This window comes from Benincasa hispida, chromosome 4 (genome assembly GCF_009727055.1).
Source record: "Benincasa hispida cultivar B227 chromosome 4, ASM972705v1, whole genome shotgun sequence".
Taxonomy (NCBI): domain Eukaryota; kingdom Viridiplantae; phylum Streptophyta; class Magnoliopsida; order Cucurbitales; family Cucurbitaceae; genus Benincasa; species Benincasa hispida.
The window spans coordinates 15,855,887-15,925,050 of NC_052352.1; the positions used below are offsets into that span (position 1 = coordinate 15,855,887).

General features: G+C 35.9%; 4 protein-coding genes across 6 annotated transcripts; 2 read left to right on the forward strand and 2 right to left on the reverse strand.

The window, feature by feature from the left end:
• The first annotated feature begins 15,834 nt into the window (after positions 1-15,834).
• On the forward strand, positions 15,835-18,914 carry LOC120076806 (lipase-like). Its single transcript, XM_039030726.1, has 8 exons — positions 15,835-16,384; positions 16,457-16,551; positions 16,655-16,758; positions 16,831-16,931; positions 17,013-17,116; positions 17,634-18,071; positions 18,162-18,293; positions 18,390-18,914. Exons 1-8 carry the CDS (start codon positions 16,133-16,135, stop codon positions 18,547-18,549), a joined length of 1,386 nt encoding a protein of 461 aa, XP_038886654.1. The 5' UTR covers positions 15,835-16,132; the 3' UTR covers positions 18,550-18,914.
• Positions 18,915-37,283: 18,369 nt separating this feature from the next.
• On the forward strand, positions 37,284-42,721 carry LOC120076107 (L-tryptophan--pyruvate aminotransferase 1-like). Its single transcript, XM_039029885.1, has 6 exons — positions 37,284-37,369; positions 37,445-37,748; positions 37,836-37,987; positions 41,870-42,004; positions 42,097-42,398; positions 42,491-42,721. Exons 1-6 carry the CDS (start codon positions 37,284-37,286, stop codon positions 42,682-42,684), a joined length of 1,173 nt encoding a protein of 390 aa, XP_038885813.1. The 3' UTR covers positions 42,685-42,721.
• A 413-nt stretch (positions 42,722-43,134) lies between these two features.
• LOC120075930 (protein POOR HOMOLOGOUS SYNAPSIS 1-like) lies at positions 43,135-44,876 on the reverse strand. 3 transcript variants are annotated; one of them, XM_039029682.1, is made up of 4 exons: positions 44,530-44,876; positions 44,305-44,421; positions 44,111-44,176; positions 43,135-43,362 (listed from the first exon to the last, which is right to left on the reverse strand). In XM_039029682.1, exons 1-4 carry the CDS (start codon positions 44,635-44,637, stop codon positions 43,357-43,359), a joined length of 297 nt encoding a protein of 98 aa, XP_038885610.1. In that variant the 5' UTR covers positions 44,638-44,876; the 3' UTR covers positions 43,135-43,356. The 3 variants fall into 3 exon arrangements, with proteins under 3 accessions (XP_038885610.1, XP_038885609.1, XP_038885608.1); XM_039029681.1 differs by lacking the exon at positions 43,135-43,362 and having other exon boundaries at positions 43,411-44,176; positions 44,305-44,415; XM_039029680.1 differs by lacking the exon at positions 43,135-43,362 and having other exon boundaries at positions 43,411-44,176.
• Positions 44,877-45,451: 575 nt separating this feature from the next.
• On the reverse strand, positions 45,452-49,577 carry LOC120075929 (condensin-2 complex subunit H2). The gene is made up of 11 exons (XM_039029679.1): positions 49,087-49,577; positions 48,888-48,987; positions 48,599-48,702; positions 48,376-48,515; positions 47,847-48,261; positions 47,582-47,757; positions 47,336-47,509; positions 47,138-47,233; positions 46,441-46,542; positions 46,172-46,330; positions 45,452-46,037 (listed from the first exon to the last, which is right to left on the reverse strand). The coding sequence occupies exons 1-11, from the start codon at positions 49,265-49,267 to the stop codon at positions 45,801-45,803; spliced, it is 1,884 nt and encodes a 627-aa protein (XP_038885607.1). The 5' UTR covers positions 49,268-49,577; the 3' UTR covers positions 45,452-45,800.
• Between the last annotated feature and the right edge of the window lie 19,587 nt (positions 49,578-69,164).

Genomic DNA, 69,164 nt, shown 5'->3' on the forward strand with positions numbered 1-69,164 from the left:
TTTTTATATTAAAATGCTACTTTATGATTTCTTTACTTCATTTTTTATATATAAGTTAAATAATATCCATATTCTAAAACTAAAAGGGAACCATGCTAAATTTTAAATCTTTTGGAAATCTTAATAATAACAATAATATGACTTAAAAAAAAAGAATTGTTTTTAAGATGAGATAAATTTTAATATTTAACCACTAAATTAACCATTACATTTTTATTAAATGAAGTTTAAAATTTTAAAATTCGTAGCCAAAATAGTATATTTAAATAGTAGTTGTCATGCATCAATGAAATTCAAGTACATTATATAAAAATACTTATTCAAATACATCATATACTTAAATGCTCCCTACTATAATGATAATGTACATGCATTAAAAAAAATTATATTATATTAAAGTTGAAAATGATGAATGCTTGACATACAATCTGTTAGTTATCGATATCTTTGTCTCAAAGATAACATAATAGAGAAGTGCATGCCATGTATTATTCATGGAAGATATCAAAAGACACATCATAATTAGACTTCAAAGTTTTCATCCTGCTTCGAATCTTCTATCTTGGGGATTTTTATTTATCTTTTTTAAAAAAAAAAGTTAAAAAGAGAGAGAGAGAATTTAGAGTAAGAGGGAACGAGAAGAGTTTTTAAAGACATTAATTAACAACATAATGATGTGTAGTTAATGAATGTATGATCATAGGGAATAGGTTAGGAAAATTAATCAATTAAATTTAACATATATTATATTATATGGTCTTCAATCATTAATGCATGCATATATCAAAGATTAAAGAGAGAGAGGAAAAAAAGACTTCAAGAGAAAGATTACTTTGTTTGCAAGTGGGGTGCACTCTAGAGCTAAAAATAATTGGTTGGCTATTATACTTTTTCTTTTCTCATATTTCAATGAATTCTCGTTTTGATTATAGTGATTTTATTTTTGAACATGTGAAATTGTCATGATTCAACATATTTGATGCGTTTACGCATATTATATTTTAATTGATAGTAAATGATTTGTGCTTGGTTAAATATTATCTAAAGAACACATATATAAAAACATCATAAAAAAATTAATTACCTAAGCAACCTATATGAAGTTTAAATAAGGGGTAGTTGTAAATATAACAATCAAGCTCAAATTAGTTGTATATATAGCATAATGTAAAAGAATTTACACATATTACAAAATTTAGATTTTGTATCGAAGTCTATTAGTGATAGATCATATCGTTAGTAAGAATCTCTATATCAATGATAGACTATATTAATGATATGCATCTATCAACGATAGAATCTATCACTGATGGTAGGTTTTGTTATACTTACAATACTTTAAGAATATTGCTACACAATTAATAATTATCCTAAAAAGTGTTATCCAGTGTAATTATCTTTTAAATAATGGTATTGTCTTCTATTATGTGTTATAAGTTGTTATCTTATTATAAGTAATAACTACATCTAAGTTTCAATCAAATTTAAAGTTTATTCATTCCGTTAATTACATTATTTTTTTTGTTTTTGTTTTTATAATATGTAGGATGAGGAATCCCAACTTTTAATCTTGTACCTGATATTACATGTTCATGGTAATTGAATTAGTTCGTGTTTGTTAACTCATTATATTATCAATCATCTCAATTAATTGAAACTAATTTGAGCATAATCCAACAAGTGAATATATATGGTCTTGATAGGTTGGAAGCTATGAAGCACATATAATTCATGTGAAGTAAAGAATTCGTATCATATATGTTTTGAATATCGATACTCTCACATACTTCCTAGATATATATCTGACACGCAATTTAACATATCTGTTTTTATATCGACCTTTAAAAAAAACACTCATCTAATCCTCCCCAACCCAAAAGTAAGCAACATATTTAAAAAACTCACTACTCCAACCCAAAAATAAAAAGAAAAAAACGATAATAAAAGACCAAACCCTAGATACATCTAATCTTTATCTTCACATTTGAGTTCCCACAATGTCTCAAAAATATAACACACTTCAATATCTTCAACCATTCAACGAATAAGCTCTTTGTTTATCTTGATATTTTTCCTTCTAATCTTCTTCTTCTTTGTTCAATCTGACACCCTTTTCTATTGCATTTTTTTAAGAGAATATATTGTATACCATTGACTATTGTACTTCAATATCTTTAATATTACTTTTTGTCTTGTATTTCAATGTTTGCATTGTGTTTTGTACTATTGTCATTATCTTGACATTTTATGATTTTCTGGATTTAGTGGATTACATTTAGTATCTTTATGCTAAGTTTACCTATATCTTATATATATTTAAAAAAAGTATATATTCGATGTATCAGTATTTTAGTTTTTTAGAAATTGACGTATCACTATATTTTATCGTAATCATATCCTGTATCTATATCTATGTTGTGCTTCATAGATTGGAAGTCTCCCAAGTTTGCCCTTTTTATTATTATTATTGATCTATAACACATACCAAAATGACGTCATTTTTGTAGAATTAAACGTTATGGGCCAATAAAACCATTTGGACCGAACTATAGGCAACGTTGACAGCTGGGCCTTTTCTTAGACTACTAGCATACCAATATCGCTGCACTCATGGCTTAATTTTGACCCTTCCCTTTACTATATCTTATTCACAGGACCATATATAATTGAACGGACACTTGAAACCTTCAATAAATCAGGTGGCTATTAAATTAAATCACAGTAATATTTATTTATTTTTTTTTTAAAAAAAAAGTAAATCACAATAATAGAAAATAGAAATAACGAAAATAAAAATAGAGAATGAAATTTGAAAATGCAATCCCTATTTCCTTTTTTGGTGAACCAGATTTTTGTTGTCAAATATTGACCCTTGAAATAGTAGTTTATGCCTTATTTACCAACCCCAACAACCTTCCTCTCCAAAATTTACTACCACCATCAATGGGGTCTGATGAGAATGAAGATGAACTATGAAATTGGATGGATAGTTTTCACTTTCCATAAGGGACATTCAGGGTATCATCGTAATTTACTACAACTACCCAAACTTTCGGGGAGATCCAATTGGGGCCAGCTTTGCATTACCTAACTTCTTTTGATGCAGTCATTTTAGGTTTTTTTTTGTTGTAACCATTTCGTTTTTTAATTTTTATTTTTAAAAATTAAATCTATTTTCTCGTATTTATCTTTTTTTAGTATAAGAGTTAAAGTCATAGTCAAATTTCAAAAATAAATTTTTAGAAACTATTTTTTAGTTCAAAATTTGACTTCGTTTTTTAAAATTATTATAAAAAATAGATAACAAAAACATGAAATTTAGAAGTGGAAATTGTGTTTATGGGTGTAATTTCCAAACGTTAATAAATCAAAAATCAAATAGTTATCAATACTTTTTAATTGTTTAATTAAAAAAAACACTATCCTAATCAATGCAAACAACTTTTTAGTCTTAGTTTTAATACTTAGGATTCATTTGTAAAATAATAATAATAATAATACTAAATTTTGGCCAAAGGAAAATGTACCTAGCCTCAACGTGACAATAATGGTGAATGTGTAATTTAGGTAAGAGAGAACCTACAAAACAAAGGGAAAAAAAAGGTTCTTATGCCTAAGCCAATAAGAGAATGGAAGAATAGAGAAGAAGTCAAAAGTTTTTAGATCTAGATCTCATATCAAGTTTCATTTCCCTTATATGAAGTTATAATGATGTATTTACAGGAGAATGAAATAAAGTTTACTTTTTTCTCTTATAATACGGATGAGATGAATCTTTCATAATCCTAATAAATTAGGATTAATTATGATTAGATAAATTCACTTTATCTCGTATTTATCTTCCCTTATCTTTTCCTAATTTTTTGCCTCTCTTGTGAGGTCCAAATTCACCCACAATATTATCCCCCACTCTTAAGTTAGAATTCATGGTTTAGCTTTTTATTATTATATAATATAAGCTAAACACTTGGAGATCAACTTGGGAGTATTATTTTCTAAAATACACAATTTCATAAGGAAGGCAAAAGATTATAACAAAATAATTATGTTAGACATATTTAGTTATTAATGGATAATATGAGCTAAATTTAAACAAAGTTGCTATTAATTTTCAATGTAGCATTAGAAAATTTCGAATTTAAAATAAAACTTACCTGGAATTCCATAATTTAATAGAAATCTTCAAGTTAGAAAGGTGCTTTATTTTTGTTTCAACTTAAGTCCCCAGTATCTTTTTTTTTTTTTTTTTTAATCTTGTTTGTTCTAGTATCTAGGATTTAGTTTTTGACTATGGGTAGAAAATCTCCAATGTCTTTTACCATAAGAGACTTTTTCCATGTGGAGTTTGTCAATCTTTTCTTTGGTTTATAACTATATGGATGTGAAATTCCTAATGTCTTTTACTACCAAACTTTTTCCTTCGGCTAGATTGTAGACAAGTTTAACTAATCTTGATTTCTTTAATTTTGGAACAAAAACGTAGAGCACTCTCATCCCTATAGGCGACGCCAATTATTGATGTCAAATTTTAGATAGGGGAAAACATATTTGACCTTTACGTGATATCAACGGTAAATTTATTATTATGGAGAAGAAAGACGGCCTACAAAAAAAAAAAAAAAAAAAAAAAAAAAAAGTGGTGTTTGCCACAAAATCTCTAATGCTTAAGTCAGTATTTAGCAAAACAAGCTAGATATGGAGAAGAAGAACTTATCTTTTGTAGGGTTTCCATCTCTATTTATAATGGAGGTCAGGGATCTTCATGATCTCTTTAGGATCTGGAATTTACTTCCTTTTCCTATCTGGAAATCAGACACACAAGGCTGGATTTTGTTGGGTTTTATGTCCTAAAACTCGTGGTTTGTAAACAATAAACTTATCTGTTATTAAAAAATATGTTATTGAGGCTTATTTAATAAAGTTGTTATTGAATATATGAATTGTTCATTTCGTTTTGAGAAGAAACCTAAATCCAATAAACTAAGATCCATGGCTATTACATTAATACTTAGACTTTATGTAACGATATAAAAGTGGATCAAGTTCGAGTAGATAGCCAAAATGGTCTATAGCATATGGTTAAGGTTGGGTACCTTATCCTAGGGACACTATCGGTTGTGACCTACTTTGTATTTAAACGATGTGATCTTGAAACGTTCATGTGGAGACATGTGAGTTCGGGCGTCCTGTGCAAAGAGTTTGTATAAGAACTGACCGAGAAATAAGTTAATCTTACTTTATAACGTTGTTTATGTTTAAGACTGACTATTTCAAAGTGATGACCTAGGTAATTTGACCTGAATCCTAAACTAACTATGAACTCTTATTTATTCGAGATTATCTTTAGATTTGCATGGGTGAGGTTGGCTCAACAGCATCGGCTCAATAAGCCTCCCATTTCAAGGTAAGATCGGATAGATAGTTGGAGACATAAGGTGCAAAACAAAATTCACTCCTACCCGCTTTTGATCAAATTTTGCATTAAAAGTCAAAATTGAGATAAAAGCCAAAATGTTGACTTTTGACTTTGGAAGTCAAAAAGTCAAAATGTTGACTTTGCAACTTGAGAGTCAAACTTTGACATCTTGACAAAATTAATGGAAAGATCCAAGTTTTTTTTAGTGGAAAAATCCAACATCTGCAATGCTAGGTGTTGTTTCCACTTGAAGACACTAATCCCACTAATTCCCACTTTGAGTTAATGGCTTTTTTAGGGTCGAATTCTCATCAACTCAAAATTGCATGATTTGCATGTTTTTTCCCCTATAAATTGAAGTGTTTTATGTCGTTTAATCTTCTTACAAAGTGGATATTTATGATATTTTTTAGAAAAAATCTCAACCTATTCCTCTCTCAAACCCTTAACCATTTTCTCTCTAAATTGGTCACTCACCGGATCCCACCATCCTATTCTAAGGCTGGAGAATAGTCGAGAAGACTCTCGTGGTGGTCTACGAATTGTTCGTGAGGAGATTGGAGCAGATCGAGAGAAGAATTTAAGACTACGAAGATTGTAAACTCACTATCTCTTTGTTTTTAATTTAATTGCATGCTTATTCTTTTGAAATTTAATATAATTAGAATACTTTAGATCCTTTATTTCTTTCACTACGCATGTGTTTATTCCATCAATTGGTATCAGAACATGCTTAAAGTACTCAGTTATTGTTAATTTTAGTTTTGGTGGGTAATTTTTCGTGTGATGAATGATTATGTGCTAAAATGGATAATTACGGTTTTGGCATCAAAATTCTGTCTTGGGTTGTAATAATTATTGTAATTGCCCGATGTTTTATAGGCTTTAGTGTGTCGTGAAGGGTCTGTATTTTTCTTAGAGTTTATCTTAGGCTATAATTGTTTGGTTCCGTTAAAGAGGACAAGTTGGATTTTGAAGAAAAAAACTCCCAGACCTGGCTCCGCGTAGTTCTGACGCTTAGAGTTGTCCCAGACTCGGTCCAGACCCGAAGACCCGACCCGATCGACGACCCAAGCTCCACCCTACGTTTCGACCTGCATCTCCTACTCAAGGTGTGCTTGCGCTAGTGCCCGCGTGTAGCAGCTCCAGATCCGACCTGCCCCGCATCCGACCTGGCTCATGATGGAGTCCACCCGCGCGTGTCTGACCCATCTTCTGACCCGCGTGCACCTGGTTGGTGGTTCAGCTGGTCCAGATGGTCTGGATCAGTCCGGTTTGACCAGTTTTGACCGGTTTTTGGGCGGTTTTGTTAGTGTTACTGTTTTGAAGGTCGGTTCAAGTGTTTTTTAAGTGGTTTGAGTCGGTTCAAAGTGTTTGGAGGCGGTTCGAGGCTGTTTTCTATTTATTGTTGTAATATTTTTGTTGTTTGCTAGCTTAGGATGCCAAAACTGGTCCATTTTAGTGTGTATTGTGAATGTATGGATTAAATAATTTATCTACTGTGTGCACATTGTATGTCATGTAGATTTAAAATATCACCATAGGATAAGCATGTAGCGTGCATTGCAAGTATATTATAAGTGTGATAATGTATAGTATACATGTGTAAGATTCCATTGTTTTTTAAATAAATTGTTATATTAATGCATGGAATGAATGTTTATATAATTGTTATATAAAGCATGTTAGATGCATGTTATGTTGAGTTTTATGTCCTAAAACTCGTGGTTGTAAACAATAGAACTTATTCTGAAAATTCAATAAGTTGTTATTGAATATATTGTTTTTTAGAAATCCAATAAACCTAAGTCTCTTGACTATTATATGAGTACTTGAACTTTATGTGGAGACATACAAGTGGATCAGGTTCGAGTAAATAATCAAAATGATCTATAGTATATGAATAAGGTTTGGTGCCTTATTCTAGTAATACTATTGGATGTGACCTACTCTGTAGTTGTTACAAAGAGTTGTAAAGTGCTACATATGAAATGATCCTAATTCGTGCATGTTGTGACATGAGGAGTGGGGATGTCCTATGAAAATGAGTTTTATACAAGATCGGACCACGAACCCAGTCACTCTTACTTTATAACGTTAATTACTGTTTAAGACTGACTATTTCAAAGCGATGACCTAGATAACTTGACCTTAATCCTGAGTTAACTATGCTGTTTGTTCGGGATTATCCTTTAATCTGCAAACGGTGAGAGTAGACCGATGTCTATGCTCAATAAGCCCCTCATTTTAGGGATAAGACCGGATGAATAGTTAGGGACATTTGGTGAAAGACGGAATTCACTCCTACCCCATTAGGGTTAGTAGAGAGGTTGTTCCATTTAAATGTTGATTCTGGGTCTTGAACAAGAGGCCTACCTCTCATTGGCTCGAGAGGGATTCGATTTGTTGATTGGATCACAAATCAATTGTTCATTAGGGGATCAGTGGAACTTGAGAAATAAAAGGTAATTTCGAAGGTAAAACAGAGATTCGACCTAGCCGTTATTACAAACAACCTGTGAAGGGTTAACTTACTAATCATGGTTATATCGAATGGACATAATATATCTACAGTGAGGGGAGTTCAGCTATGGGCTTTAGTGGAATCACCCATTAGTTAACGAATGAGGGTTAGTTCGGTCTAATAAGTTTAGACGATTAATCTCAGATCGTTGGAGCCCATGATCTATAAGTCCGCGAGGTCCCCCTACTAGTTCGTAAATGGATTAGCTCTAGAGTAGCGTGATAAGTTAATTTAAAACATTCAAATTAGAATTAAATGAAATTGGAGAAATAATATTTAAATTTAAATATTTGAAGATGAAATTATGTAAAAATTAATTTAATATTTGATATTAAATTAATTAGAATTGTTTAAATTGTTTAAATAATTATTTATTAATTTTACTAAGAAAATTAATTTATGAAATTAATTTTGTAAAATTAATAATATTTTCAATTTTATTAAAAGAATTTATTTATGAAATCAATATTTGAAAAATTGAAAAAGAAGGAAAAATCACAAAAATGGAAAATTAGCATTTTCCATTACTTCTTCAAGTAGCTCACTAACAACCCACCATTTTCAAGCTTCATTAACTCCAAGCATGAGCTGCATATCATGCAGTTAATCTCTTTGCATGAGTGTCTGCAATATATTGAAGCGATTTTGAAGTAGTGCAATCGATCAAATTTTTTTGAAAAATTCGTGAGAAGAAAAGAGTTCTTTTATTGGGTTGTTGTAGTGAGTTTATCTCCAAATTTCCTTAATTCAGGCTTATTTTGAGTCTCACTACTCAATCTAGAGTACCAAAAGTATAGTAAGGAAGATCTTGGGGTGGTCTACAACAAGATTCAGAGGAGATTTGTAGCTGGAATTTAAGCTTGAGGAAGTTCTACAAAGGTATGTCACGAAACCCACTTATTTCAACTGAAGCATGCTTTCGTTTTTGCCAAAATTTATGAATTAGAATGCTTATGGATCCTTGTCACTTCTGTTGCACGATGGTTCCAACATGTTATAGGTTTATTGTCTATGTTATAAGTGTTATAAAAGGAGGTAGACTTTAAAATCTGTAACAAGGATAAAGGCATGCTCACTTACGGTTGATGGAATCTAATCAATCCTGCTTTAATAGTTAAAATAGGTTGATATCTTGTAAAACTAGTGGTTACAAGAATAACTTACTCAGTGAGATCCTGTCTAAGGTTGGAGATATTTTTTAAGTTGACGGTTTACAGAACATTTGCTACTTGAGGATCGAGTCGGTGTATGAGTTAGGTTAACCCAGTTTTATGAGCATACGTAAGCGATGTGAGGTTTTAAAATTGGTTTTTCACCTAGACATTGTAGGTTAAATCTAGTATAAATGTTATACTCGAGAATATCACCTAGACTTAGGATATGTCTTATTATCTGAGATATACCTAAGTAAATATTTATCCAAAACAAATAGAACACTTCAGTGGGAGATAAATAATATATAAGATATATTGTTTCTAACTCTCATGTCTTTAAGAGTTCATACCGTGAGACTCATGCTCGGATTCGAGTCACCTTGGGAGTGACCTCCATTTGGAAAGTGTTTGTATGGGTCAATATCAAGATGAATAGGGGAAGTAGTTCGTAGAAGTGGGTGAAGAAAATGTGTCAACATATCCTACAGTCTCCTTCATTAGGTTGGACCGTGAGATTTCTATGTTGCGCCTGCTCGTCTTTTTTAAACGACGTTAGCTAGTTGTCTTTTCAGTGACTATCCCTTCGAAGAGTTGTAACATGGGATTCAAAACAACTCAGACTCCAGAAAGGGATAGGATCTCTTAGGTCAATTCCCAACTTTGACTCTCCAATACAGTAGCATTATTGGTACCGATCTTAGGGTCTGAAAATGGCGAGTCACACTTACGAGAATTACTAAGAGTTAGTATTTTCTAGACCAAACAAACAATAGCTAAAAGATCTATTGGAGTATGAATTACTCTGGTAAAAGGTTTATAGTAATTCACTAATAGAATTTGTTTATATTTTCATCATGACTAGCTCTTTAGTAAAATTACTTGTTTTTGAGAAACTAAGTGAGGACAATTATGCTACATAGAAATCAAATTTGAATATAATACTGGTAATCAATGATCTTAAGTTAAAAAATAAGGAGTGTCCTCAAACCTCAGCTCAAATGCAAACTGAACTGTTCGGGATGCATATGAAAAAAGTCAAAGTCTACATTCTCGCTAACATATCTGATGTTTTGGTTAAGAAACACGACGGTTTGCATACTGCTAAAGAGACTATGGAATCTCTATGGGGGATGTTTGAACAGTCGTCCTTCTCTCTTAGACATGATGCTATCAAGTATGTTTATAAGTGTCGTATGAAAGAAGGGACCTCTGTTAGAGAACATGTCCTGGACATGATGTTTCATTTCAACGTGGCAGAAGTAAATGAAGCTGTCATGAATGAGAAAAATCAAGTTAGTTTTATTCTAGAGTCTCTTTCGAAGAGCTTCTTACAGTTTCGCACAAATGCTATGGTGAACGAGATAGGATATAACTTAACTACTTTTCAATGAGTGTCAGACTTATCAGTCCCTCTTAAAATATAAGGAACAGAAAGCAAAGGTAAATTTTGCCACCATGAATAAGGTCAACAAAGGATTGTCCTCTAGGACAAAGTCTGGCCTTTTTTCTTCTAAGAACAATAGTGTTCCTATAAAAAAGGGTAAAAGGGGAGGGAAGACTTCTACTTACCGCAAAGGCATGGCTAAAGTTGCAGACAACGAAAAATGTTTCTATTACAACGAGGACGGACACTAGAAAAGAAACTGTCCAAAGTACCTTGTGGAGAAGAAAGCCGAAAAAACAAAACAAGGAAACTAGTTTCTAAAGAATGCTTACGGAAGGTGAGATAACTCTCACAGTTTTGAACGGGAGAGGTTATCTCAGCAAAATCAATTGAAGTTTCTAAAATTGATATCTGGAGAATTCATTATATTAGATAATGTACTTTTTGTTTATGAAATGTAAAGAAATCTATCTTTTGTTAGAACAATTGTACAAAGTAAATTTTGACATAAGTGAAGTGTTCATTAGCAAAAGATGTATTTTTATTTGTTCTACTAGAAAACAACTTATATGTTAAAACCAACCAAAGTGAAGGCTATTTTAAAATATCAAGATATTTAAAAATGGTTGAAACGAAAAACAAAAGGCAAAAATATTTCTTCGAGTACATTTCTTTGGCACTTAAGATAGGATTGAAAGATTGGTTAAAAGTGTCATCTAAACCAGTTAGAAGATAACTCTTTACCTCCATGTGAGTCTTGTCTTAAGGATAAAATAACTAAAATATCTTTTTCTGGAAAAGTGTCTTAGAACCAAAGAACCCATAAAACTTGTGCATTCAAATCTTAGTGGACCGAGGAATGTTAAAGCACGAAGAGGGTATGAATATCTCATCAGATAATTATTCAAAGTACGGTCATGTTTACCTAATTCATCTGAAGCACTTGAAAAGTTCAAGATATATAAGGCTGAAGTTGAGAACTTGTTAGGTAAAACATTTAAGTCACTTCGATCAGATTGAGGTGGAGAGTATATAGGCCTGAGATTTCAAGACTATTTGATAGAACAAGGAATCTAGTCACAACTCTCTACACCTGGCACCTCAGCAGAATAGTGTATCGGGAAGAGAAACAGAACCATGTTAGACATGGTTTTGTTGATAAGTGAGCTATGCTCAATTGCCTAATTAGATTTGGGGATATGCAGTAGAGACTTATATATACTTTTGAACATAGGTTCCATTAAGAAGATTTATGAAACTCCATATGAGTTATGGAAAGGTCGTAAAAGTTGTTTACGACACGTAAATGTTGTTTACATTATTTCAGAATTTAGAAACGACTGGCATATGCGTTGGTGCAAAACCCTATGGGATCGGAACGCCATTCAAAAGTAGTCCTATCCATAGGCTACCCAAAAGCTAAATACTTCTTCAACCCAAAAGAAAATAAAATATTTGTATCAACAAATGATACTTTTCTTGAAGAAGACCACGTGAGAGATCATCAGTCTTGTAATAAGCTAGTATTACGTAAAAATTTCCATAGATGTTACATAAAATCAACAAGCGTTGTTGATTAAGTTAGTCCTACAACAAGAGTTATTAGAACTAGTCAGATGCATCTTTCTCAAGAGTTGAGAATGCCCCAACGTAGTGGGAGAGTTGTGTGACAGCCTAATCGTAACATGGGGTTAGAAGAAACTCGTGTCATTAATACTTGATGATGGCATCAAGAATCACCTTAAGAAGTTAAGGACATAAGATGCATTCCCTATATGTTGAAAGTTAGAAGTCTACTATATGTTGATCAATTTACAAAGGTGCTCACGGCTAAAGTATTTGAGGGTCATCTAGTGAGTCTAGGTCTACGGGTTGTATAATTTAAGGCAAGTGAGAGCAAAACCCTTAGGTATATGATGCCCTAGTTTATTGTATATCTCTCTAAAACTCAACAATTCAACATTATGTGTATATATCTGTTACCACTAGAGTTTTAGTCCAAGTGAGAGTTTGTTGGGTTTTATGTCCTAAAACTCATGATTTATAAACAATAAACTTATTATGTTATCAATAAAGATTTTATTGAGGTTTATTCAATAAAGTTGTTATTGAATATATGAATTATTCATTTCATTTTTAGAAAGAACCTAAATCCAATAAACTAAGATCCATGGCTATTACATGAATACTTGGACTTTATGTAGCAAAATAAAAGTGGATCAAGTTCAAGTAGATAGCCAAAATGGTATATAGTATACAGATAAGGCTAGGTATCTTATCTTAGGGATACTATCGGATGCGACCCACTTTGTATTTAGTACAAATGATGTGATCCTCAAATGTTCATATGGAGACTTGTGAGTGGAGGCATTCTGTGCAAAGAGTTTGTATAAGACCGGACTAAGAAATAAGTCACTCTTACTTTATGACGTTGTTTACTGTTTAAGACTAACTATTTCAAAGCGATGACCTAGGTAACTTGACTTGAATCCTGAGTTAACTATGAATTCCTGTTTATTCGAGATTATCCTTAGATTTGCATGGGTGAGGGTTGGCTCAACAGTGCTGGCTCACTCCCATTTCCAGGTAAGACCGAGTAGATAGCTGAGGACATAGAGTGCAAGACGGAATTCACTCCTACTCGCTTTTAGGGATAGTAGAGAGGTTGTTCCCTTAAATGCTGACTCCGAGTCTTTAACAAGGGGCCTACCCTCTCATTGACCCGAGAGGGAATTAGTTTGGCGATTGGATCACAAACCAATTGTTTATTAGAGAATCAGTGGGACTTACGGAGCAAGATGTAATCTTGGGGGTAAAATAGCTTTTGACCCAGTCGTTATTATGAACAACTTATGAATGGTTGACTTACTGATTATGTTTATATCGAGCGAAAAGAAATATATCTACAGTGAGGGGAATGCAACCCCTGGAATTTAGTGGAGTGACCCGATAGTTAACGAATGTCGGTTAATTGGGTTAAAGAGTTTAGCCAGTTAATCTCGAATCATTGGAGCCCATGATCTGTAGGTCCATGAGGTCCCTCTACTAGCTCATATCGGACTAAACCTTAAACAGTGTGACAAATGAATTTAAAGTGTTCAAATTTGATTTTTGGATTAAAGTGTTAAATATATCCGATAGATTTAAACCTAATGTTTAATTGTGAATAGAACATAAAGAGAGAGAGAAAGTATTTAAATAAAATTTTAATATCAAGACTATGAATAGGGATTCATATTGATTGGGATTAGCGTTGGATTTAATATTAAATTAAATTAATTATTTAATACTATTTTAATTATTGAAATTAATTTTGAAATTAAATGAAATTGGTAAAAATTGCATCAAAAGTCAAAATATTAACATTTGACTTTGGAAGTTAAAAAATCAAAATATTGACTTTGCACTTTGAGAGTCAAACTTTGACCTCTTGACCAAATTAGTGGAAAGATCCAAGTTTTTATTTAGTAGAAAATCCAACATTTGCAATGCTAGGTGTTATTTCCACTTGAAAATACTAATCCCAGGGATTTTTTTAACAAAGTTCAAAGTGAAGGTTGAGCATGGTGCGTGCATGGGGAATCCCATACATTGTTCATGTCAAATTCCCATCAACTCAAAATTGCACTCGTGTGAGATTTACTGGGCTTGGCCTCTACTTGGCCTCGACATTGACCTATGAGGCTGAGGCAAGCCTTTTGACCTACTGAGGCCCAATTGGCCTTGGCCTCGACCTTAAAGGCCAAGGTAGGCCCATTGAGTCCTAGTCCAATAGCCTTTTTTTTTTCCTATTTATTAGGAACTCTATCGACCACGCTTCTTACCGCTCTTAGATATGTTTTTTTTTTTGGAATTAGGCAACGCTCTTTGTTTTACTTACCTTCATTTTTTGTTGGTCCAAAAGTGCTCATAATACTTTAGATTCATTTTATTTTAATTTTATTTTAATTCGTTAAAGGTTTAATTTTTAATTTTTATAATTCCGATAAATGGTTTGTGTTTAGTTGTTTGTTAATTTTTTTTTTAAGAAAACTAATCTCTATTAACATTCTTTTCATAAATTTTTAAAAATATACTCTTTTTCTTGCTTGAAAAATTATTGTTGGACTAAAATTTAAAATTTACAATACATATATATGGTGACTAAAGTTATTTTATTTATTTTTTTAATTTAAGGATTAAATTTAGACCACTAAAAATATAAAAAAATAAGAATAAAAATATAATGAGTAAAATAATAATATGGGTAGTAGAGTGCGGCGTAACGATGTAAACAGATTAGAGCTGAAAATAATTATGGTGAAGAATTCTAGAAGTTTCATGTGTGGTTTGCTGTGATGCAAAAATTTCTTGGCATCTAATTTTTGGCCACCCAATGCCCACGTGGCTTCTGAACTACACATTTCCCAATCTCAATCTCAATTTATTTACATTATCAACTTCATTGTCCTTCTCACTGCTGCATTATTCCAAAATCAAATCCGGGACACATATATTGCATTTTCAATTCTGAAGCCAATAATATACATTTCTTTAACAAAATTCAATAATTATAAAATATAATAGCTATATTCTTTACTTATTCAACCAACGTTACTAGTTACTATTATCATTTCTTTTTTTTTAGAGAAAACTTAGGTTAATTTGTATCAAAATTTTCTATTTTCTCCATAATTAATAAAAATTTAGTATGATGATTTCTTATTAAATATTTTAATTCTATTATGACAAATGATAAATGAGATAATAGCATCATAAATTTTGTCATTAGCAAGTCATGTTCTAACATAGCTATAGTAGCAACTATAGTAAACCACTATAGTGTTACCTAAAAGTCATGAAGGTAGGTTGATATCTTAATAAGTTGGCCTATAAATTATTTGTGGCTGGCTAGCTAGCAATAATTATTTGGTGTCCTATTCTATAATGTACAGTGAAGGAAGTAGATGAATTGGAACAGAAAAAAGAAAAAAGAAAAAAGAAAAAATGGTAAAACCGTGGGGTTAGTGGATAAGGGGGGAGGGTGGGGAAGAGAGTAGAGTTTGGGGAGGTTGGTGGGATGAGGAAGGTTCCAGTTAGGATACAGCGCGGCACATTATTTATTGCAACCCTCCGCAGCCGCAGGCCATAAACGTGATCCAATAATTTTATCTATCTTCTTCACCGTCCACTTCCACCTACTTTCTTTTCTTTCTTTTGGTAATCTCATTGGTAATTACTATGAGGACGGGGCCTGTTTGCCTATTTCCGTCTATTTTCAATTTCTTTTTTCCTTTTATTTGGACGGAACACAACTCACTGCCGATTGGTTAATAAATAATAATATACATTGTCTTCTGAGAAGGCTGGGATAAAAAGAAAAGTCAGAAATTTCAAATATTCATTTACTTTAGAGCAAAAAGAAAAAGAAAAAGAAAAATGAAAATGGTTGCTTTAAGCTTTTGTAGTAGTAGATTATAAGAGGGTCCCGTGACCCGTCCCACCCCCGATTCCCCTCTTCCATATTTGCGTTGGTTGTATAGGAATAGGACCCAAAGAGAAGCGTTTCGAAGCCTCCCATTTTGTAGAAGAAGAGCCTTCTTTCTGAACCCTCTTGTTTTTTGTTTGTTGGGTTGAAGAAGAAGGCTCTCCTGTTTTCGGCGAATTCGCCCAATATGATTAGACTCTGGATTGATGCCTTGCAATTGACGGAATTATTTCTCAGCTCTTTGGTTCATTTGGTGTATGCGTTTTACATTTTTAGCTCAGCCCTCGCAGGGGATCTCTCTCAAGCCATAAACCAATGGCTTTTCTCCCCTTCCGCTAAACTTCAGGTCCATCGGGATTCTTCCGCACCAACAACACCCGATGTCCACACTCTCCCTCCAATTGTATTGGTCCATGGAATTTTTGGTTTTGGCCAAGGAGTAAGCCTTCTTTCATTTCGTTTCTGCAATTCATTTCCTTTTCTTCTGCCCATCATTTTTCCATTTCCGCAGAGATTGGGAGGTTTGTCTTACTTTGCGGGTGCGGAGAAGAAAGACGATAGGGTGCTTGTGCCTGATCTAGGATCCTTAACCAGCATTTATGACAGGTAACAATTCTTCAAAATCAACTGAATCTTTCTATGCTTCAGTTAATGCCTCCTATCCCTTCTCGCTTCTGGGTTCTCATTTTCAAGGGTTTTCGTTTGTCAGGGCTCGCGAATTGTTCTATTATCTGAAAGGCGGACGAGTTGATTATGGGGAAGAACACAGCAAGACCTATGGCCACTCCCAATTTGGGCGAGTTTATGAACGAGGTTTGCAAATAACTACTTATGCAGCAGCCCGCTTCTTACAACCTATCTTCTTATTGGGATTGCTATTTGCAGGACATTATCCTCAATGGGATGAAGATCATCCTATTCACTTTGTGGGGCATTCTGCCGGAGCTCAGGTCGTTCGGGTACTCCAACAAATGCTCGCTGATAAGGTTAGGAAAATATAGAGTTTAATCTTCGTAGATAAGACATGTCTGAAAGGTTGTGATGCTCAGATATTCTTATTGGTTCAGGCATTCAAGGGGTATGAGAATACCACGGACAATTGGATAATAAGCATCACGTCCTTATCAGGAGTATTCAATGGGACTACTAGGGCCTACTTGGATGGGATGCAGTAAGTTTCTTTATTGGTTAATCTTCTGCAGGAACATATCTTCTAGTTGATTTTATTATGTCACATCTTAGAAGCTTGTGAGCCAAATATTTCAATATGCTTATAGTTGAGTCTAACCAATTACACGCTTTAAATTGAATGATAATAGGTTTTATGTTTTTCTAGATTTTGAATATCACACATTACCTTCTCAATATATTTGAGTTCAGGGAGAATTTCTTACGAGTGTTCTTTGCATTTTGGGATCACGTACTGAATAGGGGATAGTCGCAACTTTTTTATAACATAAATCGGGTCTGTGAGTTGTGTAGTGACTATCCCATGGTAGCCTGCTATTATGTCATTATTCTTTTGCATAGAGTTTCTAATTGTTATGACTGATCAAATCAGTTGCAAATAAGCAATCTGACCTGATATTTTGATTTGTGTTAACAACCAATATGATCAAATCATTTAACTTCAATGAGTTCCAATTGGTTTGATGAAGCAACTGATTTTTGTTCTCAACTTGTTCCAGGCCAGAAGATGGGAGATCAATGAAGACTATATCCCTGCTACAGTTGTGCCGCCTGGGTGTTATAGTATATGATTGGATTAACATTCCCTGGTTGAAAGAATATTATAGCTTTGGGTTTGATCACTTCAACATGTCGTGGAAGAAAATGGGTATTTGGGGTCTTCTTGATTCTCTCATGGGAAATTCGGGTCCATTTGCCACTGGAGATTGGATCCTTCCTGATCTTACCATACAGGGCTCCATCCGTCTAAACAGCCACTTACAGACCTTTCCTAATACCTACTATTTTAACTATGTAACCAAGTGTACTAGGAAGATTTTGGGGGTCACTGTTCCATCAAGCATATTTAGAATCCATCCCTTGTTTTTTATTAGAGTTCTGCAGATGAGTCAATGGCGCCATCCTTCAGATGTCATTCCACCTTACAAAGGCTACAGGTGGGTGAAGATATAGCTAGCAAGAAATTCCTTCAACTTTGGTTTTGATTTATGAAAGAAAAAAAATGCATGATGATTATGCTTGTGCAGAGATGAAGATTGGCAGGACAATGATGGTGCACTCAACACCATATCCATGACTCACCCACGTTTTCCAGTTGAGCATCCAAATCGTCATGTAGTAAATGATTCAGATTGCAAACCCCTAGAACCTGGTATCTGGTTAGTAGAAACATCCCAAATTTCAAGTTTTCTATTGTTTGTTTTTATATTCTCGTTTAGGTGCAATCTTAATGCGGATTTGGATTAAAATTGCAGGTATTACAAGGTAATCGAAGGTGATCACATACTGTTCATAGTGAATCGGGAGAGAGCAGGAGTTCAATTTGATCTCATATATGATGGCATTTTCGAACGTTGTAGAAAACATGTGTTTAGGAAGAACCCCCCAACCTTGCCAAACCAACCTCACCCATAGGCGCTGTTATTGTTCCTCACAATAGCACTCTACAACTAGGGAATTGAAACAAAAGTAATTGCCACTGCTATGGCATACAACCTTTAGTTACCCCATTCTTTCCCCCCCTTTCATGTAAATAAAAAGACAAATTCTCTTTGTTTTCTGGATTCTCTTCCCTGTTCATCAAATTGTAGTACCAACCGGCGTATCTTAAGAGGGTAGACCGCTCAAAAGACTATTCAAAGAAAAATTTGCTTTCCCGCTGCAATGTACTGAAAGCAGCGAATGAACAAAACGAACTAACAGAGAATGATAAATTAAATCAGAGTGTATATTTATAAGGCGAATGGTATATGAAAAGGGGGTGGACCTTAATGAGTAAACTCATGAAATCACACCATTTGGACAATATTCTGTCTATAAAGACTTGATACTTAAAAACATCATTTCAAAAAGACTTGACAGTCGAAGAGAGTTTATTTTGGTTTGTGTTGGGGTTGAAATGGAAACATTTGTTGGGTGACATCGGATCGGTGTCGTTAATATTATGCATCTCTTAGGCAGATTAGAAGAAGTCTGTTCTGACTTTACAGGAAAGGGAAGAGATTAAGAGGGCACGTGGTATTGTTGAACGGTTGGTTCATTGATTGGATTGGTACATGGCATCTCATATCGCCACTTGCTCGATCAAACTCTTTGTTGTCGCCTTTCTTCTTCCATACCCATTTTGCTTCGGTACCACAGAACATATATTGTTCTGTAGATTATTTCAAACACTCAAATGGGGTTTGTTTTAGAATACTAAGCAATTAAAAAAGAAAAGCATTCTACAAAATCACTGCAAAATTCTTATACCAATAAAAAACTCCCGAGTTTAACGAAAAGGCTCAGAAAGTTTGGCGATTTAATTTGCGTATTTTGTGGAACAATTGGGACAGTCAAATCGAGAGTAAAGCGGAAGAACACCACCGATCCGATTCTGCATCAATTTCAATTCAAACTATATATTTTAATATATAAGAGCTAAATTAAGAGAATGTTGGATTTTAAAAGCTAAATTAAGAGAATATTGGATTTTATGTTGTAAATAATTAAACTTATTAAAGTTGTATGAATTGCTCATTTCATTTTAGAAAGAACCTAAATACTATTAACTAAGATCCATGACTCTTACATGAGTACTTGGACTTTTTGGACTTTATGTAAAGACATAAGAGTGGATCAAGTTCGAGTAGATAGCCAAAATAGTTTATAGTATACGGAGGCGTCCAATATTGTTTACTGTTTAACATTGACTATTTCAAAGTGATGATTTAGATAACTTAACCTTAATCTTGAGCTAATTATGAACTTCTATTTATTCGGGATTAACCTTAGATTTACATGGGTGAGGGTTGGCCCAACAGTGTCAACTCAATAAATACCCATTTCAGGGGTAAGACCGAGTAGATAGCTGGGGACATAGGGTGCAAGACGGAATTCACATCTACCCATTTTTAGGGATAGTAGAGAGGTTATTCCCTTAAATGCTGACTCCGGGTCTTAAACAAGGCCCCACCCTCTCATTGGCCCGAGAAGGACTCGGTTTTGGTGATTGTATCACAAACCAATTATTCATTAGAGGATCAGTGAGACTTAAAGAACAAGATGTAGTCTCGAGAATAAAACAGCTTTTGACCTAGCCATCATTACGAACAACCCGTGATGAGTTGACTTACTGATTATGGTTATATCAAGACAGAAATACAATTAAGGGAATGCAACTACCAAGTTTTAGTGGAGTGACCCGGTAGTTAATGAATGTTGGTTAATTGGGTTAAAGAGTTTAGCTGGTTAATTTCGGATTGTTGGAGTCCATGATTAGTAGGTTCATTAGTTATCTTACTAGCTCAAAAAAGATTAAACCTTATAATAGAGTGATGAGAAAATTTTAAATGTTCAAATTCAAGTTAAGAGAATTATTAATTATATACGATATGATCAATCGTTTAATTATCAAATTAAACGAAATTGAAGAGTTGGATAATATTTAAATTTGATTTAAATATTAATCACATGAATAGGGATTCATGTTGGGAGTTGGTGTTTCATTAATATAATATTTGATATTAAATTACATTTAATTCATTAAATTATTTCATTAATTTTATTTATTAATTTTTATTAATTTATTTTTGAATATTAATTATTGAATTAATATTTCAAAATTAAATTTCATTTTGAAAATTGAAATAATTGATTTCAATTAAAATTGTTTTTAGGGAAAAACAATTTAAAAATGAAATTGCATTTTAAATAGAAAAAAAAGGAATCGGAAAGAAGTGAGTTTTTTCCACTTCTTCCACTTCATCTTCCACCTCCAATTCCATTATCTTCTTAGTATTTTGGTGTCAAGTTGATAAGCAATATGATTGCATGATGATTATGAATAAAAAAGAAGTTCTATCAGCTGAGAAATGGTTGAATGGATTGATGAAATTATGAAAAATTGAGGAAGAAGTGTTCTAAAACCTTACCAAAATTCCCTCAATTTCATTTTCATTTTGGATCCGACAATCCAATCTAAGGTCCAAGAGGATAGTAGGAAAGATAAGTCGTGGTCCTGAAGCCAAAGGAGAGGAAATTCAAATGGAATTGATGTTTGGAAGTGGATTCATCAAAGGTATACTTCAGAAATCTTATTTTCTTAATATGAACATGCTTAGTTGATTGCTAAAATTAATGGAATTAGAGTGCTTAAGATCCAAATTACTTCCGCTTGTTAATTGTCAACACCAACAGACATATTGTATAATGTATTGTCCATATGGTTTATTATTGTTCAACGACAAACTGTTGGCCCATCACACTTAGGGATGGCCCCGTGTGTTTTGAGCAAATATTGTTTCAATTTATTTTTGCATCCTTTAATATGATTTAGTGTCGCGACCAATAGGTCTATGTGAGATCAACTCTACCAAAAAATCTACCCTCAAATCCAAAGTTATTTATTTTATTAGAGTAGTGAGACACACACAATACTATTAGTCATTCACATCTAGTTATTTTGAAGATTATAATTTTTTTTGTAACTAATAATCAATTCCACCAAATTAGACGGTATATATCCAAAGTGAGATTGATCAAATCTAAGGCAACAAGAATTGAAGGGAGGATAGATTAAAAAATTGCCATTACAAGTACTTTAGGTTAAGGACAACCACCCTCTAACTATCTCTACAATGGTATGATATTGTCCACTTTAGGTAGAAATCCTCATAGTATGATATTGTCCACTTTTGGTTTCAAGCTAAAAGGCCTCATACTAATTGAGATAATTGTCCTTGTTACATCCCTTCCCTAATTACCTTTTTAACCTAAAAGGAGGTGTGAGACAACAGATGCCAACCTTCTTATGACATCTTCTACCAATTGAGCCTATCATCCATCACATCTTATGAGCCTATATTACTAAGGTCTTAACTCTACAAACCTGCTCATCAATAATTCAGTCACAGAACACAGCTTAACTCACACACACAATACTCTAATTACAACATCATCATTCAGAAGATATTTTATTACAGACCAAACCCTGACTCTAACTCTGTAGAAACTTTTCAATTATCGACCACCTCTATGCTAACACCTAACTAACAAACATTTTATAACGGTGGAAAACTAGACCTTCCTTGTCAAGCAACTTGCAATCTTGGAATCCTGGAACTCTTCTGCTATCTGGGAGGAGAAAAATAAAAACATTGGAAAACGTGAGCTGGGGAGCTCAGTGAGTGGCATATTTAAAAACATAGGCTTTTACTATGGAAATTCATTTTCAAACGACTCTTTAAATCATTAGTATGTTTTTTTACCTTAAACTTAGAAAACTCATTAAATGTAAAGCAAATAAAAATATCGTACTGTCAAATAATTGAGTGAAAACCATAGTTCACTTAACCCATAGACTTCTAGACTTAGAACATAATATGCTAATTTGAAAGATTCATAATTCAAATATCAACTAAAAACATCCTCATAGTTTTAAGATTTAAAACAGGTTTTTCACTAATCTCGTCAAATAATAAAATATCAACTTATAATAATAATTACTTTAAAAACCCTGAAAGCATCTTATGAAGCCATCATATAAAATCTTTATACCCTTTTAAATCTTATCAGTTGGAGGCTCTTTTGCTAAACATCCCCAATATCGAAAACCTTAGCTGAGGTAGAATTCTACATCACCAACAGCATCGATAATACTCTTACGTGCACGTAGAGATTTTTCCAAGATATCTTCATCACCTTCAGCATTAGACTGAAATCAACTATACATGCCTTCATCTCCTTTGGTAACAGGGGTTGTTCGCCTCGTGATTTTGATTCTGAACGTGCTTAAAATGATGGAGGAGAATGGTGATGAATGGAGATGAATGATGGATTGATTTCTCTTGGTAAGAAAATCAGGCGATGCGTTGGTAGTGGATGCGTGCACCCTTGTGAATGCATACAAGTTCTCTTAAGTCAGACCCAAGTATAAAATTAACTTAAGTTTCTTAGTAAGTCCAGGGTTGAACATAGGGACTCTAGAATGCTTCTAATGCAAACCTTGTTTGTGGATCTAATACAGATGTTTCCTAATTAACTTGAAAAATATTGGTTATTTACACTGAGCTAATGGCACGATGCAAGAAGAAATAGTAGTTCAGAAGGAGAAAGGGATTTATGGATGAATAGTCTAAGTTTAAGTAGTATGCATTGATTTCCTGGTAAGTTTAGTAAGCCTATGTGAGCGCAATGAAGATGAGATTAAGATGATACAAATGCTTGTTTACAATCTAAATATATGTGCTATGCGTTAGAAATTCTATTCTTTAGTTCATGCTAAGTTCAACATCTCTCGATAAGAAAGCCACATATAATCCTATCACTAGGATGTATGCATTGGTCATAAAGAACAGGCAAAAGACTGTAAGCAACTCTATCTCTTGACTTATTTCACGCCCTGGCTTAATGTATTCAATAGTTAAATTTCTCTCTCGAGTGACTTAACTACTTAATTACTTTAATCAATTGATTAGGAAAACTTAAGCAACAAATTTTATGCTCTCATTAAGTCAAAAAATTTCACTGACATATACAATTTCGAAGGTAAATAAATGGAGAAGTGATAAATGATCAAATTTAAAATTGAGTTAAAGATAACCAGTGTTTGTACAAACAATCTCAACTTAATGAAATGAAATGGTGAATGAAAATGAAGTATTAAAAGTAGAAGTCAAGACAAAGAGTTCAATCTCTTGTCCTCTTTGGCTTGTTTTCTTATGCTTGCTACAACCAACGTGGTAGAGGAGTTGAAGACACCTCTTAATCAACAGTTAAATAGTATTTCCCCCCCTATTACTTGTTACAAACAGCAGATGCTATCTACTGGTGCTGAAAAGAAAAGTTTCTACTGGTTGGCTCTACATTGTCTAACTCTGATTTTGAAGGTGGCTTCTCCTCATATATGCAAATATCGAAAACTTGGTGATTGGAACTGCATTTAATTCCATACCCCAAAGCAGTCGTCTGCCACTTCTGAAATGTTCAGATGCTGCCAGTCAAATGCACATCCCTGCAAGTGGTGATTTTGATAGGAAATGCAAAAGCCAATGTATCCTTCATGCGTCAAATATTCTCGGATGCATACCCTTTGCGTTGGCCTTGGTTGCAACACTTAGTAAATTTCTTTGATTCCTACGTTGAGATGCGTTAGTGAAGTAGTTTTTTACCTTACAAAAAAGATACTTGTATGAGTTTACTACATGAATGAAATTTCATGCGTTTTTCTTTCATAATGATTGCATTCATATCACTAAAGATCCTAATTATTCCAATTTTGAGAGAACATTAACTTGTATTTCTACAAGTTGTCACACCTCCAAATTTTGAACAATGCTTGTCCTTGAGTATTCCTAAAATAATTTCTTAACATACTCTTATGATCTAAACGCACTAGCTCCACCTCTCATCATGTTCTTTAACCTACAAATGTTTGAGATTGGCATTTTCAAATACAAGTTTGTTCCCTTTCCTAAAGAAATATATAATCGATCTCTAATGCGCAAGCCCTTTTTTCAAAACTCTTTTACTTTCTAAAACATTTCTATTTTTCAAATTCAATAAAGTGTTAGAAGATTTTCTTATTATAAAAAAAATTATTTAAGTGCAATTTCTTATTCTTAGGACAATCCATGTGTTGATTCAGGTGACTCACTTTCGTTTTGGCTTGCTCCCACAGGTATCATGCGAACATCCAACTACGAGCAAGTTCCATTCACAACTTAACTCTTATCTAAGCATATATGCATTGTATTTTTCTACTTTGGCTTAGATAGCACAATTAGGACGCGTTGGTCTTGGTTAATTAACTTCGTTTTGGTTTACCCCCAAGAGTGTCATGTGGGCATCCAACTACCGGTAAGTGTCATTTCTAATCTTAACTCATATCACTAGGATTTTTTTCCTTGCTTTGATAGTGGAGTTTGCTTATTACGTCTGATTTTTTTTTTCTTTTTGTTATTTTTTTGGTCAATTAAGAAAATTTTGTAACTAGAGAACGCATCAACTCGGACCTCCCTCACCCCCAAATTTTGGAGATCAGCAAGGTCCTTATTATTGAAAAAGAACTATAAAAATGCCTTAGAAATTTCAAAATGAGGTTTGATTTGAGGCTTATACGCATGTGAAATAAAAAATATGTTTCATTCAGTGAGGTTTTATTCTTATATTTCCAACGCCTAACTAAACATGTAAGTTATCAAACATTAATAATATCATTGAGGTATCACAGCTCGACACAAGACACAAAAGTAATAAAAGAAAGTAAGAGGAATACTTAAAGACAAACACAAGGATCAAAATGATTTAACTTCATTCGTTGATCAAGAAATGTACATGGAATTCAAAAAAATGTGTAAACACATAGAAAAGAAATTCAAATAAAATAAAAAAGGCCAGCACCCCCAAATTTAGTTATGAGGCTGACGCATCATCCTTGCGTTTAGGTGTAGGGTCTTCGTCCATGAATCTAAGGGGATTCCTTAAATGTTAAGGTAGAGGAGGAAGTGCAAACATTCCCTTCAAGACATGGTTGATATATTGCATTGTAAAGTCAAATTGGTTTTGACTCTTTTGCATTTGTTGGTGCAAATAATCCCTTAGAACAATGTTCTGCCGTTGCAGCGTTGCCCGTGCATTGACATGGGTCACATTTGAGAACATATTCCCTTGAGTCTTTAAATAGAGTGGGCCAAAAGTAACCACTCTGGAGGAATTTTATAGTTGTCCTCTGTCCTCCAAAATGACCTCCATAAGGAGAATCATGGCATTCAGATAAGATGCATTACATTTCCATCTGGGGGACACACCGACGCATAATGGAATCTAGGCCTTTCTTGTAGAGAAACAGTTCATCCCAAAAGTAGAATTTGCAATCATGAACACGCCGTTTCCTTTGCTAGGCATTGAAGTCTTCTGGAAATTGTTTCGTGGTCAGATTATTGACAATGTTGGTCTACCACATGGTCAATAATCTTCAACCTTAAGCAGGCGTTCAGAAGGGAATGTGTCTTCAATTTCAGCTTGGCCTAGCTACATCTCTTTATTCTCCAATCTCGATAGGGGGCCAGTCACCTGATTCTCAGTATCTTTTCTATCTTTGATTTCTAAATCAAAATCCTATAGCAGTAACATTCTGTTAAGGTTGATGCCCTAGATCTCGTAGGGTCCTATAGTTTATAAACTTTGTACGAACAAAATCTTTATGTGATTAATAAAATATATTATATTTTATTCACTTTGTCTATAAAATATGTGATATTTTAGTTATATTAACCACAAACCAATAGACTAACATCCAAGGTTATTATTGTAACTTAAACATGCATGTGGAAACATATAGGTGGATCATGTTTAAGTGATAACCTAAATGGTTTGTGGTAGATGGTTAAGGTTGAGTACCTTATCCTGGTGACACTACGAGTATGGCCCGCTTTGTAGGTGTTAAAATTGTTGTAAAGTGCTATAAATGATCTGATCCTGATCATTCATGTATTAGACATATGAGCGGGGATATTCTATACAAAGGAGTTTGTATAAGACCGGACCACGAAATGTTTAGTCTCATTATATAACATCGTTCATAATAGAGACTTACATTTCACCAGGATGACCATAGATAACATGACCTAAATCCTGAGTGAGTTGTGAACTCCTGCCTATGAGGGCGGTCCTTTGATTTGTACAGGTGAGACTTGCCAGATCGCCGACAACAAGTCTACCGTTTTGGGGATTCGTCTAATTAGGGAGTTGGGAACTAAAGGAAATCAAGCATGAGAATTTCCATGAGCACCAGAAGGATCGTTCCAAATTCCAATTCGAAATTGAACACAATCAATTATGGTACAAGAACGAAAACTAACAAGCCATGCACAACAAGAAATTACAACATGTTATAAGATGATATCAAGGGATAGAGTATGTGTACCTTTGAAGAACCATTCTTCAAACTCCTTTAATCAATCTCCAAGCATCCAAGAATAGCTACTCAGCCCTTGAACGCAACGACCGGTGCACAACACAAACACAACGATCACGATCCCAACGAACGACCTCCAGAACCTCGAAATCAATCGAGTTGAGTGAGGATACCACCACAATGGTTACCTTGATATTCTCGGTGTGAGAATCTAGAAGTTGTGGGCTCTGTATGAACTTGGCTTGAAGAAGAGACTGGAGGACAACAATCGTGTAGACGATTGAGTAAGTGGGAGATAGGAAGCTATCTATCGTATAGACGGTATGCTCAATCATGTAGAAGATGGTAGCCTATCGTATAGACAAAGCCACACGATCGTTTAGTTATGATTAGCTGAATGAACTATCGTATAGTCAAACTCCATGATCGTTTAGTCTCTCTACTAGTTATCGTTTAGTGAAATACTTTCACTTGATAGCTTTACCGTGAGTTATTTCCGAAAGTAGTAACTCTTCAAAATTAGTAAAATATTTTTCTTTTTATCTCACGGTTACCATAAAACCACCAATAACCTCTCACTCAATTGGTTATTAGAGAAAAAGAGATAATATCAAATAATTAATATTATTATAAATAAATATGATAACTAAATTACCATATTATATTTATAACCTATAGTTTTAATATTTCATCTCATAAAACATATAAACTATAGTTCTTTTTCTATTTTATGGTACTTAATGTAAATCATATTTACATTAATCCTCCATTTGATGTATCTCATACATCATACCAGTTATATCATATATAATTGAATTTTCTCTTGTCAATTTGAACACTTCAAACTAACACCAGTTACTGATTCTCAACTTGAATCCATTGAACTACCAAGGGGACCTTATGGACCTGTAACTTGAAGCTCCAACGGTACGTGAATAGCTGACTAAACTCTTTAGTCACGAGATCCACCACCCGTTAACTGTCGAGCACTCCACTAAAGACCGACAACTGTACTCTCTTAATTACAGATATATTTCTGTGTTTATATCAACCAATCAACAGTGCGATAACCCTTCACATATCACTCATAAGTACAGTTTGGCCAATTTACCGTTTTGCCCATGTAGTTACATCTAACTCCTTAAGTACCACTGATTTCTCTAAAAAACATAAGTCATAGTTCTACTATGACTGATTCATCTCTTACAAAAAGAGGTTGTCAAGACCCGGAATTAGCCCTTAAGGGAGCAATCTATCTACTTACCCCTGCTTCGAGGAAAGAGTGAATTTCGTCTTGTGTAACTAAGTTTTCAGCTCCTCAATCAAATAAATCCCCTAAAAGGTAGACTTGTTGAGTTTGCAATCTGGCCACTCTCACTCATACTAATCAAAGGACCACTCTCAAAGGCAGGAGTTCCTAAAACACTCAGGATTAAGATCATGTCACCTATGGTCGTTTAAGCGAGATGTAAGTCTCAAGTATCAATGGCATTATATAAAGAGACTAATCATCTCGTGGTCCGATCTTATACAAACTCTTTGTATATGACACCCTCGCTCACAGTCTCCACATGAATGGTCAGGACCAAATCATCTGTAGTAGTTCACAATACTTGTAAACCTTTACAAAGTGGGTCGTATCCATAGTTTCACCAGGAAAAGATATCACTCCTTAATCTGTATACTACGGACCTTTTAGGTTATTACTTAAAGCATGATCCACTTGTATATCTTCTATATATGCTTAAGTTTATATACAATAACCATGGATCTTTGTTTATTGAATATGAGTAAATGCAAATAAAATAACTCTTATTTTACTAATAACAATGTGTACAAAGTTTACAAACTACGAAACTCTAGGAGAATTAGGACACCAATCCCAACAAGAACACAGCTACACAAGATGGAATTCACTCCTTCCCCAAAGTAAGGGTAAGTAGATAAATTGCTCCCTTAAGGAATGATTCTGGATCTTGAACAATGTGGTGCCACACCCTCTCCTGGCCCAAGAGGGGTTTAGTCATAATAAAACTATGATCTATTGTTCACTAAAGAAATCAGTGATACTTAAAAAGTTAAATGTAACTACAGGGGTAAAATGATAATTTGGTCTAGCTGTACTTATGAGCAATTTGTGAAAGGTCTTCATACATTTGATTGGTTATATCCAATGGACACAAAAATATATCTGTAGTACGAAGAGTGCAGTTGTCGATCTTTAATGGAGTATCCGACAGTTAACGGATGGTAAATAATGTAATTAAAGAGTTTAATTAATTATTCATGTACCATTGGAGCTTCAAGCTACAGATTCATAAGTGTTGGGATTGGTGTCCTAATTCTCCCAGAGTCTCGTAGTTTGTAATATATACACATTGTTATGAATAAAATAAGAGTTATTTTATCTGGCATTTACTCATATCCAATAAACAAAGATTCATGGTTATTGTATGTAAACTTAAGCATATATTTGAGATATATAAGTGGAACATGCCTTAAGTGATAACTTAAATAGGTTTGTAGTATAAGGATTAAGAAAGGATACCTTATCCTGGTGACACTATGAATACGGCCCGATTTATAGAGATTTGCAAGTGTTGTGAACTATTACAGATGGTAGATCCTGACCATTCATGTGGAGACATGCAAGTGTGGGTGTCCTATACAAAAAGTTTGTATAAGACCGAACCATGAGATGACTAGTCGCTGTATGTAATATCATTGATACTGGAGGCTTACATCTTACCTAAACGACCATAGGTGACATGACTTCAATCCTGAGTGTTTTGAAAACTCCTACCTTTGAGGGCGGTCCTTTGATTAGTATGAGTGAGAGTGGTCAGATTTCCAACTCAACATGCCTACCTTTTTGGGGACTTGTCTTATTTGGGAGCTGGGAACTCAGTTACACAAGATGGAATTCACTCTTTCCCCGAAGCAAGGGTAAGTAGATAGATTACTCCCTTAAGGGCTGATTCCGGGGCTTGAACATAGTGGTCACAACTTCTCTTTGAAAGAGAGGGATCAGTGGTACTTAAGCAGTTAGATGTAACTATAGGGGCATAATAGTTATTGGCCCAGTTGTACTTACAGGCGATCTGTGAAGGGTTATCACACTATTGATTTGTTGATATGGACACATAATATATCTGTGGTAAGGAGAGTTTAGCTCTTGGTCTTAAGTGGATTTTCTGGTAGTTAACAGATGGTGGATCTCGTGATTAAAGAGTTTAGTCAGTTATTCATGCACCGTTGGAGCTCTAGACTTAGAAATATCGTACTGTCAAATAATTGAGTGAAAACCATAGTTCACTTAACCCATAGACTTCTAGACTTAGAACATAATATGCTAATTTGAAAGATTCATAATTCAAATATCAACTGAAAACATCCTCATAGTTTTAAGATTTAAAACAGGTTTTTCACTAAGCTCGTCAAATAATAAAATATCAACTTATAATAATAATTACTTTAAAAACCCTGAAAGCATCTTATGAAGCCATCATATAAAATCTTTATACCCTTTTAAATCTTATCAGTTGGAGGCTCTTTTGCTAAACATCCCCAATATCGAAAACCTTAGCTGAGGTAGAATTCTACATCACCAACAGCATCGATAATACTCTTACGTGCACGTAGAGATTTTTCCAAGATATCTTCATCACCTTCAGCATTAGACTGAAATCAACTATACATGCCTTCATCTCCTTTGGTAACAGGGGTTGTTCGCCTCATGATTTTGATTCTAAACGTGCTTAAAATGATGGAGGAAAATGGTGATGAATGGAGATGAATAGCAGGGTGATTTCTCTTGCTAAGAAAATCCGGTGATGCGTTGGTAGTAGATGTGTGCACCCTTCTGAATGCATACAAGTTCTCTCAAGTCAGACCCAAGTATAAATCTAACTTAAGTTTCCTGGTAAGTCTAGGGTCGAATACAGAAACTCTAAAATGTTTTAATGCAAACCTGGTTCTTGGATCTAATACAGATGTTTCCTAATTAACTTGAGAAATGTTGGTTATTTACACTGAGCTAATGGCAACGCATGCAAGAAGAAATAGGAGTTCAAAAGGAGAAATGGATTTATGGATGAATGGTTCTAGCGTAAGTGGTATGCGTTGATTTCCTGGTAGGTTTAGCAAGCTTATGTGAGCACAATGAAGATGAGATGAAGATGATACATATGCTTGTTTACAATCTAAATGTATGTGCTATGTGTTGAAAATTCTATTCTTTAGTTCGTGCTAAGTTCAGCATCTCTCGATGCGAAAGCAACATGTAATCCTATCTCTGGGATGCATGTGTTGGCCATAAAGAAAAGGAAAAAGATGTGAACAACTCTATCTCTAGACTTATTGCACGCCTTGACTTAATGCGTTCAATAGTTAAATTACTCTCTCGAGTGATTTAACTACTTAATTACTTTAATCAATTGCTAAGGGAGATATAAGCAACATGCTCTCATTAAGTCAGAAAATTTCACAAACACAAACAATTTTGAAGGTAAACAGATGGAGAAGTGATAAATGGTTAAACTGAAGATTGAATTTTAAAGATAATCAGTATTTATACAAACAATCTCAACTTAATGAAATGAATGATGAATGGAAATGAAATGTGAAAAGTAGAAGTCAAGATAGAGAGTTTAATCTCTTGTCTTCTTTGGCTTGTTTTTTGTGCTTGTTACAACCAACGTGGTAGAGGAGTTGAAGAAGATATCTCCCTCAAGCTTCTCTCCAACAACACCTCTTGATCAATGGTTAAATAGTATCTTCCCCCTATTACTTACTTGCAAATGGCAGATGCTATCTACTAGTGCTGAAAAGAAAAGTTTCTACTGGCTGGCTCTGTATTGTCTAACTCTGATTCTGAAGGTAGCTTCTCCTTATATAGGAAAATCTCAACAACTTGGTGATTAGACCTACATTAAATTATGTACCCTGGAGTAGCCGCCTGTCGCTTCTGAAATGTTCAGACGCTGTCAATCAGATGCCCATGCCTGCAAGTGGTGATTTGATAGGAAATACACGAGCCAATGTATCCTTCATACATCGAATATTCTCAGAAGCATACCCCTTGTGTTGGCCTTGGCTGCAACACTTAGTAAATTTCTTTGATTCCTGTGTTGAGATGTGTTAGTGAAGCAGGTTTTTACTTAAGAAAGATACGTGTATGAGTTTACTACATGAATGAATTTCATGAATTTTTCTTTTATAATGAATGCGTTTATATCACTAAAGATCCGAATTATTCCAACTTTAAGAGAACAATAACTTGTATTTCTATACGTTATCAGAGACCATGATACCTTCACAACTTTCAATACCAGGTTTCATAGCTAAGATACTAAAACATAATTTCATAACCTAACAAATTAGCATTCCTCATAGAAAATAGCATTTTAAATGGCTATCATTATAAAATTCATTATCATTAGGAATGTTTATGCCTTTCAAATCATATTTAAACATTGCATAACTCATGGTTCATAAATTTTCCTTTGGAATGATTCATGCATTTAAATGTATTTGAAAACATAGGAGCTTCTAGCTCAATTACGAAATATTTGTACATAAGCATACTTTAAAGATATTCAACCACAAAACTCATGAAATTCTACTCATTGTTTAGTATGTTTTGAGAACATCAAACTCATATAACTTCAAACCTTGTGTTGACATGATGCTTGACACCAAGCCATGCATTTAGGTAAAATATCATCTAGCTTTGTTAATAAATTCATGCTTTAGCTTCCTTTTTAAAACTTTGACGCCTTAAATAAAACATGAGTTTGATACTTAGTCTCCATAAAACCCTTATGTGTTCAACTGTAGCCGGGAAAACATCAACATATTTTGAGTACTAACTCATCTAAAGCATGCTTTGATTTCATTTATCAAACCTACTATACTTGGTCAATTTCAAACATGCTAAAACTTGAAAACTAGTAAAAGCATACACTTTGAAATACTTTAAGATTTAAAAGTCATCCACACTTAGCTCCCTTTCCTAGCCTTTCAAGCCCTGAGCATCACTTAGACCAATGCACACTTCTTTATTTTGTCGCATAGTTGGTCGCATGGTTCCCTCTTGGACGCATGGTCTCTCCTTAGACGCATGGTCCTTCCTTGGACGCATGGTTCTTCCTATTTTTCTTCATTTTCCAACACTTATAACATCAATTTCAGCTTGAATTAGACACAAATTTCTTCATGAAACTTGTGAGGAATCATCTCAGTAATCTTACCTCCAAATTTGAGCTTTTAATCCTCCTATACAGCTCATAACACTCCAAATACCTCGGCCTGCTCCGGAAGCTTTGAATTTTGACCTTCATCGAGTTCACTTCACTTTTGGGCATCCTTCTAGTTAAATCTTGTCATGGTAGCCCAGGTTTATATTTTATACTCAAAGAACTTCAAATTATTTTAAAATATCATTTTTAGCACAAGCCAAATGCTCACACCACTTTCTTATTTCAGCCCTTAGTCAACTGCTTGCTTCTTTATCTCCTAAATCCCAGGTTTAACTTTCTGAACATATAACTTGAAATCTATTCATTAAAATCTGAAACCTCCTTCTATGAACCTCTTATATATTCTTTCAGATAACTTATATCAAAATTGGAGCTCTTAATTATTCTTGAAATGCTCGAAATTCATCAAATATCACGGACTGCCTGATTGAACTTAGAATGTGCACTACCTTTAATCTTATTTGATTTTTAGCATCAAATCGTGGGGGTTTTCTTTCAGCAGCCCCATATTATCTTTCTCACTCATCTAGCTTTCATATTTCTTAGAGATCACCTCTTTTAGATGAATAAAAAGGGCCAAACCGATCCTTTTTCCATATATCATATTTATAGAGAATTCTGCATGAATTCTAACTTCCTCAATTTTGCCAAGTAGCCTCCCTAGTTGTCAATTTTCTCTTATCTGGCTAACCCTTATCATGCCACCTCCTCCTTCAGCCATAATATGTGTCTTTCACCGTCCAACACTTTACTTTCAACCTATGGGAGCTTGATTTAACGCATAGATGTTCCTTTGCTCCCAATGCATCATTGGGCTTCAAGCTTTTCAATGGATAACGTGTCTTCAAGCCTATCTAACCTCTATGGCAAGTCAACCAACACATTGTTTGCTTCTCTTCAAGCCAAATCCTTCAAAGTGAGGTTTCATCTCATGGAATAGTTTATTTCTTTTCCTTTCAACGCATGGTTGTTGCATAATGCTCAACGCATGAGACTTGTTTGAGGTGTCTTGCATGTTCTAGTTGGCCCTACTCCTTAGGTATCCTTTACTCAACGTATGGTGTATCAACTTTACCCTTCCTAAGGCTTTTTTGGACGCATGGTAGACCTTGTCATGCGTTTTTTCGAATCGGGGATCGATATCGTTAATTCGACCCCAAACTGAAACAAAAGAAAAATTATAATACCGAACTACTCTTATTACTACAAAGACGTAGTAACTGTGGTAAGTCCAAGTCGATCCGCAGAAAAGCGCAATTTGTTTCGTTAAGTTAATTTTCTAACTAGAGTGATAAATGAGGGGTTTTGATGTGGAAGAGATAACATGTGCGAAATTGAAATAAATGTGCAATGGATATATGAAACGGTAATGGATTCATTTAGTTCTCAGACCAAGTGGTCATTCAACGTAAATTAAATCATTGTTTTCAACCAACATATCATATATTTGAATTATGCATGCATAGCTACCCAATCGATGCGCATTAACTAATCTCTATAAGCCCGAAAATCAATTAATCTGAACCGAGCAAGCATCCTAATTCATAATTAAGGCTGAAAAGTCGTGCCCTAACTAACCTACATGCTCTTAGATGCAATTAAGTCCTCAACGACCATAAAGAACTAGAAACACATGCATTAAGATTCAGGATTCAACTATGTTGATTAAATGTCAGAACAACCGTGTTCAAATAATCAATTTATTCTTAAATCTAGATTAAACGTGCGATATAAAGATTCATGGACAACCTAAAAAACCTAAGCATGCTTATCTAATCTATGGTACAAGGATAAATTCAAAGCATGGACGATTATAAGGATACATACGAGCTTGAATTTAACTAGCGAAGACATGCGATCATGATAGGGACGTCAATCCAATACATAAAAACAAGTTTAAATTAAATAAGATTCAAGAAAAGCATAATTCTGGATTAAAGCATAAAAATTGAACAGAAAACTTATCAAAATACAAAGAACGTTTGATCCAAGAACTAAACAAAAGATTACCTCATCGATTCATAGATAAATTGACGGAGTGCGTTCCAATAAAAATTCATAATCCAAAAATAAAATAAAAACTAACTTAAAGATACTAAAAATTGAAGAGAATAGAAGAAGAAGGAAGTCTGACTTCAGCCTCCATGCATTCAGCTCCTAAAATCGGCCTATACCTCCAAAATTTAGCATATCTCAACCTAGGGCCGAGAAGATATATTTATAGTGATTGACGCAGTGTTGCAATGTTGATGCGGCAAGAGGGAAGCGTCAGTGTTGAAGTCCAAAACTTGGTCCAATGCTAGGTTGCGCGCGCGCTCAGCTTCATGTTCGCCAATTGTCGCAGTGTTGCAACGCTGATGCTTCTACCTTCAAGCGTTGGAGTGAAGCGTTAGGATGTGTTGGGATACTGGTGGTGATGTAACTCGGAGCGTCGCAACACTTGAAATAGCGTTGCAATGTTGCATCCACTATCAGATACTCGTTATTTGATACTTGATCCTCATTCACTCGGTAACGTTTTCTTGATTACTTGACAGCCTTTTACTCGATGGTACTAGATGGTGCTCGATGGTTGATCATACTTGTGGAACTCGATGATATTTTCGTCTTTTCAACTCCTTTGAAGCCCGAATGTTCAAATTAATTCCAAATTGCTTCAAATTAACCTCGTTCTTCACCAAATGATTAATTCTACCTCTTAATTGCTCGATACTTATAAAATAGGGAAATAAACACGTAAAATCCACTAATGAGCCCGAATTAAGCTAGGAATAATAGCTCTTTTTTAGAGCTAACAACGTTCAACTTCCATTCTTTTCCTCCTTCCTTAGTTTTTAAACTCTTCCTCAAAGCATGGTTTATCTATTTGAGTTCAAAGTATAGTTGTTGTGTTTCTCATTGTGCTATGCGTCCAAGTAGCCTATTTTCCTTAGGGTATGCGTCCACTTGGCCTGCCTTAGGGTTTCTTGGTGTAACTCCTTCCCAAATGGTTGTCACACCTGAACTCCTTGATCCCTATCTATGCGTTGAGCATCCTCTTGACCTTCAATGCATGATTGGATTTTCCTTACCTTTACTTAGCTTGGCCAACCATCTCTTGTCTTTCTCTTGTTCATTGTCACACATGGCCTACTAAACTAGCTTAAGGTGTGATGCACTCTCTTCCCATTGAACTACCTCCAATGCATGGTTGCCCCCTCTTGACAACACTTAGCAATTTATTTCCATACTAAGTATTTTTGTGTGCATCCACCTCCTATAGCATACCTATCCTAGACTTAGCCAACTCAAGCCTTCCTCCTCAAACTCTCCCAAGGTCAAAGCAAATCTTGCTTCCAAGCATCCCAGCAAACCTTCACAAGTCACTTCACCGCAGATAATCCTTAGGGAGAAGTTTCGGGGTTACAGTCCTCACTTATGTACCCATGATCACTTCCTTCCTTAACCAATGTGAGATTTTGTTGGCACTCCGAACACTTTACCCATTGAACTAAATTTGAATGACTTGATTGATTTATTTATTTATTTATTTTTGTTAGAATTATATTAAACTAAATTTACATGGTGTAGTTGCAGCTAAGCCTATGAATTTTTTTAATTAACCAAATTGATCAATTTAAATTAGTCTTCATCTTTGAAAATATACATTTACTTTCGTTGCCTTGTTAAATTTTTTTTTTTTTAAAAAAAAAGGATTATCATTTTATTTTTAAATAATGAGTGATAAATTGTAACTGATTATTCCCCTAATAATCTTCAGTCTAATCTTAAACAAACAAAAAAACATGTTTTTTTGTTTTAAAAAGGAGTAAAGTGAATACAATTATTGAAAATCCCAGATGAATGTTGCGTATAAATAGGAGACAAAACCAGAAATAGACACACCCAAAACTTGCACCACCACTTCGGTTAAGTTGTTGATTGTAGCCATTACATTTGGATTTGCTTTCTTCATAGAGAACCAAAAAAAGGAAAAGGATCATTAAGAAATAATGTGTGGAACTGAAAGATCCAGCCATTCCATTGCATGTCTATCTAATGGCTCCAGGGCCAACCTACCCGTCATCGACCTTGATCCGTAATCCCACTTCCTATTAACAATTTCAACTCTTGTCTTTTGTTGTTCAAATTTATTGTGAAATGTTGATGGCAGGGGGAATCCAGCGGTGTTCGAGGAGTACTGGAGGAGGATGGGAGACAAGTGTAGGGTGGACATTCCAGGGTGTGATCTGATGAGCTACAAAGCCCCCACCGGCAATGTTTGCTGGTTTCTGTTGCCGGAACTGGAGGAGGCGATCAGGCGATTGCATCGAGCGGTGGGAAATGCGGTGGTGGATGAACGACATCTGGTGGTTGGGACGGGTTCGACGCAGGTGTTCCAGGCTGCCCTTTATGCACTTTCAACCCCTGCTTCCCACAAACCCATTCATGTGGTTTCTGCTGCTCCTTACTACTCGGTCAGAGGCTACCATACGATCACATTATTTCCTTGTTAATTGAATTCTACTTCCCCTATTAATAAACACATCGACAATGGCTGGCAGAGTTACCCAGAAGAAACAGACTTCTTGTGCTCCAGGCTTTACAAATGGGGAGGGGATGCCAAGGAATACGACGCTGAAAAAAGTGGGGCGTTCATAGAAGTGGTCAACTCCCCAAACAACCCAGACGGCTGCATGCGCCAATCGGTGGTCAAGCACAGTGTCACAATCGCTCTTTCGGAAGCTTCTCTTAGCGATTGTGCGGCACTTGTTCCCGCTCACGAACAAGCCAGCCAACTCGATTACGGACTGCCGATGGCACACCGAGTGCCTCTTGCAACCTCCACCCCCGTTTTAGGGAAAACGGTTTTAGAAAACGGGTTGGAGAAAAGGTTTTCGTTAAGAAGATTTGTGAGTGTGAATAAAAAAGAAAAGATTGTAGTAGACTAGAAAGCAATAAGCAACAACAACGGCTTTATAGAGTACTACTCCGGGTATGAGGAAATGATGGTTAGTCTTATCCCCATATAGTGCATTCTGAAACAAAAAGCCAACTGGCGCTCTTGCATATGCAAAAGGCGAGTGGTCACTTACAATGAAAATGTAAAGAAAGCAAGCTAACTAAACTAATACAATACAGGACATGAAAATATGCTAGAAGGGGTTGGATTGGGCATGCGGCCATGGGCAACAGGCCCTGGACAAGCATGACCGTTACATTCTCCCCACTTAATTGGTGACGTCCCCGTCAACCGACCTTGTTCAAACCTGCGATGGCCGAGCTGCATTCTTCAAGTCTTCGGCCCGCTCCCAACTGATCTCTTCATCGGGGAGATCCTTCCATTTCACAAGAACTCTGTCAGTTCTCGTCTGGGTCTTCCACTACGGCGCGTACGTTTACCCAAGATTTGTGCAACTTCTTTCTCAGCAAAATCTTCATCGTGACTGATATCTCGACGATCGGTGAACTTCCGTGGGTTCATGTGGGGTTTGGACTTAGTCAGCGCCTTAGCATGTCCGCTGTCCATCCTCGGGTTCGGGATGATAGGGCTTCAGGAGGTTCACACCGATGACAGAATGAATCTTCATCCATGAGGGTAACTGAACCCTATATGAGGTTCTCCCGACCTTCTCAATTACCTCCACTGGACCTTCATATTTCCTTACTAGCCGTTGGTCTCTCTGGCCTCGGAACTGAAACTGTCCCGGTCGTAGCTTGATCAGGACCTTGTCCCCAGCTTGAAACTCAAGGCCCTCTGCTTCTTACCAGCCCATTTCTTCACTCTCCTTGATGCTCTTTCTAGGTAGGCGCGAGCTATCTCAGGGGTTTTGCTCCACTCTTTAGTGAAGTTATGTGTCTGAGGACTTTTGCCTGCATAAGGGTGGTCCACCAAGTGTGGCCCGAGTGGCTGTCTGTCGCACACTTCGAGGGCCGCCTTTCCGATCGCGGAACTCTGCTGGATATTGAAGCTAAGCTGAGCCATACCTAACAACTCGTCTGACTGTTTTCGACGCCCAGCCAATTCGGGCGGGGCCATCTGATATGCCTTCCTGGCAGGCGGCTTTGCCCTTGGCAACAACTCGACCTCATGGTCAATCCCCTTCGTGGGGGTAGGGACTTGGGCAAGCTTCTCGGCCTGACGTCCCGATACTCTTCCAAGACAAATAGATCGTCTTGGGGGATCTCCTCTTCAGTGGACTCAACCGATTCTACTGGGATGGTCATGAACGTGGGTTCGTCGTGGGCCGGGCCCCTCTTCAATTGGAGGGCTGAGATCATTCTCACTCCATTTGGCCGCTTGATACTGGCTTGGACTACGGTCGGTGTAGATCTGGTAATGACTAAGCATTTAGCGAGGGGCACTTGTATGACTTTATGTTCAAGTAGGAATTCCATCCCCAGTACCACATCAAAATCATCCATCTTGACAATCACGAAGTCGACGAGGCCCTTCCAGTCTCCTAACTTTACCGGAGTTCTCTTCGCTATCCCGAAATCGGTAGGGCTGCGGAATTCACAGCTTTCATCTTTCCTGCATCTCTTTCCCAATTCAAGTTCAGGCGGCGAGCTTCCGTTTCCGCCATGAAGTTATGGGTAGCCCCAGAGTCAACCATAGTGGTTTTGGCCGATCTTTGGTTGACCCAAGCGTCCACATACATGAGACCTTTCTCTAGTGGCTCCGTCGCCTTTCCCATATTCTTCTGGAGTGCAGACAGAAATTTCAATGCCCCCATCCTGGGATTCTCAATTTCTGCCGCTGGCTCGGTTACCGTTTCCTCTAGTTCGGCCTCGTCTCCGGAGGTAGAGGCTAATGTGGCTTGAAAAGCATTGAACGCGGTTTGATTTGGGCATTCACGCGCCCTGTGTGGCCCTCTACATATGAAATAAGACAGGGGGCGATTGTAATTGTTATGCTGTTGTGGCGGCCCCCGCCAGTTGTTTCCTGATCTCGGTTGGGATGATTTACGGTCCCCCCCCTGTGTTCTTGTCTCCTCCCCCAGGCCTGGGAGGGCTGGAACGGCTGTTTCTGTTTTCCTCATTGAGGAAGTTGATTGCTTCCTCACATCTTGTGAGTCAGTGCTAAGGTCGTATAGTCGTTCAGCTGCCGCATAGGCAGAGGGGAGATTCTGTACTCTCTGTTCATATAGTTTTGCTTTCGCCCACGGTTTCAGCCCCTCCACAAAGCAAAAGACCTTATCTTTTTTGGACATATCTCGTATGTCCAACATGAGTCCTGCAAACTGTTTTACGTAGTCCCTGATGTTACTTGTTTGCTTTAGCTCTCTGAGTTTTCGTCGAGCCAAGATCTCAACATTTTCAGGGAAGAACTGCGAACGAAGTTCTTGTTTCAATCTATCCCAAGTATCAATAGGCAACGTCCTTCCTGTATGTCTGTAAATCGTGATCTCACCACAGTTTTGCATCTTCAATTAGATGCATCGTTGCTATTGTGACTTTCGACTCTTCAGTCACGTGTTTCGTCGCCTTGAATATTGCTCAAGGTCGAAGATAAAATTTTCCAAGGGCCTTCGCTTCTCGCACCCCACAGAAGGGTTTCGGTTCTGGGATTTTATTCGGCTTACTGCCACTGCGCCCCCAGGTGGGGCTGTTTTCCCTACCGCTCGGATGGTGAGATTCACCCTCGCACTCACATCCGCTATCTCGGCTCTGACGACATCCAGGGCCGATCGAGAAGTCTTCAGATAGGTCGGTTACCATCTGAAGTATTGCTTTTTGGGAGCTGTCCAGCTCTTCGACACGCTCCTCTATGTGGGCAACAGAACCCGAGGAGCTATCGCCTCGTTCAAAGTTGCCGGACCGTACTGTTTTGGTCTCGAGGGTCTCTACCTCATCATCAATTCTCTGACGGGTAATCCGTCTAGGCGGCCTACCACCGCATCAATTCCATCGGCTTTCTCGGCAACTTCTTGTAGCCGAGTCTCAAGAAACGAACATTATCTGGGACCTCTCTCAGGTAGAGCATTTGTTCTTCTATCTCTACCAATCTGTCCACATGGGACTTGTTCAAGTTCTTCGTCGCCGACATGATCACTGATCTTCCCTCTATAAGCCAACTTGGCTCTGATACCAACTGTCACAATCGCTCTTTCGGAAGCTTCTCTTAGCGATTGTGCGGCACTTGTTCCCGCTCACGAACAAGCCAGCCAACTCGATTACGGACTGCCGATGGCACAACCGAGTGCCTCTTGCAACCTCCACCCCCGTTTTAGGGAAAAGGTTTTAGAAAACGGGTTGGAGAAAAGGTTTTCGTAAGAAGATTTGTGAGTGTGAATAAAGAAAGAAAGATTGTAGTAGACTAGAAAGCAATAAGCAACAACAACGGCTTTATAGAGTACTACTCCGGGTATGAGGAAATGATGGTTAGTCTTATCCCCATATAGTGCATTCTGAACAAAAAGCCAACTGGCGCCCTTGCATATGCAAAAGGGCGAGTGGTCACTTACAATGAAAATGTAAAGAAAGCAAGCTAACTAAACTAATACAATACCGGACATGAAAATATGCTAGAAGGGGGTTGGATTGGGCATGCGGCCATGGACAACAGGCCCTGGACAAGCATGACCGTTACACACAGCGCCTCCCAAGGCAAGCTCATCCATGACTTCGCCTATTATTGGCCCCAATTCACCCCCATCAATTCTCCTGCCGACCATGATCTTATGTATTTCACTTTCTCCAAATGCACCGGACATGCTGGCTCCCGCATTGGGTCAGTTTCTATTCTTTTATTTTCCCCACAGTTCGTTAATCAAATCATCAACACCAGGTTATTTTATACTGTTTTGTTTATATGTTTTGCAGTTGGGCACTTGTTAAGGACAGAGAGGTGGCAGTAAAAATGACCAAATATATAGAGCTAAACACCCTCGGGGTATCGAAAGATTCACAATTCAGAACAGCAAAGATAATAAAGTTGTTGTGCAATGACTATCAGAAAATTGGGTTGAATTCCTCAAACAACTTCTTTGAGTACGGCAACCGTGTCATGGCGAAAAGATGGAAGAATCTAAGAGATGTAATTGGACGGAGTGATGTTTTTAGTCTCCCGACCTTCGAGAGGCAGTACTGCTGTTTCCTTGGACGTCCTTCACGACCATATCCTGGTAAGTCTCAGGTTTCAATTCTTAATTAAATTTTCGTTTATGAAGACATAAAAACAAGCTGGTTAATTAATGTTTTAATTGAATTTGAACAGCTTTTGCTTGGTTGAAGTGCAAAGAGGAGATAGAGGATTGTGGGAGCTTTCTGAGAGGGTATAATATAGAAGGGCGACACGGGAAGCGTTTTGGAGCTGATGCAAAGTATTTGAGAATAAGCATGCTAAGTAGTGACGATGTTTTTTATGATTTCTTGGACAGGCTTTCCGCCATCCAAACTTTTCAACAATGACAAATCTTTTTTTCATTTTTCATTTTAATGGGTTTGCTCGTTGTAAACCCCAGGATGTTGGGTAGCCCAAAGATTTGTCGTCCATGCTTGGTGGTTTAGTTTATGGCTAGCTACATAGAAATGTCCTATATTAATGGAGAATTTCCCCTCTTATTTCTATAAATTTCTGAGATATAAATACATCATTTTTTCAACATCTTCTCATCATGAACTTGGAGGAAAAAGCTGTTCATAAAAAATTAATTTCTAAATTATGACATCATGCTTTTATCATAAAGATTTAATTGTATAGGGTAAAATTAAATTTTCAACATGAAGAATTTAATGTAAAAATCGTAAAATTAGAACCACATTTTGATATGCATCTAGCTAAATCTACGGGACAAACCTGAAACATGTGTAGCACGACATCCAAACATTTTAAACTCTAATAAGTAATAACCCAAAACATCAGCAGCAATCTTAGGTGAATGATTCAACAATGATGAAGTATAATGGTTCAAATACTCACAAGCCGTAAATTGAAAATTCTCCCCTTTTTTTTCTTTTCCAAAGTCAGTGTGGATATAAATGCACAGTGCCATTGTTTTTGCGTGGCCTTTTATTTATTCTCCGAGAAACAAGTTAATTCCATCTACTTGGTCGCACACTTATCCCTCATCTCAGCATCAATCAATTCTGTTGAGAATCACATGGTGCAAACAAACTTTGAGAGAGAACAATTCAATCACATAAGGAGACTTATCAGCAAATCAGGCCCACAGTATTTATAATTCCGTTCCGTTTATCCATTTTCCAAATTACCAACAAGCAAATCAGGCTAATATTCACAGTTAAACAAACAAAATGTAAACTTAACTCTAGTCTTCCGGGCAAGTTGGAGATGAGACTACAGGAAATGATGATGACCAAAAGTGCTAAACCAAATTTGTATACGAAGGAGTTTACATTGTAATAGCATTTACATTGTTTGACATCTGAGGAGTTTGATAGCATAAAAGTAAATCTAGGAGGCAAGGCTGCAAAGATCGTATCTAAGTGGGTCAAGATGTGCATTGTTTTCCTGAGAACTTGAGTATCTCTCTAGTCTACACGGTATCTCTAAAGGCATTTCAGGGGTCTAGTCTACACGGTATCTCTAAAGGCATTTCACGGTATCTCTAGTCTGCTCAATTTGTCAGAAAAGCTGGGAACGTAAAATACATCAAATCTCTCTGTCACTATAAAAGGACGGTGATGCATTAGAATATTAGAGAATTTTCATTCAGCTGTCGGCAGTCTCTTTGAAGATAATAACTCAGAGTCTGTTGAAATCTGACACCCCAAGTCGTACCTTATGGGTTGTGCATCTCTTGCATTTTTCGACATTTCTTGAAACATGAGAATAGCATAAAACCTTAACATAAAAGGAGTTCATATTAAATACCTTGAGAATGTTCACAACTGAATTAGTTTCCTTGGATGTTGAAAATCTTATGGCAAACTGTTGGATCTGCCAAGACAAAAACAATGCCCTTGTAACTTGTGAGGTTCAACAATTCAAACTCATCCTCAAAAACTACTTCATTTCAAATGGCACCACGTGCATGGAAAAAATCATATGAATATATTACGAATTACCTCATCAGTTGAATCTCTATAACTTTCAAAAATAGTTCTGGTGCCTCTGGGTGGAAAACCAGAGATACAGGACACTTGAGGCCATAAGAAATCCAGCTTGGAAAGATAAGGCTGTTCCTACATCAAGTAATTCAAATAAGTCATGCTTCATCCATAGCAATTAACACATCCAATAATAGAGACCGAGTAATTGATTGGTAGTTTGGCAGAATACTGTTGTATTACACTGAATTCAATATAAGGTGCTGCACTTGAACGGCCAATTAAAGCATAGACAAGAGACCAACTCCTTAGCTGGAGACTAGCATACGATCTGGTTGAATTCGGGGGCATTGATAAGAAAGTACATGAATTTTAGGAAATGCAATAAGAAATCGTTTACACATGAAGGACAGAGTTCGAGGAATATGAAGAAGCGGATATATAATATTCAGTGGAAACAGACATTTCGTATGGAAGCGAATACATAATATTCAGCAGAAACAAACATTTCATATCTGGCAAATTTATACGTACATACAGATTGTGTAGATACATGGAGAGAAAAGTGGAAAGTGAAGATCTCAAGAGGATCTTACCTCCTATATTGCGTGGCAAGAATCAAATCAGAGGTAGAGCAATGTTGGAGGAGTTGCAAGCAAACAGTGGAAGACGAAGAGATCCATGTGTCTCAATGCGAGCGATTTTGGGCGTAGGGAAGGAGAGGATGGAGGTTCTCCGTCGTTGGTGTTTGTGCTACTGGGATAGCAAACAAAGCAAAATAATTGAATTTCCCACTGGTCTCTAATGGCAGCAAATGAAATCTCCCCTTGCTCATTGTTCTGCACCAAACTTTCAAGTCCCGCCATTCATCCCTCTTCCAACAATCCTTCTGCTTTTCAAAATAACCTGCCCATGTACCTATTTGTATTAGTACGCTAAAAAAATGTGGACTAGGGACTCGAACCTCCACCCTAGGAGAATAAGGTGATGCCTTAAAATTATAACTACAAGTGTAAACATTTTTCAAGATTTCAAAAGCCTTTTAAAAAATCGAGCATGAGTGATAGGGAACCTGGAAAACAAGGAGAGGATTTGTGGACAAGCAAGCCCTGCTATCATCTGGAGAGAAGAAGCATAATAATGAAACAAAAAGCAAGAGGAGATGGAAAGAGTAAAATACAAGAATCAATACCAGTGATAATTACATGGTTAAGATATACTTTCCTTTTAATACATCCATTTCCCTCCCATATGATAATTAATAAACAAACCTAAACGAGGGAAAAAGGAATATGTTGAATTACATGGTTAAATTATGTTTTAGTGACACAAGGTACTTTAACACTAATTGCCCCAACAAGAGGTTGGTGCTCAATGCTACAACAAGACATGTTGAATTTCTTTACAACATACAAATAGTCAACTGCACATCAGATATTGTTGTCCAGTAGAAGGTCAATCAACTGGTTCAACAAATCGAGATCTCAGTCTCCTTTTGCATTCAGGAGTGCACTTTATGCCACCAACTTTCCCTTGTTTTGTCTCTTCTTGTCTCTTGTACGAGATTCTTTGAGAGTATTAATTTCACTCTTACATGGGGACACAGACCTCTTTCTTGAGGTTTGATGTCGTGTTTTATCGACTCGTTTCTCATGGCGAATAAGCCTAATGTGGAACGGATTCACAGAAGTATAGCAAATCGACTCCCCATCAACCCCATTCTTTTCCAACTCCACATCTCCATTGTTCACCTGAAAATGACTCGTCAATTACAATTTTCATCCATAACATATAAAATTTTAAAAATCGTTCGTATAAAATCATAAGCTTTCAATTTCTAAATTTCACCAATTTAGGTACTTCTACTGCTTGTTAAGTACATTACCAATTGAAGTAGTGCGGAAAAGCTTCGGGCTACATTGTACTTCTCCTGCCCTTCAACAACATCAGAGAAAGGCATGAGACCTCCTCTGTCAGCTTCAATAGATAATTCTTCAAGAATTGCTTTGCCGTATTCATGAATATCAAATGGAGGGTGTTTGTCCTATCAAAAAAAGACATACTTCTCTCAAACCCACAAAAAAGAAGAAATGGTCATTGGCCATACAGACGACAGAAAAGGAACTGAGGTACAATAACATTAAATATTATTACTTGCTCTTCCAAATTGTGTTCAATATTTTGTTTCCACGTAGAGACTCGAGTCGCCATTTCAGTCTGCTTCTCAGTCTCAGCAATGCTAGCAAGGAGTGCATCCTTTACAGAAAAAATTATAGGTGACTATCTACTGGAAGTATGATATATAAGATTAAAAACAAAAACAGAAAACTAGGCATGATTTGCATCTGAGGATGTCGACTTCCAAGTTTTGCAGCTTTCATTGTTATAATTTCCAAAAGCTCCTGCAAGTCTACCAAATAAAATCATGTGCATACTGTACTAATTTTGAAGGACATTTAAGTGCACAATTCTGCAAAGCTACTTTATAAATCTACTAGAACAAATTCCAGCACTACAAACAAACCAAAACCTAACCATGTGCCATAGCATTTTTTCGAACACAAGTATCATGGGCCACATATATTCTCAGAGTAGTAGGCACAGAGTTAAGAACTTGAACAAGTTATTTTGCTGCTGATCAGTAAACGAGAATACGTTCCACATTTACTCCATAACCAGACAGGATATTCCAGATCAGTAAAAAATGTAAATGAGTATATCCAAGGAAAAGAAGAGTGGAAACAAGAGGAGTTCACTCAATAGAGCAAAATAATAATAATTACAATAATTAAATATCCTGCTAGATTGCAAATAGGTAAAGTGCAGTGACAATTCTGCAGACACCACTTACAAGATGAGAACGACAAAGATCTTCTAGACTTGAACGAGAATCTGGAAATTTAGGTTCATATGCTTCACCATTATCAAAATGAGCTGCGTCATCATGCTACATAAAACCCACGAGTTAACAATCAATAGTGATTCAGAAGAAAATTTAGTCTACAATAAGAATGTGTTGTACTCTACACCATGCTAGAGTTTACTCAACCTTTTCATTCCCATAACATGTAGCCTCGTCCATATACTGATAGTTGGGATCATCAATATCAGGCGGATTGACATCAGGCATTGCATCTTCAAAACCATTATCAATATTGTCATCCTCCACATCAGAAATGGAATCACAACTTCTATGACCTTCATTGACAAGGGAATTTCGCAGCTGTAGTCACAATAGTTAGTGTCGTCGACTATAGGAAATAGTCTATTTCTATCAACATACATAAAACTGTACCTTTTCATATAACAAACCAGAATTGGATTCTTTGTGTGTTTCGAATCCATGTTTCTGCTCTTCCCAAATCTGTGTGAATTCTTGACTAATGGGACCATGTAATTTTGCTATTGGAAACAAAGCCGCTAGAGACTCATTCTTACCAGAATTGTTATAATTCTTTTTAAAAGCTTTAACTGCCATGAGAGAAGAAAAAAAGGGGGAAAACATTAGTTTTAAGCAGAGATTAAAAGGAAATGAATGTAAGTTGAAGTGGGTAAACAACCTTTTCTAAATGGTTTTATTTTTAAATTTCCAGGTTCATGGGGATTCAAAGGCTTCCAAAAATCATCATCATCATCAGAACCATTTGAATCCTCTGGTTCAGAATTACCAACATCCACATGATCTTCATTGGCAAAGTTATCACAAAAAGGAGAAATATGCACGAAGCAATTATTGGCAAGCGGTGATTGCACAGCATGATCACCCTGGGTCTTACGAACAGATGATCTTTGCAGAGTTCCTCCAGAACGTCTAGTTGATGGAGACTGACAACCCTTGCGGGTTGAGCTGCCCCTACACCCAGCATTTTGGCTGCGTTCAAATTTATTACCCTCATTCATAAAATCTTCGAGTGTTTTAACATCAGACAGATCTAAGAGGATAAAGTCTTGGAAAATATTACTAGTGGTGGCCAACTGCATAATTTAAAAAAGAAAAAAAAAATGTTACAATTAATTGTCAAATGATATAAAAGTTTTTTAAAAAAAAGAAAGAAAGAAAGAAAGTTAATTAATTATAGCAACTATTACCAGGTATGAATCTAGCTCCCCATTGTCATCAGATGCATCCAAGCAATCACCCTCAAGAACGACTAAATTTGCAGGAGGCTTCACCGTTTGATGTAACCAAACATCTTCCTTGGTACTCTCCAAGGTATTCTTTGGGTCAACTTCAATAAGCAATAAGCAGATTTGAATCAGAAATCAAAATTCGAAACATCATTCTATATAAGTATTCCACTAGATAAGGTACCTGGCACATCCCCAGAAACCCAATATAAGTTGTTTTCATCCTCAACGATTTTGTGAGAACCATTTTGTTCCGCTTCAATTGAGGTCCCTTCCAAATGATCCTGCCTGTTTGAACAAAGGAGTTACGAAAATATTGAAAGAAAAAGAAAAACAACAACACAGGAGAAGCAATAATTTGCCCCAGTTGAATGACCAGGCAACAAAACCGGTGCCAGTATTCTAATGCGTAATTATCATTTTCCCATAACGAGAACTAACTATAAAAACTAAATTGAATAAAATAATTAAACCTTTTCTCAGATAGGAACTCCAATGCTCGCAAAACTAATGAGTAGAGGTATTCAACCTTGCGACTGTACACTTGAATGGAACCTTGGAGAAGCAGAGCAGCTATAACCTCCAAAAAAAATCCCAAAAAACATAATGCAATCAGAAATATTCAATTTTTTTTACAATTCAAAACACCCAAGACAGTAAAAGTAACCTCACCTTCGGCAAAATTGACATTGTGGTTCTCATCTTCGCCGGACTGTAACTCACCGGAGCAAATCTGCAACAGATATCTCTCGAGGTTCAAGGCGAGGTCGACTTCCCAATTCAACCGAAGGTCACGCTCTGGCTGCAGCATGTGAAAAGCAGCCTCTCCAGTACCGTCTATTTTACTAGTCATCTTGAGATTGAAAATTGAATCCCCCTTTTGCTAAGTTCGCACTTCAACTTCAAATGGATCCCTAGGGCTAACGATTTGACGAAGAAAATAGTCAGTTCTTCCAAGAATACTTCGTCTGCATCTGCCAGTGTAATGAAATTTCCTGGGAAATGGGGTGTGAAAAATGAAGGGAAGAAGAAAATAGTCAGTTCTTCGTCCTTGGCTTCTTGTTCGTAAGCCGATTTGGGACTGAAGATATTCAAATTCGTTCCGTTGGCGGTCGCTCGCAGTGGGAGTCAGTGGAGAGGAAACGTTTCCGATGCGGGAAAGAGTTAGACGGACGAAAGTTTTGGGCTTTCCGGGCTCAAGTATTGGGCCGGATCCTTAGCCCTTTATAAAAGTTTGTGATTTTTACCTTAAAAAACCCCACTATATTTCAAAAATGTATTTAAATTTGATTTTTTTTTCCAAAAAAGACTTTTAGTATTATTTTTTTTGATAAATTTATCGTTTTTTATTGTTTTTATTCTCGATTTTTATATATATTTTTCTATTTTCAAAACTTTCTTAATGATAGAGAAACTAGAAACTATATTTATTATGGAGAGAGATGATTCATTTAATATGATTTTTTTTAGGAAAAAAATGCATTTATTTGTTGAAATTTTTCCCTTTATTTAATTTAATTGAAGAGATAAAATGCATTTAATGAAAATTTGTTCTATTTTTGTTGGTTTCGCATTTTTTTTTTATCGATTCATGGTTATTTAAAATATATCTCATAGTTATTTTTAAATGTAGCTTAGAACATAAATTTTAGAACATATATACAAGCGTGTATATATCATATATCAGATATTCAAAGTAGTCAATAAAAAAAAAATATCTACCATGGTATATAAATCACATATGGACTTAATTTTCAATAAAGAACATATATATAAATCACATATGGACTTGATTTTCAATAAAGAACCTATATATAAGCGTATATATCACAAAACAAGAAATCTAAATACAAAAGTCATCATCGTTTATATAAAATAAATGATTATATATGTCACAGTATATATATCATCATTTATATTAAACCCACACCATTGACCATATCTTCTTGCCTAACTCCTTCAACTGGATTTGCCTAAGTTTGTGCCTGGTGCCGGAAGCTTTAACACATCGTCTCACGTCGTCCATTTGCTCAAGCCCGCGTCGCTGCCGATTGGATCTGCCCAAGTCCATGTCGGATTTGCTCGCGTATGATGCCAGAAGCTTCGCCTCACACCACATCGTCTCACGTCGTTCATCTACAACTACGTTGTCGTCTGCTCGAGCCTGCACCGAAGATTCTCTCTCCCCATACTGTCGTCTACCGCTTGCAACTCACACCGCTGGAAGGAGAAAAAAGAAGGGGGAAAGAGAAAAGAGAGGGAGGAGGAAGAAATGTGTGTGAATTATGGGAGAGGGAATATATAAAATATATTATTGAGGAGAGAATATATACATGGGGAGATAGAATATGCATGTGCATGAAGGAAAAATAAATAAATAAAAACATACATACATACATAGGTGAGGGCTAAATTGTAGATAGCCACTGATATTAGTGAAAATAGGGAGGACAATAGGTAATTTTTGTAAAAAAAAAATGAAATGTTTAAGACTTTAGCGTAATATGTGTCTATTCTTTAGGTTTTTTTATGTAGAAATCCCTAAAAGTTTGGGTGTCCATTTGTAGGTATTTCCGGAATAATTTAGACGTAGACTCTCTACAAAACTTATTTTCATAAATGCCTAAAGTTTTTTATATTTATAATTTAAGAACTTAATTAAAAAAAATAGAATGAAAATATCTTTTTTCATGAGTAGTCGGCACATTTATTGTTATTTATTAGACAAAAATTTTCCATATTTTTCAAGCATTCTTACATTAATTAGGGAAATTACAGTGGGTAACAAAATAAGAAGGTAAAAAAGCAAGCATGTCATATATATATATATATATATATTTGTAGATATGGTAAAAATTCAACTATTAATTTATATTTAATCTATGTGACAATTTTGCCCTTTTTTAATTATTGCCTTATTACTTTTTTTCTATGAAGCACAGACACAGATACGACTATACGATACGAATACGATCGGATACGGCGATTCGCCAATTTCTAAAAAACTAAGATACGGATACGTCTAAGGATGCGTCATTTTTTATATATATTTTTATATATATTTCTAAAAAACGAGGATACTGATACGTTGAAAATACATTTTTTTCTTTAAAAAAACCTAAGATATAGATAAATTTAGCATACAAGTTAATAACAATAGCACAAAATAAAATACAAACACTGAAATACAGTACAAAAAAGCAACATCTAAGATGTTGAAGTACAATAGTTAATAAAATGCAACAGAAAAGTGACTCATATTGCAAAAAAAGGAAAGAAAGAGAATATTAGAGAGAGAAGTATGAAGATAAACAAACAACTTATTGTTGAAGATATTCAAATGCTTTCTATTTTGGTGGACTTTGTGGGGACTCAAATGTGAAGATGGAGATTAGATAATTCTAGTCTAGGGTTTGGTCTGTTATTTATTATTATTATTATTATTTTGTTTCAGACTCGAGTAGTGAGCTTTTTAAATAGGTTGTCTAATTTTAGATTGGGAAAAATTAGATGAGTTACTTGTCTTTTTTCTTAAAAAAAAGTACGCATAGAAATAGATACGTCAAATCGCGTGTCAGATACGTATTTGGAAAGTATTTGAAAGTATAGATACGTTAAATCGTGTGTCAGATACGTATTTTGGAAGTATTTAGAAGTATCGGTATCTGATACGTATCTGATACTGATTCTTTGCCTCAAATGAAGTATCTGTGCTTCATAGTTTTTTTCCCTCCATCTTTCAGCTTTTGGTTGTAGCAGTTATGTACCGATATACATCATTTTATGTCAAATTTTCATCTTCACACTGTATTGTATTTTATTATTGTTTGTTTTCTTTTTTAATTTTGATTTTTTTTGTTCCATTATAGGAAATTTTTGTGTTTCATTTTAATGTTCTATTGTTTGTTTTAGTTTTTATTATTATTTAGGTTTTGACAAATTAAACTATTCTCTTATTTTAAATCAAGATTTAAACAACAATCGACATTTCAAGTGTAGCACTCAATAAATTTAGCAACAATCCATTCAATAACATATTTTGAAGTAAAGCAAGTATATTTCATTTATATAACATGAGTGGTGTATTGAGAAACATTTTTTAAGCAAGTTAGAATAAGAGTTAGTTTAAAAATAGTTAATTACATGTTAGTTATGTTGGGATTAGTGTCTTAATTCTCTCGGAGTCTCGTAGTTTGTAAACATTGTACATATTGTTATGAATAAAATAAGAGTTATTTTATTTTGCATTTACTCATATCCAATAAACAAAGATCTGTAGTATGCAAACTTAAGCATGTATATGAGATATATAAGTGGATCATGTCTTAAGTAATAACCTAAAAGATTTGTAGTATACGGATTAAGGAGGGATACCTTATCCTGGTGATACTACGAATACGGCCCGCTTTGTAGAGGTTTACAAGTGTTGTGATGATTTGATACGGACCATTCATGTGGAGACATGTGAGCGGGGGTGTCCTATACAAAGAGTTTGTATAAGCCTGCACCACGAGATGATTCGTCTTTTTATATAACGCCGTTGATACTTGAGACTTATATCTCACCTAAACAACCATAGGTGACATGACCTTAATCCTGAATGTTTTGGGAACTCCTGTCTTTGAGGGCGGTCCTTCGATTAGTATGGGTGAGAGTGGCCAGATTGTCAACTTAACAAGCCTACCTTTTTGGGGATTTATCTAATTAGGGAGTTGGGAACTCAGTTACACAAGATGTTATTTACTCCTTCCCCAAAGCAGGGGTAAATAGATAGATTGCTCTCATAAGGGCTGATTTCAGATCTTGAACATAGTGGTCACAGCCTTTTAAAAGATAGGACTTAGTCAAAGTAGGGCTATGACTTATGTTCATTAGAGGAACCAGTAGTACTTAAGGAGTTAAATGTAACTACAGGGGCAAAATAGTAAATTGGCCCAGCTGTACTTACGAGCGATCTGTGAAGGGTTATCACACTGTTGATTGGTTGATATGACACATAAATATATCTGTAGTGAGGAGAGTGCAGCTATCAGTCTTTAGTGGAGTGCCTGATAGTTAACAGATGGTGGATCTCGTGACTAAAGAGTTTAGTCAGTTATTCACGTATCGTTGGAGCTTCAAGCTACAGATCCATAAGATCCCCTTGGTAGCTCAATGGATTCAAGTTGAGAATCAGTTCTTAGGATTTATTTGAAATGTTCAAATTGACAAGAGAAAATTCAATTATATATGATATAATTGGTGTGATGTATGAGATACATCAAGTGGAGGATTAATGTAAATATGATTTATATTAAGTACCACAAAATAGAAAAAAAACTATGGTTTGTATGTTTCATGAGATGAAATATTAAAACTATAGGTTATGAAAATAATATGGTAAGTTGGTTATCATATTTATTTATAATAATATTAATTATTGGATAATTATCTCTTTTTCTCTAATAACCAATTGAGTAGGAGATTATTGGTGGTTTTATGGTAACCGTGAGATAAAAGGAAAAATTGTTTCCTAAAATTAGAAGTTACTTGATTCAAAAATTAACTCACGGTAAAGCTATCAAGTAAAAGTGTTTCACTAAACGATAGTTATAGAGAGACTAAACAATCGTGGAGTATGACTATATGATAGTTCATAAGCCGGTCGTAGCTAAATGATCGCGTGGCATTGTCTATACGATAGGCTGCCATTTACTACACGAGTGAGCACATTGTCTATATGATAGACTGTGTTATCTCTCACTTGCTCAATCGTCTACACGATTGTTATTCTCTAGTCACTTCCTCTAACCAAGTTCATACAGAGCCCACAACTCCTGGATTCTCACACCAAGAATACCAAGGTAACCAATGTGGTGGTGTTCTCACTCAACTCGATTGATTTTGAGGTTTTGGAGGTCGTTCATTGGGTTCGTGATCATTGTGTTCGTTGTGTTCATGCTAATGATCGTATTGCACCGGTTGTTGCGTTCAAGGGTTGTGTTGCTATTCTTGGACCTTTGGAGTTTGATCGAGGGAGTTGAAGAATTGTTCTTCAAAGGTACACATACTCTATCCCTTGATTATCTTGTTAGAATGTTGTAATTTCTAGTCGTTGCATGACCTGTGAGTTTCCGTTTTAAGACTGTGATTGTGTATGTTCAACATCGAATGAAATTTGAAACGATCATTTCGCTGATCATGGAAATCCTCATGTATGATTTTCTTCAAGTTAGCTATTATTTAGCATATATGTAAGCATTTTCCCTATAAACAAAACACCTCTCTCTCATTTGAGGAAAGATTCAATTTGATTAAAAAAAACTAGAGTTTGGTTTACACCAAAAGTGGTATCAGAGCAACACATCCTCGGGCGAATGAAGGGAAGAAGAAATGTCCATCCAAAAGGAGGAGATGATGCTTCGACGTTAGACCAAGAGGTGGACAATGTTCCTACCCTATCTCCAAGAACCACCACGAGACGCTTGTTGTTTGTGGAAGGCATGTTCCTCATTGAACAATTTGAAAGAAACAGTGGCGAGGTTCATGAGAAGGATGGATGCAATGGTGGTTCCGGCTGAAGTTGATGAAGAAGCTCCAACATCCAATCAAGATTGGGGAAGAAGAGGAAGATAAGGAGTTGAAGGGCCAAGAAATTTCAATTCCAATAAGAAAATCTTTAAGAAAGGGGTCCAAGAATTCATAGGCTTCTCCAAGAAAATCCAACAATACATCCAAATATGCAAGAAAGGCATCAAGAATTCCAAGATTGGGATTCTTTGAGTAAGGATGATCTAGAATAAGAGTATTTTGATGCAAGAAGAGGTCGATAAGAGAGATATGAAGCTAGAGGAGATCCATATGACTTCAAAATAAAGAAAGACTTACCGTTTTACAATGGTAAACGTGACATTAAGATGTTTCTTGATTGGATCGAGAACATGGAGAACGTCCTAGATTACATGAATATGTCAGATCACAAGAAGGTACAATTAGTAGCTTTCAAGTTGAAGGGAGATGCATCTGCATACTGGTATCAATTGGAGGTGAATAGCTAAAGACAAGGCAAGCAACTTATTCGAACGTGGGAGAAAATGAAGAAGTTGATGAAAGGGATATCTCTTCCTCCAAATCATGAGCAAACATTGTATAACCAGTATCAAAATTGTAAACAAGGCTCTCGGTCAGTAGTTGACTTCGTGGAGGAGTTCCATCGTTTGGGGGCAAGAACCAATTTAGCTGAAAATGAACAACCCTTGATTGCACGCTTCATTGATGGGCTAAGAATGGATATGAAAGAGAAAGTAAAACTCCAATAATTCAATTTGTTGGTTGTGTGATTACTTTTGCTGAAATATTGGAAGAACTCAATGAAATTCGCTCCAAGAAAGCTTCAAGAAAGACCTTGTGGGAAGCATCCAAAAGTAGGAGAGTGAATTCTTCATCTAAAGTTACTAACCAACCATCATCCACATCTTTGGCCAAATAAAAGGAGAAAGACAATCTTGAGGAGGCCGTGGAAAAGAACTATGAAGATACCAACAAGAGGAAATCCCAAAATCCTTACAACCAGCCTACATTGGGCAAATGCTTTTGTTGCGGCCAAGTTGGTCATTTGTCTAATGAATGCCCTCAAAGAAAGATAGTAACTTATTTGGAAGAAGAAGATCAAGAAACCCTGAATGAGCACAGTGAAGAAGTTGAAGAAGAAACCAAGCTCATTGAACCGGATGATGGAGATAGAGTATCTTGTATTCTCCAAAGCATGCTAATCATTCCCAAAGAAGATTCAAACCCTCAAAGACATTGCCTCTTTAAGACACGATGCACGATTAATGGCAAGGTGTGCAATGTCATCATTGATAGTGGAAGTAGTGAGAACTTTGTCTCCAAGAAATTAATGGAAGCTTTAAATCTCAAGGTAGAAGCTCATCCAAGTTCTTATAAGTTATGTTGGGTGAAAAAAAAATGGAGAGGCACAAGTAAGTGAAATATATACCATCCCTTTTTCAATTGGCAGTAGTTATAAAGACCAAATAGTATGTGATGCGCTTGAAATGGATGTTTGTAATATACTCTTGGGCAAACCATGGCAGTATGATAATTGAGCCATGCACAAAGGGAGAGAAAATACTTACTAATAACTTGTAGAAATACAAGTTATTTATATCATCTTACTTAGAATATGCAGCAATAGGAAGGAAAGGTTGCATCAAACATATTAAAATTGGCTTAGAAACGCAAAAATTGTAAATGTATCAGAAACACACCCGCTGACCGCATTGTGATGGTAAAAAGAATGTCCAAATCTTTGTTTTGCAGGTAACAGTTATCACCACATGCAACGATTGCTCGTGGACAAAAAGAGCAACGCATCTTAGGGATTTTGTATCACCGCATGCGATGATTGCTTGTGGATGAGAAAAGAAACGCATCTTGGGGATTTTGTATCATCGCATGCAACAATTGTTTGTGGACGAGAAGAGCAACGCATTCTCGAGGATTTCTAAAATTGCACAGCTTTTCTGTTGTACGACCTAACAAAGTGAACGTGGAGCAAAGCGGACATTCCCACCAAGCCTCGACAGGAAAAAGTAAATTTTCAGAGCGGGACCACTAACACAGGAGATGCTAAGGTCTATAAATAGCAACATCAACACTCAGCAAAAGGGGGAAGACATAGAGAAGAAATTACACGGAAAAAGAGACACTCTTCCCTCGAGAACTCTCCTGAGAAGGAAGTTCTCCACCTCATTCCTCCATCATGCTGACAAGCAAAATAGCTCCAATCGGGATCCTTGCCAAGACATTGACACGTTGCTCTCATTTATTCTTACTTTCCGTTCATCGATTGTTGTTCATTTCTTGTCTTTTCATTCATATCTCTGTAATAAACGCTTTATCTTTACCAGTTAATATCATTATCATGTTCATCTTCATCTCTCTGTCCACCATAACACATTCATCTTCTACTTCTCTCACCATGAATAACTAAACCTTTAGGGTGCGAGGGAAGGATTGAGCAAGTAAGTCAATCCATGTTGAAGAAGTCAACTAAGTTTAGTTAACACATGCTCAATGGCATCTTCACCTATGAGAGCAAAAGCGAAGATGCCAATCCACCTCTCGAAAGAAGGTTGATAGAATGCATTAACTAAAGCAAGAAGTATTTCCAGAGATGGAAACAACATTGCGTTCACAAAAGTTCATCCCTGATCATCATAGAGATATGGTGACGCAGGCAATCACCGAGAGGTGTAAGCTAAAGGAAGATGGAACCTTAGTTGCGTCCTCAACAAGATTGACAAACTTGTGATGTTCTTTCCCCAAACCCGTTCTCACTCTGATTCGATTCACAAGACTTGCCATTGAATTCTCTAACACACACTTTGCACTGCTTATTTATTTACCATCGCATTTCACTATTTACCTGCTTATTCATTTATCATCGCATTTTACTATTTACATCGCATTTTACTTTTCAGCAACTCACAATATTAATTTGATTATGGTCACATATATCATATCATTGTCGCATTAACATCGCAATCCCCGTGTTCGACCTCGGATCACTCTGAGAAACTTGCGGCGGAATTATACTTGGTTTCAACGTAAGAAAACTTGTGATGCGTATACACTACATGAACGCATTCTACAGAGTTTTGTAACATCGCATATATTATCTAGAAGCGTGATTAAGACAAGTAACGCATATCAAACACATCATCAATCTTTGCGGAGGCATTACATCTGCCACAAAGCAATAAGTCTTTGACGCACGAACACCTACGAATTCCTTTGGATGGGCAAGAAAGTAATTCCACTCCCATCAAATAAGAAGTATAACGAAGGTGTTAAGCTGAAAAAATAAGACAGCAGCTACCTTTTACTACAATCAGTGGTAGAAGTTTTGTGAAGGAAAGGGAGGTGGATGTCTCGAGACTTGTTGAAAAGTCCAATGAATCCAAAATGGTGAAGTTCCTTCATAAATACAAAAGTTTTTTTTTTTTATGAATTCCCTCAATTGAAAGAAGAACCTAAGGGACTACCATCTTTGAGAAATATTCAACACCATATTGATCTAATTTTGGGAGCAACTTTGCCACACCTTTCTTGAAGGAACCGTTGAAGGTCCTTGAGTGGAAATGGGATCGGACCCAAATCCCAAATTTTACAAAATTAACAATTTTACAGAAGAAACAGACTATTATGCATTTAAGATAAATTACAGCATACTAAAAGGAAAAATAAAAGAGAATAGGGAGATGAAAACTAACCCTTGAAGAATGATTTCTTCACGTTTATCCTCTCTGCAAAAAATACGAACTTAAAACCCCACAATGGACACCACCACTTGATTTCCTCTATATTCTCTGGGATGAGAATCTATGAGTGTGTGGGCTCTAGTTTTTTGGTGAGAGAAAAAAATTAAGAGAGAAGAAGAGAGTAAAAACCTAAAGGAGAAAGAAGATGAAGAATCAAATTCAATCCACACTCTTCCCACTAACACATAGTAGAGAGAAAAATGGGGAGGGAGTCTCCCTAAAATTATTTTTCAAAAATAAAAATAATAAATAAAATTAATTTTAATAAAAACATTAATATATATTTATATGATAACCACTTTATCATATAATATATATTAAACTACATGTTATATCAAATATAATATATAATCTATAGTTTAATATTGTATCCAATAAAATATAACCTATAGTTGAATTCTCTCTACAGCTATATTCAATATAAATCTCATTTATATTAAATTTAATTATATGAATCCAATTCACATAATTAATATTTGAATCATATACAAATATTTATTTCCTCTCAAATATACTTTATATTATAATGTATCAAATACATTATAGTAATTATATCATCTATATAATTAAATTAAATTAATCACATATAATTAATTCCCCCAATTAATTTGTGTTAGAGTATATTAACGTGCAGCGGAGGAAAAATAGAATCAATAAGCACTCTAATCATACTTAATTTGAGTTTAAAACATGCTGCAAAGTAATTTTTACAGAAGATGGTTTGCTGAACACAATACCTTTGAAGAATCCTCTTCAAGTTCAACTGAGTTCCACCTGAAAGATCTTCAATCTTCAAGTAGACCACCACCAAAATTTTCTATACTATTCTCTTGCAAGGATTGTGTGGTGGAAACACTAAATTGAGTTGGATGTATATAAGATTTGAAGAGGGTTTGGAAGTTTATGCAGAGTTCTTTTTGAAGTTCTTGTAAGTATGAATCCAATATTTAGCTCAACATTTCAATTTATATTGTTTTCACCATGCAAATTCGGCTTGCATGAAGGGCAGCTCCTACTTCATGGAGAAAATGGAGTTGTGAATAAGGTGGTATAAATCATAATGGAAATTTCTCCACTTTGATTTTCAAAATGTTTTTTTTTTCACAAAAAATGATTTCCAAAATCATTTTTAAATTAAACCTTTTAATAAAATTTTTAATTTAGTATCTAATATTAAATTAATAAAAAAAAAACAATTCCATCAAAATGAAATCAATATTATAAAATTAATATTTAAATTATATTTTAAACATTAATTGATTCTCCAATTTCATTTAATTTTGATAAATTAAACAATTTAATTGTATTGAATACAATAAATAGAAACTCTAATTGAATTTGAAGATTTCAAATTCTAAACCCTAATTTCAAATCTTATCAATATTACTCAATTTACTAATCCAAATTACGAGCTAGTAGAGGGACCTTATGATCCTACAAATCATGAGCTCCAATAACTTGTAATTAATTAGTTAAACTCTTTAAACCGAATTAATTACTATTCGTTTATTACCAAGACATTCCACTATAGTTTGATAGTTGCACTCTCCTCACTGTAGATATATTTCTGTCTATTTTAACCATAATCGGTAAGTCAATCCTTCACAGGTCATTCGTATTTACAACTGGGTTAAAGATTACCGTTTTACCCCTGTAAATACATCTTGCTCCTTAAGCTCCCACTGATCCTCCATTGAACAATTGATTTATAATCCAACTTATAAATCATAAATCATAACCCTCTCTCCATGAGAGGGCGGGGCCCCATTATTCAAGACAAGACATCAACGCTTAAGAGAACAACCCATCGCTAACCCTAAATCGGGTAGGAGTAAATTCCATATTGCAAAACTATGTCCCCAACTATCTATCCAGTCTTATCCTAAAAATGGGAGGCTTATTGAGCAGTGTTGTTGGACTACTCTCACCTATACAAATCAAAGGATAATTCCGAATAAACAGGAGTTCATAGTTAGCTCAGGATTAAGATCAAGTTACCCTAGGTCATTGAGTTTGAGATAGTTAGTTTTAATAGTAAACGGTTGTTATAAAGAAAATTGACTATTTTGAGTTTCGATCTTATGCAAACTCATTGCATAGGATGCCTCCACTCACATGTCTCTACATTAATGAGTTTTGGATCACATCATCAATATACAAAATGGGTCGCATCTAATAGTGTCAACAAGATGAGGTATCCAATCTCATCTGTATACTTATAGACCATTTTGACAACATACTAAAACTTGATCCATTTTTGTGACACAACACAAAGTTAAAGTATTTATGTTATAACCATGGATTTGTTTATTGGATTTTCATAAAAGGATGCAATATCGATAGTAATTTATTGAAAAAAAAAAAACTCAACAACATTTTTATTGATAAATAGAATATGTCAACAACATTTACGAACTGCGAGTTTAGGCCATTCCCAACAATCTTCCACTTGGACTAACACTCCAATTAGATAAACATATAAATATATGATGTTTACAATGTTGAGAAATAAAGAGAGAAAATATGCAATAAACTAGGACATCCAAAATATCCTTTGACATTCTCCCACTTATCCTAGATTATGTTGCTTGTAGTCCTAGTCCAACTAGGTGGCCCTTGAACACTTTAGCCAATAGGGTATTCGTAAACAGATCAGCAAGGTTGTCTTATGAGGCTATCTGCGTGACTATCACGACTCCTCGATGTACAATTTCTCTGATGAGATGGTACTTTCTTTCGATATGTTTTCACGTTTGTGATTTTAGGTTCTTTAGAATTAGCAACTGCACCACTATTTTCACAATACAAAGTAAGGGGCAGGTGCATATTTGGAACAACTTCCAAATCTATCAAGAACTTGTGGTGCCACACTGCTTCTTTAGCTGTTTCGCATGCAGCTACATATTCCATTTCCATCGTGGAGTCAGCTATATAACTTTGTTTAATGCTTCTCCATACTGTAGCTCCTCTGTTACGAGTGAAAACTGATCTTGAGGGAGAATTCCTAGAATCTACGTCAGTCTAAAAATCAGAATCAGTATATCCTGTAAGGATCAAATCCTTATGTCCATATACAAGCGTATAGTTCCTCGTTCTCTTGAGATACTTAAGGATATTTTTTACAGCCGTCCAATGACTGTGGCCTGAGTTAGATTGGAACCTGTTGACGATTCCAACTCCAAAGCATATGTTAGGACGTGTTCACAACATAGTGTACATTAGACTCCCAACTACCGATGCATATGGAATTTTTTTCATTTCCTCACCCTCTTGAGGTATCTTAGGAGACTATTCCTTTGATAGAAGAATTCCATGTCTAAAAGGTAACATACATTTTTTAGAATTTTGCATGTTATATCTTGACAACATTTTGTCAATATAAGATGTCTGAGATAGTGTTAAGGTTTTGTTCTTTCGATTTCGAAAAATCTGAATCCCAAGAACATATTGAGCATCTCTCAAATCTTTCATTTGGAATTGTGATGCTAAAACCATCTCTTTACGTCAGCAAGGTAACTTGTTTCATTCTCAACTAAAAGACCAAGAATGCTACAGTTTTGTTGATTATCTTCTTGTATACACAAAGTTCGTCAACATTCTGTTCAAAGCCATAAAATTTGATCGCAATGTCAAATCTTATATTCCAGGATCTAGAAGCTTGTTTCAACCCATAAATGGATCTCTTTAGCTTACAAACCTTTTGTTCTTGACCCTGTTTAACGAACCCTTCTAGTTGAGACATAAAAATACTTTCATCAATATGACCATTCAAAAAAGCTGTCTTGACATCCATTTGCCATATCTCATAGTCATAATACGTGGCAACGGATAAGAGTATTCTTATTGATTTTATCATGGCAACAGGAGAGAAGGTTTCTTCATAGTCAATCCCCTCCCTTTAGGTAAAACCTTTTGTCATGAGTCTGGCTTTATAGGTTTGCACCTTGCCAGTTGGTCTCTTTTCCTCTTATAAATCCATTTATACGATCATTTAGTGAATATCAGGAGCTAAATGATCACTTAGGAAAAAGGTAAACGATCGTTTAGATAATAGCGCACGACAGTGTAATCGGTATGCAATCGCTTAGCAATATTGTATATGTAAGCAATCGTGCAGTCACTATCGTATAGCAACTGATTTTCTAAATGATGACACTATCTTTTTCACAATATCCATGCACCCCGAAATCAACACACCATCTGCTATTTATAACACACTCATCCGTTATTTAGAACGAAGAGGCGCCTTCTCATTTCCTTTATAACCGTCCAATGAATGTGATCTTAACACATTCATAACTTATAAATTAATATCATATACTAATTATAATATTTTTCCTCTACTAGATATAAATCATATTTATATCCAATTTTCTCCAAATTAATGTATCTCATACATATAGTTAATTATATCATATTTAATTAACTCGTTCAATTATATCATGTATAATCAAGCTCCCTCTTCTTAATTTGAACATTTCAAATTGACCCAAAAACTGACTCTCAACTTGTATCCAAGCTACCAAAGGGACCTTATGGACCTATGGCTCGAAGCTCCAACGGTACGTGAATAACTGACTATACTCTTTAGGCATTCCACTAAAGACTGACAGTTGAACTCTTCTTGCCATAGATATATTTCTATGTCCATTGGAACCAATCATCAGTACAATGACCCTTCATAGATGCTCATAATTACAGTAGGCCAATTTACCGTTTTGCCCCTGTAATTACATCTTCCTTCTTAAGTACCACTGATCCCTCTAATGAACAATACAACATAGTCTTACTATGTGTGAACACATCTCGGGCCATGAGAAGGTGCGTGGCGTCATATCGTTCAAGCCCTGTAATCAACCCATAAGGGAGCTATCTATCTACTTACCCCTGTCTCAGGGAAAGAGTGAATTCCATCTTGTGTAGCTGAGTTCTCAGCTCCCAAATTAGACGAATCCCCAAAATGGTAGGTTTAAGTCGGCATTCTGGCCACTCGCACCCATGCAAATCAAAGGACCGCTCTCAATGGTAAGAGTTCCCAGCTCACTCAAGATTGAGGTCATGTTACCTATGGTCATCCTAGTGAAGTGAAGTGTTAGTCATGAACGGTGTTATATGACAAGACATTAACACTTCGTGGTCAGGTCTTATACAAACTCTTTGTATAAGACGCCCCCGCTCACATGTCCCCTACACAAATGATCAGGATCAGACCATCTGTGATAAGTCACAACATTTGTGACCATTCCACAAAGCGGGCCACATACGTAGCGTTACCAGGATAAGGTTTCCTTCCTATATCCATATACTACAGACCATTTTGGTTATCACTCAAGATATGATCCACTTGTATGTCACCACATACATGCTTAAGTTACATACAGATAACCAGGGATATTAAGTTTATTGGTTTGTTATAAAATCTAAATGTGCAAAGTCAAGTAGTGAAATAAATATCATTTATATTATACATCACAAGTGTTCATACAAAGTTGTTTACAAACTACTGGACACGAGATTTTAGGACATAAACCCCAACACAAGCATCATCGAACACCAAATATTTCACAAAAATACCATCGAGTAGGGCCATCATGCATCGAGTATTTCATGAAATATCATTGAGTAAATACAATGATTACCATCGTGTATGGCATCGAGCATCAAGTATTTCATGAAATATCAATGAGTAAACGTATCGAGTACCATCGAGTATGGCATCGTGAATCGAGTATTTCATGAAATATCATTGAGAATGCCATCGAGTATCTGGCAGAAATTCGAATTTTCAGTTCATGCTGCTTCAACCTTCTTCACTTCTTTCTTTAATTATATCCTAATAGCAACTCTAATGACTCCAAATGAATTACAGACTCTTAAACATATATTAAGTGAAGGAACTCTTATTCAAGAGTACCTACGAGCGGAAGCAGATCTTTCCAATTCATTGTGACAGAATTACTACATATACATTCAAACATACTAAAATGCATTCATAATGCTAAAGAGATCAAGAGATCATACCAGTTGAAGACTTCTTCTTCACAACAAATCTAACCCAATCGTCTACCTCGAACAGTCTCTACACGAACAAAATGAAACGAAGATGACACCACCACTGAGAGCCCTCAGTATTCTTGGAGTGAGAATCCAAAGGATGGGCTTTGTTCGGATTTGATAGAGGGAAAGAGGAAGAGAGATCTTATACAACGATCAAGCAAGTGGAAGATAAGCTCGTCTATCGTATAGACAAAATGCTTGATCGTTTAGGTAAAGTATACAATCGTGTAGGAAAAAGGTAAGTGATCGTATAGAAAAACTAAGCGATCGTCTATACGATCATTTAGTAAATATCAGGCGTTAAACGATCGCTTAGGAAAAAGGTAAATGATCGTTTAGTGAATAGTGCGCGCGGGTGTAATCGTTAAGCGATCATTTAGCACTATCGTATGAGTAAGCGATGTGTAGGCACTATCGTATAGGCACATATTTTCTAAGCAATGACACACTTTTTAACACAATGTCCGCGCCTCTCATGCTTGACACATCGTGAGCTATTTATGCGTCTCAAAGTGATCTTTTAACTTACTTATCCGTTATTAAAACAGAAGAGACGCCGTCCCATTTTCCTTTTAACCGTTCAATGAATGTGATCACATCATATTCATAACTTATGAATTAATATCATATATTAATCATAGTATATTTCCTTCACTATATATAATTCATATTTATATCCAATTTCCTCCAAATTAATGTATCTTATACATAAAGTTAATTATATCATATATAATTAATTAGTTCAATTATATCATATATAATCGAACTCCCTCTTGTCAATTTGAACATTTCAAACTGACCCAAAAACTGACTCTCAACTTGTATCCAAGCTACTAAGGGGACCTTATGAACCTATGGCGCGAAGCTCCAACGATACGTGAATAGCTGACTAAACTCTTTAGTCACGATATCCACTATCCGTTAACTGTCAGGAATTCCACTAATGACCGATAGTTGAACTCTTTTTGCCATAGATATATTTCTATGTGCATTGGATATAATCAATCATCAGTACGATGACTCTTCACAGATGCTCGTAATTACAGCAAGCCGATTTACCGTTTTGCTCCTACAGTTACATCTTACTCCTTAAGTACCACTGATCCCTCTAATGAACAATACAACATAGTCCTACTATGTGTGAACACCTCTCGGGCCATGAGAAGATGTGTGGTGCCACATCGTTCAAGCTCCGGGATCAGCGCCTTTTTACGGAGCAATCTATCTACTTAACCTCTACTTCGGGAACAAGTGAACTCCATCTTGTGAAGCTGAGTTCCCAACTCTCAAATCAGATAAAACTCCAAAGTGGTAGGTTTGAGTCGGTGCTCTGGCCACTAACACCCATGCAAATGAAAGGACTACCCTCAATGGCAGGAGTTACCAACTCACTCAGGATTGAGGTCATGTTACCTATGGTCATCCTATTGAAGTGAAATCTCAGTCATGAACGGAGTTATAAGACGAGACATTAACACTTCGAGGTCAGGTCTTATACAGACTCTTTGTATAAGATGCCCCCGTTCGTATGTCCACTACACGAATGATCAGGATCAGACTATTTGTGATAAGTCACAACACTTGTAACAATTCCACAAAGCGGCCCGCATCCGTAGTGTTACAAGGTTAAGGTTTCCCTCCTATATCCACATACTACAGACTATTTTGATTGTCACTTAAGACATGATCCACTTGTATGTCACTACATACATGCTTAAATTACATAAAGACAACCAGGGATATTAAGTTTATTGGTTTGTGGTAAAATAAAAAACATCTAAATGTGCAAAGTCAAGAAGTGAAGTAAATATCATATATATTATGCATCACAAGTGTTCTTACAAAGTTGTTTACAAACTACAGAACACGAGACTTTAAGGCACAAACCCCAACAATCTCCCACTTGTCCTAAAGCGAAGTGGGGAGTACAAACAAACAGGTACAAAACAATAAACTAGGGCATAAAAACCTAGTGCAACAAAATCTTCCACTTGCCCTAGGCCAGTCGCGGGCGGTCCCATAGACCCATGCTCTGAAGGTGACTCTCAAACACTGTAGCCGTAAGAGCTTTCGTAAATGAATCAGCAATGTTTTGCTCCGAGGCGATCTTTGTGACGATCACGTCTCCTCGATGCACTAGCTCGTGGATCAGATGATACTTTTGCTCTATGTGTTTGCCACGCCTGTGACTTTTGAGCTCCTTGGATTTCGCCACAGCACCATTATTGTCACAATAGAGGGTGATGGGCCTAGACATATCTGAAACAACTTCCAGCTCTGTCAAGAACTTTCTGAGCCAGACAACCCATTTAGCAACTTCAAAAGCCGCTACGTACTCGGCCTCCATCGTGGAGTCGGAGATGCACCCCTTCTAGTGCTCCGCCACACTATAGCTCCTCCGTTAAGAGGAAATACTGACCCTGTAGTGGATTGTGCTCCTTGATATGATCCTTTTCCAAGAAAGTAGCGTTTGTGGAAACAAACACCTTGTTTTCGAACGGATCATAAAAGTAACCTCCTCGTGTACCTTTGAGGTAGCTATAAAGAGGCACAACCTCGATCGTGATTCCAACTTCTTAGGATTTGCCTCAAGCACATGTGCTGGGCAACCCCATATGCAGAAGTGATGTAAACTACCTTTACGCCCGTTCCACAACTCCAGAGGTATTCTCGCAACACTCTTAGAAGGAACACAATTGAGAATGTATACTACAGTCTCCACTGCGAAACCCCAAAACGAGTTTGATAAGGAAGTCTAACTCATCATCGAACGAACCATGTCCAACAAGGTTCTGTTTCTCCTCTCTGCTACACCATTTTGCTGAGGTGTACCCGGTGTCGAGAGTTGGTAAACGATTCCATGTTCTAATAAATAGTCCTGGAACTCAGAATCCAAAAACTCTCAACCTTGATCTGATCGAAGTGTTTTAATTCGTCTATCCAAAGCCTTCTCAACTTCGGCCTTAAATAATTTGAACTTTTCAAAAGATTCTGACATTCGTTGCATTAGATAGACATACCCATATCTCGAGTAATCATCAGTAAAACTGATAAAGTACTCATAGCTTCCTCGTGCTTGCACATTCATAGAACCACAAAGGTCAGAATGTACTAATGCTAAAGGCTCTTTGGCTCGATAACCTTTTCCAGTAAAATATTTTTTAGTCATCTTACCCTCAAGGCAAGATTCGCACACTGGTAAAGAATTTTCTTCTAACTCGCTTAGAAGGTCATTCTTCACCAATTTCTCAATCCTATTGAGATTGATGTGCCCTCATTAAAGGTGCCAAAGTTGGGCATTTTCTTTTGGAGAAACTCGTTGGCGTTTAGATTGAGTTACGGCAGGTGTAAACAACTCTATGTTATGGAGGGAACTTAAGGCTAACGGTCTTAGCACATACAAGGTATTTTCCAATTTAGCTGTACAAATTTCAACACCATACTTATGAATAAACACTATATTCAGTTAAAAGAAAGAGTGTAATTACATTGTAACAGAAACTTTACAGAAATAAGGTTCCTTTTTAGTTCAGGAACTATAAAGACATCTTTTAATACAAGAAACCTATTCTGTAAAGTTAACTGGATGCCTCCCACTACCGCAGCTGAGACGACATGCCCAGTGCCTACTCACAACGTCATCTCACCAGCCTTACCCTGTCGCCATGATCTAATCCCCTGAAAAGAAGAACATATATGATTAATGGCACCAATATCTATTATCCAAGTAGAATCATCATTCTCCATTAAACAAGTTTCTAACACAAGTAAATCACATTTACCTTTGTCTGCCTTGGCTTTAGCCTTGGCTGCCTTCTTTTCCTTCAAATAACAAGGATAATTCCTCTTCCAGTGTTCATCCTAGTTACAGTGGAAACATTTTCCTTTTTCAACCGGCGGTGGACCTTCTCCTAAGCGACAGGTGGCGGGTTAGCAGACGCATTCCCTTTCCCTTTACCACTCTTCTTCTTCTTCCTCTTTTCAAAGTTAGAAGTTGAAGGTGCAGACTTTGCTCCTGATGTCGAACCTCGATAGAACCTTTTAAAAGATGAGACAACATTTGCCTCACCTCCCTTTTTCTCCTTACTTTTAAGCGAGGATTGGTAAGTCTGTAACTCGTTGAGGATAGGGGTAAGGGAATAGTCCACTTTGTTAAGAATCGTATTGCTAACAAAGTGGAGGAAGCTCTCGGGCAATGAATGCAGGATAATGCTAACCTGACTGCCCTCATCGATTTTCAACCCATTCATCTCCGCCACATTAAAGTGGACCATCATATTTAGCACGTGTTCACGAATAGAGGTATCTTCCTCTATTTTGGAGCTGAAGATGTGTTTCAGTGCTTCATGCTTGAGTTGTTCAGATGGTTGTCCGAACATTCCCCACAAG

Bases quoted from the DNA above. Each gene is read 5' to 3' on its own strand.
- LOC120075930 (XM_039029680.1), bottom strand. From the start codon at position 44,637: ATGCCCCCGAATTCAACCAGATCGTATGCTAGTCTCCAGCTAAGGAGT. The intron at 44,422-44,529 runs GTAATACAACAG...TACTTGATGTAG, and splicing joins CACCTTATATTGAATTCAGT to GAACAGCCTTATCTTTCCAA. The intron at 44,177-44,304 runs GTAATTCGTAAT...TTGTCTTGGCAG, and splicing joins ATAGAGATTCAACTGATGAG to ATCCAACAGTTTGCCATAAG.
- LOC120076107 (XM_039029885.1), top strand. From the start codon at position 37,284: ATGTGTGGAACTGAAAGATCCAGCCATTCCATTGCATGTCTATCTAAT. The intron at 37,749-37,835 runs GTCAGAGGCTAC...AATGGCTGGCAG, and splicing joins CTGCTGCTCCTTACTACTCG to AGTTACCCAGAAGAAACAGA. The intron at 42,005-42,096 runs GTCAGTTTCTAT...TATGTTTTGCAG, and splicing joins CATGCTGGCTCCCGCATTGG to TTGGGCACTTGTTAAGGACA.
- LOC120075929 (XM_039029679.1), bottom strand. From the start codon at position 49,267: ATGACTAGTAAAATAGACGGTACTGGAGAGGCTGCTTTTCACATGCTG. The intron at 47,758-47,846 runs GTTGTTTACCCA...CTCTCATGGCAG, and splicing joins AATAAAACCATTTAGAAAAG to TTAAAGCTTTTAAAAAGAAT. The intron at 47,510-47,581 runs GTACAGTTTTAT...TTGTGACTACAG, and splicing joins CTGGTTTGTTATATGAAAAG to CTGCGAAATTCCCTTGTCAA.
- LOC120076806 (XM_039030726.1), top strand. From the start codon at position 16,133: ATGATTAGACTCTGGATTGATGCCTTGCAATTGACGGAATTATTTCTC. The intron at 16,552-16,654 runs GTAACAATTCTT...TTCGTTTGTCAG, and splicing joins TTAACCAGCATTTATGACAG to GGCTCGCGAATTGTTCTATT. The intron at 18,294-18,389 runs GTTAGTAGAAAC...TTAAAATTGCAG, and splicing joins CCCCTAGAACCTGGTATCTG to GTATTACAAGGTAATCGAAG.